Source organism: Eretmochelys imbricata, chromosome 11 (genome assembly GCF_965152235.1).
Source record: "Eretmochelys imbricata isolate rEreImb1 chromosome 11, rEreImb1.hap1, whole genome shotgun sequence".
NCBI classification, from domain to species: Eukaryota; Metazoa; Chordata; order Testudines; family Cheloniidae; genus Eretmochelys; species Eretmochelys imbricata.
The window spans coordinates 1363132-1428942 of record NC_135582.1 but is presented as its reverse complement, the minus strand read 5'-3'; the positions used below and the strand labels follow the sequence as shown (position 1 = coordinate 1428942).

General features: G+C 60.1%; 3 protein-coding genes across 7 annotated transcripts; 1 reads left to right on the top strand and 2 right to left on the bottom strand.

The window, feature by feature from the left end:
- Positions 1-7212: 7212 nt before the first annotated feature.
- Positions 7213-22311, bottom strand: ATG9A (autophagy related 9A). 2 transcript variants are annotated; one of them, XM_077829799.1, is made up of 15 exons: positions 22293-22311; positions 21316-21437; positions 20880-20922; positions 20189-20254; positions 19642-19803; positions 17847-17988; positions 15904-16652; positions 15203-15356; positions 14583-14762; positions 13723-13968; positions 13112-13329; positions 12289-12406; positions 11581-11803; positions 10902-11044; positions 7213-10233 (listed from the first exon to the last, which is right to left on the bottom strand). In XM_077829799.1, exons 2-15 carry the CDS (start codon positions 21416-21418, stop codon positions 10228-10230), a joined length of 2553 nt encoding a protein of 850 aa, XP_077685925.1. In that variant the 5' UTR covers positions 21419-21437; positions 22293-22311; the 3' UTR covers positions 7213-10227. The 2 variants fall into 2 exon arrangements, with proteins under 2 accessions (XP_077685925.1, XP_077685924.1); XM_077829798.1 differs by having other exon boundaries at positions 22216-22299.
- Positions 22312-22435: 124 nt separating this feature from the next.
- Positions 22436-36124, top strand: ANKZF1 (ankyrin repeat and zinc finger peptidyl tRNA hydrolase 1). 3 transcript variants are annotated; one of them, XM_077829620.1, is made up of 16 exons: positions 22436-22494; positions 24667-24809; positions 25279-25388; positions 26091-26193; positions 27699-27889; positions 28445-28560; positions 29139-29292; positions 30718-30940; positions 31299-31400; positions 31737-31877; positions 32171-32296; positions 33184-33508; positions 33916-34027; positions 34392-34526; positions 34654-34724; positions 34879-36124. In XM_077829620.1, exons 2-16 carry the CDS (start codon positions 24683-24685, stop codon positions 34997-34999), a joined length of 2157 nt encoding a protein of 718 aa, XP_077685746.1. In that variant the 5' UTR covers positions 22436-22494; positions 24667-24682; the 3' UTR covers positions 35000-36124. The 3 variants fall into 3 exon arrangements, with proteins under 3 accessions (XP_077685746.1, XP_077685747.1, XP_077685748.1); XM_077829621.1 differs by lacking the exon at positions 31299-31400; XM_077829622.1 differs by lacking the exons at positions 24667-24809; positions 25279-25388; positions 26091-26193 and having other exon boundaries at positions 22457-22494.
- Positions 36110-54521, bottom strand: GLB1L (galactosidase beta 1 like). 2 transcript variants are annotated; one of them, XM_077829623.1, is made up of 16 exons: positions 54441-54521; positions 52248-52420; positions 51529-51679; positions 50717-50777; positions 50265-50359; positions 41939-42119; positions 41414-41472; positions 40923-41044; positions 40055-40095; positions 38835-38953; positions 38472-38546; positions 38296-38385; positions 38004-38117; positions 37417-37548; positions 36941-37156; positions 36110-36681 (listed from the first exon to the last, which is right to left on the bottom strand). In XM_077829623.1, the coding sequence occupies exons 1-16, from the start codon at positions 54492-54494 to the stop codon at positions 36454-36456; spliced, it is 1911 nt and encodes a 636-aa protein (XP_077685749.1). In that variant the 5' UTR covers positions 54495-54521; the 3' UTR covers positions 36110-36453. The 2 variants fall into 2 exon arrangements, with proteins under 2 accessions (XP_077685749.1, XP_077685750.1); XM_077829624.1 differs by having other exon boundaries at positions 38296-38382.
- Between the last annotated feature and the right edge of the window lie 11290 nt (positions 54522-65811).

Here is a 65811-nt window from a genome sequence, read left to right as displayed (position 1 = left end):
TGCCTAAGCGAGGCTGAGGCAGCCCCCACCCCACCAGGAGGGCCAGGCCCAGGTGTGGGGGGCAACACACAGAGCACCCCTGGACCCTGCCCTAGTGCTGTCAGTGCAAGGTTCACAGCACCTCGGAACTTCGAGTGAACTGAGCCTCACAACCTACCGGGCTGAGCCAGGATCTCCAGCCCATTGCACAGATGGGGAAACTGAGGCACAGAGTGGGGGAAGGGGGCCAAGCTCACCCAGGAAGCCAGTGGCAGAGCCAGGAATAGAACTCTGTGTCACGGAGTCCCCGGGCGATGCTCTGAATCTGCTCCCTACGAAGCCAGTCAGGACTCTGGGGACGTCTCCTCTCTGGGAGCAGCCTCTCTGCAGGACGCACAGCTCACCCGGCTTCCCCCTTCCTGGGTCTGACCTTGGAGCATTCAGCATCCTCTGCCCCTCCGTGCGCTTCCTACAGCGAGTTCGCCCAGGCGGGGTCCTGGGGAAGCCAGAGGGTCCTGCCCCCCAGCTCCGCAGTCAGACAGGACTCTCAGCCAGCCAGTAAAACAGGAGGTTTATGAGACGACAGGAACATGGTCTAACACAGAGCTTGTAGGTACAGAGAATAGGACCCCTCAGCCAGGTCCCTCTGGGGGGCAGGGAGGCCAGAGCCACATCTGGGCCTCCCTCCATTTCCACAGCCAGCTCTAAATTGAAACTCTCCCGCCCCTCCTCTGGCCTTTGTTCCTTTCCCGGGCCAGGAGGTCACTTGGTCTCTTTGTTCTCCAACCCCTTCAGTTGGCACCTTTGCAGGGGGGAAGGGCCCAGGACATCAGTGGCCAGGAGACAGGGTGTCGGCCATTCTCTGTGCAGACCCCATCACACTGGCCCTCTAGGGCTCTGACACAATCACACACCCTGATCCCCCCACCTGGATACTTAAGAACTGCATAGGGGAAACTGAGGCACCCACACAGTATTCAGAGAAAACATTAAGAACATTCCCACTTTGTCACACCCTGGTCTCCCAAATTCTAGTGTCCCCTATCCCCACCTGGTGCTCTAACCATTTGAGACCCCTCCCCTCCCAGAGCTGGGAATAGAACCCAGGAATCCTGGCTTCAAGTCTCCAGCCCCCGCCACCCAACCTCAAGAGCTGTAGATGTTGGGGGAGGAGGGGGAGCGAATGGGACTTATCCCCTTTGTGTGTCCATTCACACCAAGCCACCCACAGCCAAGGTGTCCCATTGACGCTGGTGCAGGGCCAGGTTAGTGCACAGGGCACCAAGAGGCTCCCCCGGCGCGCGTTGTAAACCAGTTAACACCACGGTGCAGCCTGCCCAGAGAAGCCTTGTCAGCTCCCTGCTAGCCAGCCCTGTGCTTCCCCCAGCCCCAGCTGACCTAGGCCCAGAGGGAGGCAGAGGCCCCAGCTCGCTGCAGTCACAGCAGGGAACAGCTGCGATCGCCCTGTGTCTTCTGCAGGGAGCAGGGTGCAGAGCGTGTGGGGAGAATCCCTGGTGCCACCTCGCCAGCTCCTCAGCGGCTGCACGAGACCCCCAAGGCTGCGTCATCGCGGCGCGGGGCAGGGCCGGGACATCACCCCAACCTTGTGACCAGGCATTGTAACAAGGGACTCCCAGGAGAACTCGGGATTCCCAGCTTCCAGGCCACTGCTCTACCCACTAGACACCATTCTCTTCCCGCTCAGCCTGGCAGGCTCGCTGGACGGGAACTCATGTGTAGGTAATTCACCCCCAGTTCAGGGGTGGGCTGAGGGAGGCCCCATGTGCTCGTGCCCTGTGGGCAGAGGGGCAGAGCCAGGGACGGCAGTGGGCACGGGCGAGCATAGCCAGCTGTCTGACTGTCTGTCTGCTGGGGAGGGACTGGTTTTGCTGCTCCACTCTGGAGGAAGTTCAAGGGAGGAAGACAAAAAGCCAGGGAACAGGGGGTGGGATGGGGGGTGTGACAGGATTAGGGTTGGGCTTGGAGGATGGGTGAGCCGGGAGAGCACCAGGTGGCCCCCAGCCCTGTGCCCCTTCATGCACCTGGCCAGGGCATCAGCAGTCACTGGGGAAGTCACACCAGAGCAGGGAACTGGTCTGGGGGAAGGGCTCCTGGTTAAAGCAGATCCCTGCTCTGACCACCCTCCATTGATCCCAGCCAGTCAGCTGCAGCGCCTGCCCACTGACACATCCCGCCCGCCGCAGGGTGAGTGAGCAGGGCCCACACACCCTCCCGGAGAAAGGTCACCTAGGGCAGGAGGCACCCAGCCGCCTGCCGGGCTCTCTGCCAGGGTCTATTTAGCTACCCTGCCCCTGCATGGCAGGCCCAGGGCATTGCTGCAGTCTGTGTCTCGTTTAGGGACAAGGGACTTCGGTGTCCAGAGGGTTGTGTGCCAAGCAGCCATGCCTCGGACTTGGGAATCCTCCTGCGTGGGGCCACTACAGCGTGTCGTGCCCTGGACCTGGAAACGAGGGAATCCTGGTCACATGACACTGACACACCTTGGGCCGCGCGGAGGCAAAGTCCAGGCTCTCCTCCCTAGGAGCATGGGGAATCAGTAATGAGACCAGCCTGGAAACCAGACCCACCCCCTCCTCTCAGCCCCCTAGACCCCACCACGCCGCGTCCCCGCTGAATGCCCAAAATGTCCTGCATTGGGACATCGAGGCAGGAAGGGTCTGATTTGCAAAGATGCTCAGTGACCTTAAGCAACCCGGCCCTCCCCTTCTGGGAGGGAGGAAAGCACAGAAACAAATCCCTCTCCTGGGGGGGTGACTGGAAATTGATACTGACCAGACATTGACTGGGACCACTGTGAAACTGACTCGTCTACTTCCACCCTTCAGCCCTGGTGGAAAGAGGGAAGCTGAGGTCACCCTGAAAACAAAGCACAGTCTGGGGCCTCCCCTGTCAGCAGGACGCAGGGAGGGGACTTGGGTTTACTTAGCCCTTTGCAGGCATTATACGGCATGATCCCTATCTCCTCTGAGCAGCGATGAATAGTACCGGAGCTGGCAGGACGTTACATTGGTGCCCGATCCTTTCCCTTACGGAGAACTGCCCTGGTGCAGAAGCACCCGGACATTGTCTAACGCCCCCAGCAGTTCATATTTGGTCTGTAGGCCCTGCCCCATTCCGTGCACAGGTGAGACACGCAAGGGGACTTACGACTGCGTGGACAGCTGCTTCTCTGCCATCTCCTCACTTTCGAGGGCTTGACCTTGACACTCACCGAATGTGCTGTTCGTGCGGCTTTGTGTGGGTGTGTTTTTAACCATGACACCGCCCTTGCTGTGGCGGCTGAGGGGGCAGGGTGGAGAATGCGGGTGGGTTAATACCTCTGCATTGGCTGTGTAATAAAAACAAGAGCAAAAGGAGGTGTGACGAAGTGGGACTGTTCTTAATGTTTCCTCTGAATAGTGGGGGGGGGGGCCTCAGTTTCCCCTAGGCAGTTCTTAAGTATCTAGGGGGTGGGGTAAGGGTGTATGATCCTTGCAGAGCCCTAGAGGGCAGCTGTGTGCAGGGGTCTGGACACAGAGAATGGCCAACACCCTGTTTCCTGGCCACCGATGGCCTGGCCCTTCCTCCCTGCAAGGTGAGAGCTAAAGGGTTGGAGAACAAAGGAATCCGATGGCCTCCTGGCCGGGGAAGGGGACAAAGCCCAGAGGAGGAGGGGCTGGAGGGAGTTTCAGTTTGGGGCTGGCTGGGACATGGAGTGAAGTGCAGACGTGGTTGTCTGGCTCACTGCCCCCCAAAATGGACCCAGCTGAGGGGTCCTGTTCTCTGCACCTACAAGCTCTGTTTTAGACCATGTTCCTGTTGTCTAATAAACCTCTGTGTTACTGGCTGGCTGAGAATCACGTCTGCCTGCGGAGTTGGGGGGCAGGACCCTCTGGCTTCCCCAGGACCCCGCCTGGGCGGACTCACTGTGGGAAGCGCATGGAGAGGCAGAGGATGCTGAATGCTCCGAGGTCGGACAAAGGAAGGTGGAAGCCGGGTGAGCTGTGTGTCCTGCAGACAGGCTGCTCCCCAAGAGGAGACTTCCCCAGAGTCCTGCCTGGCTTCCTGGGGAGCAGTTCCAGAGCATCGCCCGGGGACTCTGTGACAGGAGGCAGCAGCCGTATGCCTCCTCACAGGAGGGCAGGTCATTGGTATGTCTCTTAGTTAGCTTGTGGCTCCTGGCTGGTGCTTGTCACTCTGCGAGCTGAGCCCCCCAGACGCCTTGCCAGGGGCCCATTAGCACCGAGGGATCAAGGGACAGGCCCATAAGAGCAGAGACTAGAAGGCAGCTCTCTGGCCTCCCAGAGCTGCCCCCATGAGCCCAGCCTCCTGCTCTCCAGCGCTAAATGGCCAGCAAGCACCTCGGAGCTGTCTCGTTATGAAGTAAAGAATCATTTGGTGTTGAAGCAGCTTAGCGTGCAAGAGATCTGGGTGCTGCACTGGCCCTCAGAGCTGGACAGACAGACAAAGACCCATCTCTCCTCCTTTGGAGATACAAGGCTCATGCTACTGGCCATAAAAAAAAAAAATCACACTTACCTCTGAGGAAAGGGAGGAGGTTTAAAGACACCCACCTGTGAGGAAGTGGGAATATTTGTATGAGTCCTGTTTGTGCCTCAGTTTCCCTCCTATGCTGCATTACTAGTTGGCTCCATGTCTAGTTGGCAGCCGGTGTCAAGTGGAGTGCCCCAAGGGTCGGTCCTGGGGCCGGTTTTGTTCAATATCTTCATAAATGATCTGGAGGATGGTGTGGATTGCACTCTCAGCAAATTTGCGGATGATACTAAACTGGGAGGAGTGGTAGATACGCTGGAGGGGAGGGATAGGATACAGAGGGACCTAGACAAATTGGAGGATTGGGCCAAAAGAAATCTGATGAGGTTCAATAAGGATAAGTGCAGGGTCCTGCACTTAGGACGGAAGAATCCAATGCACCGCTACAGACTAGGGACCGAATGGCTAGGCAGCAGTTCTGCGGAAAAGGACCTAGGGGTGACAGTGGACGAGAAGCTGGATATGAGTCAGCAGTGTGCCCTTGTTGCCAAGAAGGCCAATGGCATTTTGGGATGTATAAGTAGGGGCATAGCGAGCAGATCGAGGGACGTGATCGTTCCCCTCTATTCGACATTGGTGAGGCCTCATCTGGAGTACTGTGTCCAGTTTTGGGCCCCACACTACAAGAAGGATGTGGATAAATTGGAGAGAGTCCAGCGAAGGGCAACAAAAATGATTAGGGGTCTAGAACACATGACTTATGAGGAGAGGCTGAGGGAGCTGGGATTGTTTAGCCTGCAGAAGAGAAGAATGAGGGGGGATTTGATAGCTGCTTTCAACTACCTGAAAGGGGGTTCCAAAGAGGATGGCTCTAGACTGTTCTCAATGGTAGCAGATGACAGAACGAGGAGTAATGGTCTCAAGTTGCAGTGGGGGAGGTTTAGATTGGATATTAGGAAAAACTTTTTCACTAAGAGGGTGGTGAAACACTGGAATGCGTTACCTAGGGAGGTGGTAGAATCTCCTTCCTTAGAGGCTTTTAAGGTCAGGCTTGACAAAGCCCTGGCTGGGATGATTTAACTGGGAATTGGTCCTGCTTCGAGCAGGGGGTTGGACTAGATGACCTTCAGGGGTCCCTTCCAACCCTGATATTCTATGATTACTACCGTTTGCTCTGAGGGCAGGCCAAGAACCAGGGGTGTGGGTGTCTGGGACTAGGTCCCCCCAGCAATGGAGCATTTGAAAAGACCATGGTAAGTCCAATTGCCCTGACATTGACACCTGGCAACCAAGGACCAGGGGGCAGGTTTCCCCACCGCTCCCCAGGGAGGCTAAGCAACATGCCCCAGCTGGAGAAGAGGCCGGGAGAGGGAGGAGATCAGAGCTGGCTGCTGGCAGGAGTCGGGACTCACCTGGTGTCTGGCCAAGGAGGTCAGACCGAGACCGATGGTGCTTGAACAATGGGGTTCACTACAATGTGGCTGGACTCTGGGCGACCAGCATGGACCCTGCTTTAGCCTTCACTCCAGGGGGCTACCCAAGGCCTCCCTGTGCTGGGTCCGGGGAACGGCTGACTCCCCTGCAGACGCCGGGTGAGGTGCATTAGGCCCTGAAGAGCAGACAAGTCTCCGGTGGGGTCTGTCGCAGTGGGACTCGATGCCCTGCCTGGAGCTCATAGGGGGGAGCAGGGGGCCTGCAGTACCCAGAGGTCCAGCCCCAGGGGGTGATGAAGCTGTGTGGCTTCCCCTGGAGGAGAGACCCCCAGGGGGTCTGGCCCACTGAATGGGGTCTCCCTGAGCCCTTCCAAAGCTGGGGCTGTGGCCTGCTCACGCGGGTCGGTGACAATCTGCAATCCTCACGTATTGCTTCCCAAGGGAAGGGAGGCTGCTGGTACACAGATTTCTGCCTCCAAGAGCAGCTGGCTCGACCAACGAGAAAACAACATACTTGAGAGCACCTCCGCCAGGCCAGGCCTTTGCAGGAGTCCAGCGGCAGCCCCCCCACCCCCGCCCCACTGACTCGCACTGGACCCAGCTCAGCCAGCCTGTGAGGAAGGCGCTAACAGGCCTCTCCCGAGTACCCGGGTTCCCAAGAGCCTCCTGGGAGCGGCTCCCATCACCTCAGTGGGACCGTTGTGCCCTGCACCCACTTCCAGTGCACCCAGCCCAGTACCTTGAGCCCCCAAGCTGGGCCGGGCCAGGCTTCCCTTCCCCACATGGCCTCCCTGAGGCTGCCCTTCCCCCTCCCCTTCCCACAGCAGTGCTCCTCCCTGCAGGTGCTATGATCCAGGCTCGGCTTGTGTCCTGGCAGGGACTAGGGCACGCCTAGGCTGTCAGGGAGTGGAAGAGGGGGGGGGCTGCAGTTTTAATCGCCTGGCAGAGCAGCCTCAGCCTGCGTAAGGAGCACTGGTTGGGCCCCAGAAAGTGGTCTGGCCTGGCCCAGGGCCAGCAGCGAGCCAGGCCCTTCCCTAAGCAGCAGGCTGAGAGAACGAGACAGGCCGCAGCCAAGCTGGGCTCCAGGGCACAGACTGGGCCAGGGTTTCTAGCTCTTCCGCCCAGGGCAGCAGGTCAGAGCCACCCTTTGCTCCCTGTTGCTGCAGCTCTCGGCCGTTCCTGCAGGGGCACACAGGGCTTGATCAGGGCTCCAGCGCTGGGGGCAAACACCCCATGAGCACCCCGGCTGGATTCCCAGGACACAGGGTGAGCAGCTTCCCCTTTAACACAGGCCCAGACACCGGCGTGAACGAAATGCCCCCTCTTTATTAAATGGCTCTACAGCGAGGGGCGCGAGCTTGTCTAGCCAGCACATTCCCAAAGAGCTCCGCGCCCGCACCCCCCCCGCTGGGGTCACAAGTGGAACGGGGGGTGGGGGGGCAACTTGCCATGCACACGGGCACACAGGAGACGGACAGATACAAGCACAGCACATGGCAAGGTTCTCCGGCTGCTCCAGGCCTTGCCTCCCTGCCCCCGCCTCTAGGAGCCGCAGCTGCCAGCCCCCCTTCAGAAAGGCCCAGCCTTCCCCGGGGCACAGAGCTCTCCGGGGGGAGGCTGCAGCTCAGGCTTGGAGATGCTCTAAGAACGGGCACGCTGGGCTGGGCGCATCGGCGGGGGGGACAAGCTCTGCCCAGCTAGTGTGCACAGAGCACGACCGAGGGCAGCCACTAACGCGGGGGTGCGACCCATGGAGACTACATTTCCCAGAGTGCACAGCCCCTGCCAGGGCCCCACTGGCGGACCGCTGCGGGCCGGGCTCTGGCCATGCCTGGCCGAGGGAGAGCGTTCCCTGCTGTGAAGGGGTCCATACCCGGCCGGGAGCCTGAGGTCTGTCTGGTCTAGGCCCCAGGGCAGAGAGGGGCCGGCCTGGCAATGGTGTGCTGGAGACTTGCCCTGTTTCAAAGGCCACTGAAGCACCTTGTCCCTCATCAAACCTGTAAAGCACCAGTACGCTGGGCTAGTAAAGCTCAGGGCTTGCACCACAGAGAGGCAGGGGGTCCCAAGCCCCGTCAGAGGAACCGGGTGGGGGTATTGAAGGAACAGGCAGCAGAGCCCCCCCACGGCCGGAAGTCAGTGCTCTGCCCGACAGGCAGGATGCCAGAGCAGCCCGGGCCGCAGGGGAGCCTCCTCAGCCCTGCTTTACAGAGTCAGCCAAGTGATCCGCCCCAACATCACACAGCAGGCCAGTGGCAGAGCTGGGGAGAGAACCCAGGAGTCCTGCCCCCCAGCGGTACAGTGCAGAGCACCACGGGGCCGAGCCCGAGCCCTGGCTTGGGCAGGGAGCGCAGCGGTTGGGCTCTTAGGAGGGGTCAGCGCTGGGGGAGCAGGGCGCCCCTGGGCTGGGGACGAAGGAGCGGGGCTGGGGGGGCCATGCGGGCGATTGTCAGCTGTGGGTGCAGGGAGAAGGAGTTAGCAATCAGCCGGGAGCTGCTGCTGTCACTCAGAAAACCTAGGAGAGCTGTACTCTGATTGGCTGAAGCCTCCCCCTCCCCGTGCCGTGATTGGCCGCCCCTGTGCTAATAATTTATAATTAACTCCAGTAGTTGGGAGGGGGGGTTCCCTGGACCTCTGAGGTCATGCAGGGAGGCAGCAGCACAGCCCCCCCAACCCCACTGGCCACCTATGGTGGGGGGGTCTGGTTTGCCTCTGCCCCCTGGCCCCAGGTCTGCCATGGAGACTGGATGCCTGGTGCCTGCCGGCTCCCGCAGTCAGCTCCAGCTTGGGATAGCGTCTGCAGGGCCACCAGCCGGGAGGGCACCAGCAGGACCTGGGGCCGGAGAGCAGCCCTGAAATCACAGCGATGGCCACACTGGGCAGACAGACCAGGTGTAGCAGAACCTCCCCTGAACCTGAAGGCCGAGTGAACTGGGCAGAGGCTCCCGGCTCCGAGTCGGGGAAGGGGAGATGGAACTGGAGTTGCCCCGTGGGCTCAGGGTCTCTCGGGGCCGGGGGGGACTAGCTGAAAAGCTGAGACAGCCCAGAGGAGATCCCCTGGCAGCAGGATGGGAGCCACTGTTTGGCACTGGAACAGGACCCTGCTGAGGGGAAGTGATCCTGGCCAAGGGACCATTCAGAGGCACAGTGTGGCCCCAGCTAACCAGCAAGGGGTCCTGTCAGATGATAGGGGCCCAGGCCAGACTTCCCCTTGGGCTGGGCTTCCCCATAGCACCAGGGAGGGGGAAAAAGGGGGGGCAAAGCTACTTTAGTCACCTGATTCTTTCCTTTGACTTGCTAGGTTAGTGTTGACTGAGGGGGCTGGGGCAGAGGAGTGTGCCTCTCCCCACCCTGGAGGCTGCTGGAGGGGGGCTCGGTGTAGTTCCCAGAGGGCCAGGGCCAGTACGAGAAGCAGCCCGCTGGCCGGCAGGTTCAGCAGAGAGGCCCTGGAGATGGAGCTCCCCTCTAGCCCTGAGACAGCAGGGCTTTGGCATGCTGGAGGGGCAGCGCGGGGGGTTCACTTTGCTGCTGGCCAGGCTGTCTGCGCTCTGAGGCTAGAGGAGTTCAGCCACCTTGACTCATGGACAATAGCAGCAAATGGGGCGTGGGATCACTTGGGGGGAGCACTGAGCCAGGAACCCTGGCACCCCCTGCACCACAGACAGGACAGCTCGGGGCCAGAACACACGCAGCTGCATGGGCTTTGGGGGAGGGCGCGGCCTTGTAAAGCCTGAGCCAGTCCCTCTCCCAGCAGGGGTCGGACTCCAGCCCGCTCGGCCTCGGGGGAAACCAACTCTCCACCCTTCTTACAAAAATAGATTCAGATGCGTCCCTCCCCCCGCGGGAACCTGGGCTGGGCCGGGCCGGCTGCAGCTTGAAGTGGGTCTTTATTTGGACTGTGGAAGGGGCGTCGCTGGCTCTGCTCAGGGACTCCACCGTAGCCTCTCCTGCCGGCAGCCGGAACTCGGAGCTCCCCCTGCCAGCTGTGGGTCGCTGGCCTCTCGCAGGCTCTGCGGTGCTCCGTGCAGCTCTCGCCGATTCCCTCCCACACGGACAACACATATGCGGACACGGACACACGTATGTACTCACACACGCATTCACCCAACGCGAGTCAGAGTGACGTTGGCTTGACACACGTCTGTACAGAAGCTTCCACTGCAAGGCGCTGACGTGGTGGTTCTGTCCCTTGGGCATGAACGCCAGCGCTAGGCACCTCTGCCTGCCCCACCTCTGGGGGACAGGCGAGGGGGTCGGGACCCCAGGTCCTGCTGCCCAGGCTGCTCCAGAGTCCAGAGTCCCATGCGATCCTCAGCCCCCAGAGCTACACCTGGAGGAGAGAGTCATGCTGGGTCAGGCCAGTGGCCATCCAGCCCTGCGCTCTGCCTCTGACAGGGGCCGGGGCCAGGTGCTTCAGAGGGAATGAACAGAACTCAGCAATTATCGAATGATCCAGCCTGTCACCCATTCCCAGCTTCTAGCAGTCAGAGGTTTAGGGACCCCCAAAGCAGGCTAGTAACCTGGCTAGTAGCCATTGCTGGACCTATTCTCCAGGAACTTATCTAGTTCTTTTTTGAACCCAGTTATACTTTTGGCCTTCACAACATCCCCTGGCAAGAAGTTCCACAGGTTGTCTGTGCGTTGTGTGAAGAAATACTTCCTTCTGTTTGTTTTAAAACTGCTGCCTGTTAATGTCACTGGGTGACCCCTGGCTCTAGTGTTATGGGAAGGGGTAAACAACACTGCCCTATTCACCTTCTTCACACCAGTCACGATCTTATAGACCTCTACCAGAGCCACCCTTAGCTGGCTCTTTTTCAGGCTGAAAAGTCCCCGTCTTTTTAATTTCTCCTGGGGAGAGAGTTACCGCCACCAGCCTGCCAGCAGTCCCAGCCCCACCCAGTCAGGGCAGCATTCACTACCCGGGTAAGCAATGCCCTGCACACACCACTCCCCCCACAAGCAGAGCCGGGCACCGGGCGGGCACCTGGGCTGTACCTTGTGTATCTGAGGTGGAAGCTCATCCTCTGAGCTCTCCTCTGGAACCGGCTCCGGGTGTCGCACCGACTGTCCGTCCTCAGCCCAGCCCCCGAGGGGCAGGCGGGAGAAGTGCGAAGGGGCTCTGTGCACTGTGCCCGGATCTGCGGCATGGGCACAGAAGAGTCAGCAGAACGTGTAGATGCGGGTGAGACAGGCTCTGGTGCCAGCAGGACACCAGTCTGGGGGCTCTACGCCAATCTCTCCAACCCCCCGAGTGAGGGAGGGGCTGTTACTGGGTGGGAGCCAACAGCTCCCCGGTAGAGGCTCCTCCCCAAAGCACGCAGGGTGACATGGGAACATCACGGCAGGAGCCCATGGCACTCTCCTCAACACACACACTGCCAGCCAGGGATAAGCAGGGCTCCCACGCAGTGGCACCTGCCAGCCACCAGCCCCAGCTGATCTCCTGGCACGTGCGGGGGGAGAGGAGAATCTCCAACACTTCGCCGGCATTTAAACAATGACCCAACGCCCCGACGATGACAAGCCAGCGCGTGGACCCACGGCACGTTCCGAACTGGCCAGGGAATATGCTGAGAGGTTCCCAGGCTCCGCCTGGAGTGGGGGACCCGTCTGGAGGGGGGTCCCACAGCACGAGGCCGCCCCAGCCGTGGCGCCCAGCGGCCCCAGCACGTACCTGTGATGCCGCCGTACCGGCGCTGGAAGCCCGTCTGCAGGGTGGCCGACTCCTCCACAGCCTGGCGCGGCGAGGAGAAGGGGTAGCTGGCAGAGCGGGGGATGGCGGTGGGGGCGCCCTTCTGCGCGTCCGGCTCCTCCGGGGCACTCTCCCCGCTCTCGTCGCTCTCCCGCCGGTGCCAGACGTGCCGCTCGGGCTCGCTCTGGGTGTGCTGCTTGTGTAACTGCGCACAACACGACGGGGCGGGTCAGGCAAGCGGGGGGGGGGGGGGCAGAGCCACGGCCCCACCCCACATCCAGCCCGCAGGAGCCCAGGGCGAAGCGGCCCCGCCGCCGCGGCAGCCCCACAGTGGTGCTGGCTCCTTCCCCCCCCGCCCCGCACTGCCAGGTCCCACCGCTCCCTCTGCGACTCCAGTGCAGGATGGGGGCCGTTCTGCACTAGCCCTCGCTCTCCCGCGCTCCGGGGTGGCACGTGGGGCCCTGCAGAGCCAGCCAGCGCCGGGGAGCACCGCAGAGAAGGATATGTGCCTGGCTGTCTCTGCAGGGCCTCCCTTACCCCCCGGGTACAGCACACCTCTCTCCAGCTGTCAGGCCACCCTCCACCCCCCGTGCTGCGAGCCTGCCTCGGCAGGCAGACCCCCACGCGAGCTGCCCTCTCCCGCCCCGGCCCCCGGTGTCTGAGCCCTGGCCTGGGGCACAGGCCGCTCACCTCATGCATGTGGAGTGCATGGAGGCTCATCTCCGTGGAGGCGTATTCCGACAGGATCAGGCTCTGTAGCTGGGCCTCCCAGGCACTGCTCCCTGAGCTCGCTCTTCTGGCATCTGTGCTGCAGCCGGGACACAGAGAAGGGCTGGGGGGGCGGGGGGGTCTGCTGCCCAGGGCCGAGGCCCTAGCAGGCCCATGGGCTCCAGCACAGCCCTTCTCGAGCCGATCGGGGATGTGCCCCTGCCCAGCCCCACTGCACTGCTGGGCTACGGGGTGTCCCACGGTGCCACCTCACCCGCTCCCTGCGCCGGTTCAGAAAGGGCCCCCTCTGCCCAGACATGTAGGCTTCGCTCAGTGGGGTCCAGCCCCAACACAGGCACCCCCCAAGGGCCACAGATCCCAAAGCAGGGGACTGACAGCCAGTGTCCGAGGCTGCGGCAGTGTCCCATTGCAGGGGGTCAGGAGTGCTCCAGCACCCCCTCCTGGGGCGGAGCAGTCACTTAAGGAGCCAGCCCTCGGGGCAATTCCTGTTCTAGTCATCTGTGTAACCTGCTCCATTGCAGGGGAGGGCTCAGAGCAGCCCAGTTTCCCCGCCCCTTCAGGGACTCATCCCCAGGCACGTGGGCGAGGAATGGACTGCAGAGTGTGCCAGCAGGCGGCGCTGTGAGCTGCTCCTGGCAGTGCCCAGGGGCAGCATGGGCCCAGGGGAGCAATCCCTTCGATCTCAGGCACACGAGGGGCACCCAGCACCTCAAGAGCAGGGTCTGGGCTTCGCAAGGTCTCTGATCACTGAGTAGGTGCCTGGCGCAGCTCAGCAGACTCTTACCCGGAAGCCGTCATGGTGCTGTGGGCCCGGGGCGGTGCCCCCTCCACATGGGACCCGGACGTCTGGAAGCTGCTGTGACTTTGCTGGGCTGACTGCAGTGGGGAGAAGGAGCGCAGGGCAGAAGCCACCTCGGAGAGCTGGCGGGAGGCCTGCAGCTCGTGGCTTGCGTACCCCAGGGCCGAGGAGCCCGCGATCACGTTGGCAATCAGGCTGTGAGGCTGCAGTGAGAAGTGGGGGAGTCACAACCCTGGACAGGCAGCCACCAGACAACAGGACAGGGCCCCTCCCCAACCCAGCTCCCTGGGGCACTCCAGATTCTATAGCCACCCATGCTGCCAGGCAGAACCCCAGAACACCTCACCCTCCACGGCAGCCCCTCCTGCCTGATCACAGGCCAGAACATGTTGACACCCTCGGAGATGGGCCCAGCCCTCCCTGGAAACCCAACCCCAGTTCAGACCCAGGAAACTCACTGCCCCGGCCACCTGAGCCAGCCCCGCTGGGCTAGCTAGACAATGCTGGGCAACTGCAAGACCCCTGCCCTCCAGGCAGCCTTGGAGCACCAGAGCCCTTCCTCTCCCGCCCACGCACGACCGCCGCAGCTGGGGCACCTCGGACTCTGACTGCAGGGACTGGATGGAGGTGAAGAGGGCGTTGTCAGGCAGCACGGCCTGCTGGGCCAGCACCATGCTGCTGTCACGCAGCACGCGCTCCTTGAGGAAGCCGATGAAGGCCGTGCTCTCGCGGGGCGGCTGCCACTTGGGGTTGGTGATGGCGAAGTGCATGAGGGACAGCTCCGTCTTGCCATCCTCGGCCTGCTGGTAGATGGAGGCCTCGGTCTTTCCCGCTGACATCCACTGCAAAGCACACCGGTGGGGTGAGGGGTCCACTCCACACCCAGCCTTGGACCCGCCCAGGGCCTGCTATACACCCACCGGGGGGCCTGGGGAGCCCCAAAGGGCCAGGCTGCACAAAACCAGGAACCCCCGCAGCAGCTGCAGCTCGGCCTCACGCAGACGCTGGGACACGGCTCGCTGGAGGGGAAGCGCACCATAGCCAAGCACGCCCAGCTCCAGGGCCTTCCAAGGCCAAGGGGCAGCATCACGGGCCCCCACTCCAGGGCACGAGCCCTCACCTGGCCAGCTGGGCTCATGCACCCAAGGGACAGGGCACCCCACAGAGCGTGCCCGGATGTTAGATATGAGATTGCAACAACACAGCCCACTGAGACTACAGGTCCCACCATGCAACGCTTCAGCTTGATTGGCGCAGCCTGGCCTCAAGTATTCTGGGGCTGGCAGCCGCTGCAGAGGTGCAGCGTGTAAGATCTCTCTCACTACAGGCTGCTTGGCAGAACTCCATGGGTGATGTCAGCCCACGCCTCGGTTCCAGCCACGGGCAGGACCCCCCATGTGCAGGGGGAGGGGGAAGGGAACGCGCCAGCAGATGCCATGCTGCAGGCAGGCCCTACCGCCGGGTGGCCATGCTGGCGCACGTCCATCTGTGCGAAGGAGCAGGTGTCGCCCACACCCACCACCTCCACGGTGAAGTTCCGGAAGAAGTCAATGATCTCCAGGGACTTGGGCCGCAGGCAGAAGATGAGGATCAAGGGGGTAACGATGGGACTCAGCAGCTCCTCCAGGATGAACACCTGGGAAGGGAGAGGTGGGTGCTCAGCAGGCAGCGACAAGAGCAGCCCGGGCAGGCCAAGGGGGCTGCTGCACGGTGACTGTGAGGGGCCGCCCAGGGAATGTTCCTGGAACAGCAGCCCCACGTCAGCATCGCCCCCGCAGTGTTCTGCCCCCAGCTGACCAATGGTCCCCCACCCACGCACCCACGTCCCTTGCTCTGGGGAACCACACAGGAGCTGCTGAGCCATCACACACACGGCCCACGGCCCCAGCCATGCCCCTTCACATGCACCAGCCTCTCTCTGGGCATCACAGCCCGACAGACAGCGGCCCTGAGGTGGCACCCGTGTGTCAGAGACCCCAGCCCTGCCCCCTCAGGCGCCGCGAGTGCCCCTAGCTGAGCGCCGGAGCCAGTCCAATCCCGCCCCGGTTCCGAGCTAGCCAGGGCGGCCGGGCTCACCGCTTTGTACTGGAAGAGCTGAGAAAACTCGTCCCGGGTCTCGTAGCGGTGGGCGTTGGCCTGCCAGTGGTCAGGCATGTAGTGGATGTGTGCCAGGATCACCCGCAGCAGCTGCTCTGGGCAGAACACCAGGTGCTGGTCAGGAATGAAGGACCTATAGGGGGAGCAGGACAAGGATAGGAAGGGCAGCACTTCCCAGAGAACCCCAGCCTGGAGTCTCATGCTGGGGGGAGAGCACGCCTAGAGAAGGGCTGCGAGAGCTTCTCCAACAGCCCTTCTGGTGCCCCTCAGTCCCGATCCGCAACCCCCAGCTACCCCAGCCCTAACCTGCAGCCTCCTGCTACTCCAGCTCTGCTCACTCCCAGCCCTGCCAGTGCCCCTCAGTCCCGGCCTGCAGCCCCCTGCCACCCCAGACGAGCCCCACACTAGCTCTGCCAAAGCCCCCAGTCCTGATATGCAACCCTCCCTCCCCCACCAGGATTTTGGCCCCAGCCTCTTCTTCTCCCCCCCCCCCCAAAAGATTTTTGCCAGTGCCTCTCACTCCTGGCCTGACCCACTGCTCCCCATTTCCAGGCCTGGGCCTCCCTAAGCAGACTTATCTTCACTTGTGGCCCAGGACAGATCTGCAGCCTCAAGGGGGCTGGGAGCAGAGGGCCTCCCCCTTCCCCCCAGGGCAGGCGGGCGGCGCCGGCCCGTCTCACCTGCAGATGGTGACGCCCACGCCCAGCAGGGTGACGGTGGTGAGGACGTGCTCCACGGCCAGCACGTCCTCGTCGTAGATGGTGAGAGCAATGAGCACGGCCAGGATGGAGCCGGCGAAGAAGGCCACGTTCTTGGCCACGATGGTGAGCAGGGGGGAGATGAAGCAGTTCATGTACTTGGAGGCTGGCTTGTACCCCTTGCTGAGGCGCGAGTGCAGCTCGTGGTCCAGCTCGTTGAAGTGGCGCAGGTAACAGCGGCCGTAGAGCGACCAGCAGCGGGCGCCCAGGCTGCCCGGCTCCCGCTTCAGGATCTCGGTGTAGCTGAAGAAGGCATAGAGGATCTGCCAGATGAGGATGAGGGGGCAGAGGATGAAGTTGGCGATGCCGATCCAGAGGATGCGGGCGCTCAGCTTGTCGGCCAGCTCCAGGCGGTTGCCGCCCCGCTTGTACTCCGCCTTGAGGCTCCACTCGTTCTCAAAGAGCGAGCCGGGCCCCCAGAAGAAGATGAGCTCAAAGTTGTACTTGAGGCCGCGGGTGTAGAAGATGCTGTCGCCCAGCCCGGGCAGGTGGAAGCGGATGGGCAGCAGCGACTTGTTCACCATGGCCACCATGTAGTTCTTGAAACGCAAGATGCGGTGGTAGATGTCCAGCTCTGTCAGCTCCTTCTTGTGGATGCAGATCTGATGCTCCTTCTGGATCTGCACAATGCGAGCCTGCACCTCCTGCCAGGTGTAATAGGGCAGGTTGGACTGGCCGGGAGGAGAGGAGGCAGTGTTAGAACCTGGGGGAGACCAACAGGGGCCTGCAGGGTAAGTGCTGCACGGGGAGCGCTACAAAGCAGCCAACAGAAACTACAGGTCCCCAGCACGCGCTGCTCCAACGTGCCACAGACACGGGCCGTGCTGCAGGCTGGGTGTTTCCGTCCCACATCAATGCTGCACCCTGCTCGGCAGGATGCTTGCTGTGTGCTGCTCTGGGGTTCCCACTGAGGGATAAACGCAGCCCTTGGGGGGGCGGGGAGCCTCATTCACCCCACCCGGGCTGGCAGGAAAGAGCTAGAGAACTACACGTGTCATCGCCACATGCACGCAAAGGGTGGCGTGCCGACGTCTCCGTCCCCCCGAGGCACTCGTCCCACTGAGAGCTCCGAGCCCTTCATAGCTTCCCCCTTCCCAGACAGAGAAGTGATGGGACATGCCCAGTGCCCCATGGGGAGCTTGCAGCTGTCTGGGAGGAGAACCCAGGTGTTCGAGTCCCAGGCCCTTGCCTATTCCACATAGCCTCATAGCCTCGCAAAAATTAACGTAAAGCCTATTAACGTAAAATTAAAAATTAACGTAAAGCCTCATAGCCTATTCCTCATAGCCTCGCAAAAATTAATGTAAAGGATCCTGCTGTTACTCAACTTATCCAAGTTCTCTCTGAGGGAGACCCTGGGCTGGGACTTGGGGCTCAATACCCAGTTCTGCCAGACTCCCCCATGGCCTTGGGCAACACCTAGCTGCTCCATGCCTCAGTTTCCCTACCTGTACATGGGGAGAGAGATCCTGCCCCACCTCCTGGGGAAGACATGAGAATAAACTGCTTTACACCTCTGAGGCTGTGACACTGCTGTGAGCGTGGCAAAGAAAAGCCTAGAGGTTATAAAGCAAAGTGATTGGCTGGCAGATAGTCAGCAGAACAGAGCTGTCCCACGACACACCCAGACACACACAGCGTGCAGGGGCAGGTTTGCCTGAAAACAAGCTGTAAGGAGATACACAGGATTACTTAACTTGCAAAGGAGGTCCGAAAGAGGGAGAGACCAAAACCCTTGAGGGCAATGGGTGGGTGAACCCCTCTCCTACAGCTTCAGCAAGGCAACCCTGAGCTGGGGGGTGAAGGCAGCGGGAGCTCCCTGCTTAGCCACAACAGCCCACTTCTCCAGCCCCAGGGTCACTCACCATAGGGATTTTGAGAGCGTTGATGTAGAAGGAGTGAATCTCCCAGTAGCAGCAAATGTTGTAGATAAATTTGATGAGTCGATGGATCCAGAAAACCCCCGCTATCACCAGGATACAAATGAGAAATCCATTCTGCTGGATTCTGCAAGGGAGAAGAGATTCACAGCAATGCTTCCCTTTTGGCATGGAATCATAGAATATCAGGGTTGGAAGGGACCTCAGGAGGTCATCTAGTCCAACCCCCTGCTCAAAGCAGGATCAATCCCCAACTAAATCATCCCAGCCAGGGCTTTGTCAAGCCTGACCTTAAAAACCTCTAAGGAAGGAGATTCCACCACCTCCCTAGGTAACCCATTCCAGTGCTTCACCATCCTCCCAGTGAAAAAGTTTTTCCTAATATCCAACCTAAACCTCCCCCACTGTAACTTGAGACCATTACTCCTTGTTCTGTCATCTGCTACCACTGAGAACAGTCTAGATCCATCCTCTTTGGAGCCCCTTTTCAGGTAGCTGCTTTCAACTAACAAATCCCCCCTCATTCTTCTCTTCTACAGACTAAACAGTCCCAGTTCCCTCAGCCTCTCCTCATAAGTCATGTGTTCCAGCCCCCTAATCATTTTTGTTGCCCTCCGCTGGAGTCTGGTTTCCAGTTTTTCCACATCCTTCTTGTAGTGTGGGGCCCAAAACTGGACACAGGACTCCAGATGAGGCCTCACCAATGCCGAATAGAGGGGAACGATCACGTTCCTCCATCTGCTGGCAATGCCCCTACATATACATCCCAAAATGCCATTGGCCTTCTTGGCAACAAGGGCACACTGCTGACTCATATCCAGCTTCTCGTCCACTGTCACCCCTAGGTCCTTTTCTGCAGAACTGCTGCCGAGCCATTCGGTCCCTAGTCTGTAGCGGTGCATGGGATTCTTCTGTCCTAAGTGCAGGACTCTGCCCTTGTCCTTGTTGAACCTCATCAGATTTCTTTTGGCCCAATCCTCTAATTTGTCTAGGTCCCTCTGTATCCTGTCCCTACCCTCCAGCGTATCTACCAGTTTAGTGTCAGTACAGCCAGCCTCCAGATCATTAATGAAGATATTGAACAAAACCAGCCCCAGGACCGACCCTTGGGGCACTCCACTTGATACCGGCTGCCAACTAGACATGAAGCCATTGATCACTACCCGTTGAGTCCGATGACCTAGCCAGCTTTCTATCCACCTTATAGTCCATTCATCCAGCCCATACTTCTTTAACTTGCTGGCAAAAATACTGTGGGAGACCGTGTCAAAAGCTTTTCTAAAGTCAAGGAACAACATGTCTACCGCTTTCCCCTCATCCACAGAGCCAGTTATCTCGTCATAGAAAGCAATTAGAAGGCATGCCCCACAGCAGAGCCTCATCCCACAGGAGCCCAAGCTATACACACTGCCAAGAGATCGCTTCACCCACCACCAGAACGTAGCCACAGCTGGGGAGGGATGCACCAGCTGTGTAACAGCACACAGCAACCCTGCCATTAAGCACATACCCAGAGACGCATCTCCTGGCGATTACATGACCCAGAATACAATGCAGCTTGGCCACTCAGACCAAGACAAACCAGTGACTTGCAATCTTGGCAGGCTACATGCCTCTACCGATGATGAGGGCAAGGGCTGCCATGGGTAAGGTTTGGCCACTCCCACTGGATCTTTAGCTCCCATCTGGAAATGGGCAAAGAGGGAGCTCGCACTAACATGGCCTTTGGAGGGTGGCAGGCTGCCAGGACTGGGGGCAGAGGTGTGGCTGCTGCCCTTACCTCGCGCTGCACATGCTGGGAGGCAGAAAGGCATCTGGCAGCGTCACCTTGACAAGCTCGCTGGAGAGCTGGCTGTGATTCACCATCTTGTTGGCAAACAGGATGTCGTAGTCAACGCAGCTGACGAGGAAGGTGGTGAAGGCCACCACGAAAATGAACTGCCTGTGGGAAAGGCAGCAGCCATGAAGGGCAGCTCAGAGGGACTCCCCTCCTCCTGCCCCCAACTCCTAATATACCACAGCCAGGAGTGGCTACTAGGTTACATCCCACTGTCCGTGGCATGACGAGGGCAGATTCCTGGGGATGGAGATGGCCAAAAAAGAGTGGGGGGAGAGAGGGAGACAGGTCCTGATTGAAAGGGGAGTGGCCTGACCACCTCCCACCTCACCTCCTGAAACCCAACTCTCAGCCATGGCTGTGCAGGGATAGCGGGAATGCTGGGGCCCAAGGGAACAAGGCCCTTCACCCCAATGGCAGCGAGAGCATGGAGAGAATCTGCCGCCTCCCCGGCATCCCCACCCCCAGAGCAGGGGGACTCCAGACATACATGAGCTCAAAGATCTCGCCAATCAGCATGCAGGTGAAGCCGTTCTTCTGATGCAGATTATAGACGTGGGAGCTGCAGTCAAGGAGAACAGCCTGGCAACCCCTCCTCTCCGGCCACCAGCCGAGAGAAAACCTCTCCCATGCCAAGCCACCCCCTAGCCACCAGTCAGGACGGAGGCTGCCAAGCAAGTGTACTCTCTGCTCAGCTACAAAATGCTGGTGGGTCCAGACTCCATGCCTGTCCCAGGCTGAGGGTAATGCTAGCCTGTCACAGAAACCCAACCCCCCACCACACCCAGCAGGGGATTGTGAACACTCCAGTCACAGACCACCCCCCCGGAGCCCTCTCTAAAGTCTGCAAGGGCAGGACCTGGCCAGCACAGAGGGAGGTAAAGACATATCCAAAGCCTAACAATCAGAGCGACAAAGAATGGCCAGGAGGCCATCATCAAAGGGCTGGAAAGACCCGTTTCTGTCCCCCTAGACAGAAGGGAAGGGGTGGCAACGCCTCTGCTTGGCCTGTTTGGACTCCACAGGGCAGGGAGCAACCCAACCCAGAGGGGACGGGACGTGCGCCGACTATTCCAACTCCGATCTGTGCCAGATGGACGAGCTGTGTCAAGCTGATGCTGGCCTGACCATCCTGCTAGGGCTGGAGCAGCCACCCCCCCCCGGCATGCAGCAAGGATATGCGAGAGAAGAAGAGGTCCAGGTTCTCTATGTGATGCCAAGGAGCTGCAGGAGAGAGAGGAGGCAAAGGGGGTGACTGGGGCTCGCTACGTGGTGGTTTGCCCAGCGAGGGAGGTCAGTTGGTTGCCACTGGCTAGTTATTCTCGTGACACAACCCAGGGCACGGAGTGGGCTGGGGCCCCGCAGTCGCCCCCGACTGGGGCCCAGGCTCAAAAGGGCGGCCACTGCACTTACACAGGGCAAGGAATAGGAGTCCCCACGCCGGATCAGACCCGGCGTCTGGCCTGCAGCAGTGGCCAATAGCTAGGGGCATCGAGAGGATCCCCCGCCCCACGGAAGGGCTTGGGAGACGGGGGCATTCCGCTCCGCCCCTCGCCCCGACCCAGGGGAGCTGCCCTGCCAGGCGTGTCAAGAGACCAGGCCCCGGGCCCCGCTCACATTTGCTGCCCTCGGGGACGTGCACCAGCAGATCCTCCTCGCCCGGCGGCGAGTCGCTGTAGGAGGCCTCCAGGCGCTGGTACTCCGTGTCGAAGTGTGCCATGGCGCCGGCCCGCCAGGCCCTGCGGGGAGGAGGCAGGGTCAGAGGGAGTGGGAGCAGGACCAGCCCCCCCCGGCCCGGGGCCACCCCTCGGGGGGGGGGGGAGGTCAGAGCAGGGGGGGAAGCAGGACCAGCCCCCCCCCGGCCCGTGCCCGCCCCTCGGGAGGGGGCGGAAGGTCAAGGGGGGGGAGCAGGACCAGCCCACCTGGCCCGGGGCCGCCCCTCGCGGGGGGAAGTTGGGGAGGGAAGCAGGAGCAGCCCCCCGGCCCGGGGCCGCCCCTCGGGGGGGGGGGGCGGAAAAGGTCGGGGGGGGGAGCAGAACCAGCCCCCCCGGCCCGGGGCCACCTCTCAAGGGGGGAAAGGTCAGAGCAGGGGGGGAACAGGATCAGCCCCCCCCGCCCGGGGCCGCCCCTCGGGGGGGTGGAGAAGGTCAGAGCAGGGGGGAGCAGGATCAGCCCCCCCCCGCCCGGGGCCGCCCCTCGGGGGGGGGGGGGGCGGAGAAGGTCAGAGCAGGGGGGAGCAGGATCAGCCCCCCCCCGCCCGGGGCCGCCCCTCGGAGGGGGGGGCGGAGATGGTCAGAGCAGGGGGGGAGCAGGACCAGCCCCCCCGGCCCGGGGCCGCCCCTCGGGGGTGGGAAGGTCATAGCAGGGGGGGAGCAGGATCAGCCCCCCCCGCCCGGGGCCGCCCCTCGACGGGGGGGGGGGGGAAGGTCAGGGCGGGGGGGGGCTCGGGCCGGGACCCTGCGGCCCCGGGCCGAGCCCGGCCGAACTCCTGGGTTCTCGGCGGGGACCCCCCCTCACCTGCCGGTCTCCCCGGTAACCGGCCCCAGCCACCCCCTCCCTGCACCAGGCCGGGCCGCCGCCTCCTGTGTCACTACCTCCGAACGGGCGGCTCCGGCGGCCAATCGGCGCCTGTGGGCGGGACCGCGGGGGCCAATCCGAGGGAGGGTGAGAGGCGGCGGGGGCGGGGCTACAGGGTTGTCCCCGACGGCGCTCCGTCGTGGGGCGGATGTGACGTCCTGCGCGGCTGCCGTTGGCTTCCGGGTGAGGCGCTACTCGCTTCGCTTCCCCCCGGGACAGGTGAGCGCCGCCCTCGCGGCCTTCGGGGGGCAGGGCCCCTCTGGCCCCGCGCGGGGCACGGTCGGGAAGTGCTGGCCAATGGGGGGGGCGGGGTCTCCTGGGTGCTCCTGGCCAATGGGGGGGCGGGGTCTCCTGGGATCCCCTGGCCAATGGGGGGGCGGGATCCCCTGGCCAATGGGGGGGCGGGGTCTCCTGGGTGCTCCTGGCCAATGGGGGGGCGGGGTCCTCTGGGTCCCCCTGGCCAATGGGGGGAGGCGGGGTCTCCTGGGTCCCCCTGGCCAATGGGGGGAGGCGGGGTCTCCTGGGTGCCCTGGCCAATGCGGGATCCCCTGGGTCCCCCTGGCCAATGGGGGGGGGTGGGATCCCCTGGCCAATGGCGGGGGCGGGATCCTCCAGGCTCTGCTGGGCAGTCAGGGCACAAGGTCCCCGTGGCCCGTCCTGGCCTGCGCTGACCCCTCTAACCGCATTGCCGCCTTCAGGAGATCGACAATCGTGCGTCGGACCCTCAGGAACCCGGAGATTGGCCCCCAAATTGCGACATTTAAACCCAGATTTAATTGTGTGTTTTCGGCCAGTCTCGTGGTGTTTGAAACCCCCCCCCCCGCACCCCTTCCCAAGGTGCGTGTGTGGGGCAATTAGTGTTGCCCGCTCCCCCACACGGGCTGGATATGGCCACCGGACTCCTCGTTGTTTTTGTGGATACAGACTGACACGGCTCGCCCCGAAACCCAGCTGCAGGAGCTCTCACCCCCACATTTGCAGTCTCCTGCCCAGCACTTTATCCTGTCCCCCAGCCCCCCACCAGTTCTCTCCTCACCCAACCCCCCCTTCAGCACCCCTCAGTTCAGTCCCCCTCTCCCATTGCCTCCCACTACCCTTAGTTCACCCTCCCAGCACTCACCCCATCTGCCCAGAACCCCCTATCAATACAGCCCTTCCCCTCCCCGTCAGCCCTTCACCTCCTCATGGCAGCCCCCAGCCTCACCTCTGCTCCTTAGGGTTCTTCACCCTCTCCAGACCTCGGGGAGGGGGGCAGGGCTGCAGTGGGGTCCCCTCTCCCACTTCCCAGGCTAGCAGGGGAGCAGCCGCCTGGGCTGACAGCCAAAGCCCCGCTCAGGCCCGGGGTGGCTGACAGGATTTCTAAATAAAATTAAGCCTCACTTTTAGAACTCTCATTTTTTTCTAGTTGATTCAATTGCTTATTTGAGGGTTGTGGGGGGGGGCCCCCCCAGATGAATTTTCTCTTCCCTGCTGGAGTGTCGGCTCCTGTCTCTTGTTAGCTTGACAGCTTTGTTTATCAGAGGTGTAAATGAATTCTCATTGTCTTTCAAAGTACTTTGTAATTAGCTGCCTGGTGGAGAAACCACAGCATTCCTTTGTCCAGGGCGAGTAACTCCTGTTTGACTGGAAAGAATCATCCTGCCATGTGAGCGTTCTCTTCCCCAAGAGTTGGCACGTCTGCAGCAGGGTCATGATGTGGTTGGTGCCTGTCTGTCCGTGGAACAGCCCGTGGCAGGCTCCCCAGGCACTCGGCGGTCACATGGCCGCAGTGATAGAACTTGGGACCTTTCGCTCCAAAGCCAGCAGCCCTGTCCTGGAGGGGAACCTCCATCGCCAAGAGCAGCACTGTGGGCTCTTTGCCCCGTGTCCCCCAGCTAATGAGCTCTCACCCCCACATCTGCAGTCTCCTGCCCAGCACTTTATCCTGTCCCCCAGCCCCCCACCAGTTCTCTCCTCACCCAACCGCCCCTTCAGTGCCCCTCAGTTCAGTCCCCCTCCCCCATTGCCTCCCACTACCCTCAGTTCACCCTCCCAGCACTCACCCCATCTGCCTAGAACCCCCATCAATACAGCCCTCCCCCCCATCAGCCCTCCCCCTCCTCACGGCAGCCCCCAGCCTTTTGTAGTGATGATCACCTATTTTTTCATGGTTTGTGTGTATAAAAACGTCTTCTGTACTTTCCACAGTATGCATCCGATGAAGTGAGCTGTAGCTCACGAAAGCTTATGCTCAAATAAATTGGTTAGTCTCTAAGGTGCCACAAGTGCTCCTTTTCTTCCAGCTAATGGTGCGGCACAACTGCCCATCCCCTGCCAGGTCACGGGTGCCAAGTCACAGGGCACAGGAGCCTGTCGATGGCTCTCTCTGCCTCACTCTCATTCCTTCTTCAGACTCCTGCTGGAAACAATGCAGCCCCTCGAGGTCAGGTCTGTGTTTGAGGCTGCCCAGGACCCCACCTTCCTGCATGGACTCTCCCTCGTCAATGGCGTTTCAGAGGACATGCGGTCCATAGACTCTAATGCCATAACGCAAGGTAGTGCATAAAAGCCAGTGAGCTGGCTAGAGGGGTAGTGGAGCCAGCAGAGGGGCTTCCTGGGGGGAGGGTGGGAGAGTGTCCAGTGGGGTTATTTTGCTGCAGTCCAATACTAAGAGGTATCCCACTCTCTGGGGCTTGGTGGGGTGATGGGCTCTGGTTTGAGCTGCTTTACCCCAGTCAAGAGCCTTCAGCCTGAGGAGCGCAAAACACTTCACACGCACACTGAAACTAATCCTGTTTGGTGGGTCGGTATCATCCCCGTGTTACAGGTGGGGAAACTGAGGCACAGAGGTGCAGTAACTTGCCCAGGGCCATGCATAAAGTGAGTGGCAGAGTCAGGAACAGTCAAACTGACTCTTCACTGTTTGCTCTAGCCACACTTTGGAGTGATCTGTCTGTCCTGTAGCCCTCTGTCCCTCTCCAATGGAAGTGGCTTATCTTCCCTGAGCTCCTCTCCCTCTTTCAGAGAAGCTAGTGGTGGCCATTAGGGAGGAGAGAGCCCGAGGGGTCCCAGAGATATCGGATCGGATGTGCTGCTCAGCCTGCTCCCGGGTGTTTGACAGCAGGGAGGAGCAGGTAGGCAGCAGCCTCGGGGGTGGAGGCGGAGGGGTGGTGTGTTTTCCATTGCCCCCAGCAGGCAGTGCTGTGAGCGAGCAGGCAGCTGGGGAAGCCGGGTTGTGTGAAATGGGTATGTGAATGGCCGAAATGTGGACCATGGAGATCTGCAGTTGTGGCCTGGGTACATGGAGATGCAGCCCAGAGACTACTGGTCCTGAAATGCAGTGCTCCATTTTGGGCTTACCCACTTGGCACAAGGTGGAGTATTTCACGCTGGGATTTGTAGTCTCCATCAGCCGCACCCACAGAACGAGGGAGGCTGCAATTGATTCTATTTTAAGCCAGTCAAGTGCATTCCTCAGGCCCCTGGTAAACTGCGGCTGCATCTCTCAGCTGGGCAGGGTCTGGGAGCTCTGGCATAGCCACATTACCAGCTTCCACACGCTGCAAAGCCCTGGGCCAGAAAGCTGGTGCCAAGGCTCTGCAACCCTGGGGGCAGGGTGGGAACTTGGTGCTAAGGGCATTAGCTAACCAAGTGACCATGACGTGCCAATAAAGCAAGGCAGCTTCTGCTGATTCCCAAGTCCCCTGCAGGCTGGCATCTGGCTGAGGGGACCTCTGCACTGTCCAGTCCCGGGGCATGGGCTGGTGCGCTTCCATTCATCCGACCTGGGGGATTATCAGTATGGGAGGCCCCTTCTCACTCCGTTTCCTTCCCAGACTGAGCATTACCGCCTGGACTGGCACCGCTTTAACCTGAAGCAGCGTTTGCTGGGGCGCCGGGCACTTGCAGCAGAGGAGTTTGAGGAGAAGACCCGTGCAGGTGAGGGGGAGAGACAGGAAGGGCTGCTGTCACGGGCTTGCTTGAGCTGGTGGAGCCCCGCACGAAGCAAGCGCCCTTTAATTATCAGTTGATATCCAACTCTAGGTGTCCCCTGCGCTACAAATTCTGCAGCGTAAAACAATCTGTCGCTGGCTCAATCCAAAGGTGCGGCTGGGGTTAGGCCCCTGACCAGGCTGGCTTTTGGGATCAGCTGGAGCAATCCTTCCTCCCCATCCTAGCTTCACCTGCAACTGGCCACTGGAGGAGGCAGCTAGCTGTTTTTATCTTGGCTGCTGGGCCCTGACTGGGTTTTGCCCACTCCTGGCCTTTCTACCTGCTGGAGGATCAATTCTTGTTGGTTCCACTAGCAGCTGATCCTAGGGGTGGCCTTTCTAGGCAGCTCTTGGAGGTTTAAACTTGCTACTTTTTTCTCCCCAGAGAGCATGCCTTCTTTGGATGGAGAGGTGGCAATGTGGCAGGGGCATCAAATGTCTGGTACACTCCATCACAGCAACTCTTCAGCAGGGCCCATAGGCAGCAGGAAGCCTCTCTGCTGGCACCTGCCTGTGTGGAGAAGCTCTGAGCACCAGTCCCACTTATTTTCTCCCTAGTAGCTGCCTGCTTCCTGGATCCCTTTGTTTTCCTGCCCCATGTGGGAGGCTCCTCTGAGATGAGTTCAGGTCCTGTCATGTCATGTCATACATCACCGCTATATAAATCCATAGTATGCCCACATCTTGAAGACTGCATGTAGATATGGTTGCCCCATCTCAAGAAAGATTTGCTAGAAGCTGGGAGTGGACAACAGGATGGATCACTGGGTGATTCCCTGTTCTGTTCATTCCCTCTGGGGCACCTGGCCCTGGCCACTGTCGGCAGACAGGTTTCAGAGTCGCAGCCGTGTTAGTCTGTATCTGCAAAAGAATAAGGTGCCACAAGTACTCCTGTTCTTTTTGTCGGCAGACAGGAGACTGGGCTAGATGGACCTTTGGTCTGACCCAGGCTGGCCTCTCTTCTGCTCTTTGTGGTGAGGTTTGTTCTAGCCGCTCCTCTGCCCCCTGGAGCTGGCTGGCTCTGACCTGTCAAGTGGGACCAGGCCATAGACGGGTATCTCAGTGAGGACTGTATGTTCTGCGGGTGCCTCCCTCCTCAAACACTCGCTCCCCCCGACCCCAGGATCCTGCTGCACCCCAGAATGTGGTGCAGTCCTTCCACAGCATCTGCCTGGTTCGCTACCCCAGGAGCGTCAGATGGGTTGTCTCCACACTGTTCACATTGGCTGGGCTGTGAGAGGCCATCGCACATGACCTAGAAGGCTGGGGGAAGGAGTGGGGGAGGGCAATGGATATTCGCGGGATCTCTAGGTCTCCAGGTGGGACGTGGAGGAGGTGGCTCTGTGATCCTAGTGGACTGGGAATTGTTCCCTCCTCTTCATTTTAGGACTCGTGCCTTCCTCGGGCACCTTAGCATCTGACAGCCCTGTCCCCCTCCTGCCCCGTTTGCAGGTGATGTCTCCAGCATCTCCGGGTCCGATTCTGACAACTCCGATTCGGGTAGCGAGACCGACCTGCTCCCTCCCCGAGGCCATGCAGACCCAGGGAGCGGCCAGCAGAGCCACCGCTCGGCTAAGGTTCTGTTCCGCAACTCTCAGGGCCAGCTGCTCTCCGCCTACCGCTGTGTGCTGGGCAGTAAGAAGGTAAGCGACGGCCCAGCAGTGCTGAGCCCCATCCCCGGTGGCCTGCCAGAGGTCCTGGAGCAGATCATGGTCTGGGATAGCCCTGACAGGCCAGCAAGCGGGGTTTGGCTGGGACCCCTGACCCCTCTTTGCCCCCTATGATCCTGCGGGCAGCTGGACGCGTGTGCAGGGGAGCCGGGCGCCAGCTCTGTCGGGATCTGGCTGTTCCATTGTACAAGTGGTCGGGGTTTAGCTGGAGCGGTGCTTGCCAGAGGATCCTTGCCCAAGTGCAGGGGGGTGGCCAGGCCCAGCTCATCCGGCTGGAACCAAGGCTTTAGTTGGTGCATGATAAGCCCTGTTCAGATGGGAGCTGCTGCTGCCATGATCACCTGTCTGGCCTCAGCAGGAAGGGGCGACCCCTGCCACATGGGTCAGCCCCCAGACTGCCCCTTCCTCGACTGCCTGCAGAGCCCCTGGCTAATGGCTCCCAGCTGGCAAACCCCGCTGGGTCATCAGCTCCAACAGAGGGAGAGCCTGTGCCACCAGGCTGCTAACAGGAGGGTTTCCTTGTGCCAGGGTGGTGGTGAGCAGCAGGCGGAGCTGGTGGCATCTCTGCAGAGCCTGGGCACAGGCACCTCTTGGGTTATCCTGATGACAGGCGGTGGACACTTTGCAGGAGCCGTCTTCAGGGGGTGAGTGTCCCAGTCTGGCCCTGAGCATGGGGCTGGGGCAGGGTCTGCTGCTCCAGTGGGCAGAATCCTGTGAGGGCCTTGGCGTGGGAAGGAGAGCTCTGTAGCTTGTGGGTGGTTTGGGGCTGTTTTCCCCAGCAGAGGGGATCAGAGGGGACGTGGTGAGATGGGCCCTTGCCCCCTGTCTGCTTGTGGGGCTGGCCCAGAAGGCGTCTCTCCTCTTCCCAGGGACATGTGGCACTCCCAGAGCCTTCACGGGCCCCTAGCAGCAGCAGCTCCTGGGATACCCTTCTTCTGCCCGTCTGGCCCCCGAAGCTGGCAGTGTGCTCTGGCTGGAAGAGGAGTGTTCATTTCCCTTCTGTATGGAGGCCCCAACAGGGGCAGGAGCTCACCCGGGTCCCAGAGTGAGTCAGTGCCGGAGCTGGGAAGAAAACCCAGGAGTCCTGACACCCACCCAGTGTGTGCCGCACAGACCCATGGCCAGGCCTGCCCTCATGGAGTGGGCTTAGGCCCTGTTCCCCCATGGCAACAAGGGTCTGGGTCCTGCTGCCCTGGCCCACTCTGCGGTTTCTCTCCCCCAGGCCTGAGGTGCTGGATCACAAGACCTTCCATCGGTACACGGTGCGTGCCCGCCGCGGCACGGTGCAGGGAGTGCGCGATGCCCAGGGCCAGGCCTCCATGCCCAAATCGGCTGGTGCCTCGCTGCGGCGTTACAATGAGGTGGCTCTGCTCAAGGTAGGGGCGAGCGCACGGGCCCAGTTCAGGATTGGGCCCTCGGTGGTGGCCACGCCACTGTTCTGGGGCAGCCTCTGGGTGGGGGCTGCCTAGGCCATGAGCAGCCCCTCCAAGGCCTTGGCTGCAGGTGGCTCCGTGGGCAGAGGCTGGACAGGGTGTGTGCTATGGCTGGAGTGCCCGGGAGTGGGGATGGAGGGGGCGCGCGGGGCCTGGCAGGGAGGCTAGGACGGTGCCATGCTCCCCACTGGGATGCCACCCTGGGTTCCAGTCCCCCTGCTTAGGGGCTGGGGCATGAGAGAGGCGCCCCTGTGCTTGGGATGTCCTGTCTCCTACCCCAGGGCCAGGCCTTTGGGCTCCCTCCCCAGGCTTCTGGCAGTCCCTGAGAGAGGCATTTAGGGATAACGCCCCCCCCCCCCATCCCAGGATCCGAGGCCAGCCTGCCGGGTGCCCTGTCAGATCTAGCTGAGTGCCCCTTATTGGCTGGCATCTGAACAGTCCAGGCGCTGCCCTGGCTCGGGGTGTCCGGCGCACAGTGGAAATGCAGACCCCTCTCTAGCTCCTCCTCCCGAGAGCTGAGACCTCATGGGCCCCTGCCCAGCCCCGGGGGACTGCTGCTGGCCCCCTCAGACGGGCCCCATCGCTTAAACTCAGCCCCTGGCAGACCTCCACCGGCCGGGCGCTCTGGGGTCACGTCCCCGCACAGAATCCTACCCACCACTACTCTTCACTTCACAGCTCGAGAAATGCCCAGATCTAGACCTAACCGATAATCCCTACACGCATCTCCCTGCCCCAGCTTCCTCCCCGCTGCAGTGTGCTCTGCAGGGCCCTGGTCCTCGGGGGTCCAGGATCTTCCTGCTGCAGAGCTTGGCTTGACTTCCAGGCCGGCGCCCTCTCTCCACCATGGCCCACTTGCTTTCTCGGTCCTTGGGTGGTCCCACCGCTGCCCCAGGCCCCCTGCTGCAAAGCCTGCCTGCCCTGTACCTGTTGTGCCAGATCTTCCTGGATCTCTCTCCAAAGCTTCTCCCCAGAAGTCCTTTAATCCTGCTTTGTCACCTCTGCCTCCGGGAAGTGCCCACTCTCCAACCAGCTGTGGCGAAAACCTGTGCCTTCAGCCAAGCCCCTTCGCGTACCCGTTAGGCATCAGAGCAGTCGTTAAGGTTAATGAGTCCCCATTGTCCCTAGGCTGGGGGGAGGGGCGGCCGGCAGGCAGCACACGGAGGATCCTGCAGCGAGCACCATACTGATGCCTTGATAATAGCAGAACCACTAAGCTGTGCGGCCACAACCTCTGAATCCCCGTCCCCCCGCCCTGGCACCCCCCAGCTGCACAGGGCTGGCTGTGCTTGGCCATACCCCAGTCCAGAGGAGGGCTGGCAGGTGGGGTCCAGGAGCTAGCGGTGATCCCTCCCCTTCCACCCCCAGGACATCCAGGACCTACTGGCCGGCTGGGCACAGCATCTGCAGGGAGCCCAGCGCATCTTCCTGCGTGCCCCCCGTGCCAACCGGGCACTGCTCTTCGGCGGCAGGAACCCCCCTCTGCACAAGGACGACCCCCGCGTCTACAACATCCCCTTCAGCACCCGCAGAGCCACCTTCAGGGAGGTGCTGCGGGTGCACGTGGCCCTGGCCACCCTGCAGGTGTATGGTGAATACTGGGGTGCGGGGACAGTGGTGCTGGGGGGCCAGGCGTGAGTGGTCTGCTTCCCTGCTGCCTGTTCCCCTGGCCACCAGGCTGGGATGGCATTGTTTCTAGACTCTGCCCAGGCCAGGGTGGTGGTGCCAAGCTGCCTACTTCAGAGGAATCCTCCTGGGTGGGGGGCAGTGGGTTCCTCCCCCAGGGATGGTGGTTGGCTGCGATGCCCCATCCCGCTCTGTCTGCAGCACCTGCCCTGCCCCACGCTCTGTGGAAGGGGGTGGGCTGGCTCCCTGCTCTGCCCTCTGTCTGGGGATGGTCTCTGTGGGGCCCAGCTGGTGGCCCACAGCCCAAGGCTCCTGTCCCGCAGGGAAGGACACGGCGGTGGCGGATCTCGCTGGCTCCCCCCGGAAGGGCTGGAGGAAAGTGCCGTGTGTGCCGGTGGAAGAGCCCCAGCAGGGTGACGCCAGCAGTGAGTGAGGGCGAAGGGCACCGGCTGACTCCCACCCCCAGCGGTGTTTCCTGAATCGGGGAGGGAGGGTGCCCAGCACTGGACCTTCTCTTGTTTGTGCCCCAGCCTTGTGGTCCCCTTGGGACAGCAGGTTCCAGGCATCTGGGCACCCCGTAAGAGCACGGTGCCGCAGGGCACGGTCTGGGCGTGGGGGGCGCTCCTGGACTGCTCTGATCCAGGCACAGTCCTTCCCAGCGGGCCCTTCCCCCAACTCACCTGCAGAGAAGGGGTGGGGCCTCCTCTGGCCGAGCGCACGGGCGGGCCCACCAGCCCCAATCCCACCTGTCTCCCCCAAAGCCCCGTCGGAGGAGGAGGAGAGCCAGGCTGGGGAGCTGGAGACGGTGGAGGTGACGCTGAGCACGCTGCAGCTCCAGGAGTTTGAGGTGATGCCTAAGCGAAGCCGCAAGAGGAGGAAGAAGAAAAACAAAGTGGGGAGAGGTAAGAACGGGGGGTTCCCCTGGGACGGGCGCTGCTGGTGGCCCTGCCAGACCCAGTCAAGGGCAAAGCCCTCGCGGCACAAGGGGCTAACATGGGTGTCCTTTGGTGTGTGTTGGGGGGGGTGCATGAGCAGGTGGAAGCTGCTGGCTTCCCTGCCTTTGCCTCTGGCGCTGGGGGCAGCTGGCACCTGGCCTTTGCTGGCAGGGGCTGGGGGAAGCTGCATGCCCTCGGGATGGGGGGAAGGTGTTGGCCCCGGACCGTGTTTATCCCTCTCCTGGTCGTTCCCGGAGCAGGGGCCTGCGCCGAGGGGCCAGGAGGCCACGAAGAGCCCGAGGGCTCAGCACCGCAGCCAGGAGCAGGGATGGTGGCGGAGCCCCAGGACGGGCCTGGGGCAGAGCCTGCTCCCTGGGAGAATGGAGGTAAGTCGGGCTGGGCCATGCTGCTGTCTCTGCCCTGCCCACGTGTGCCACGTCGGGGCTCTGTGGGCTCAGGCTGCTCCTCCCCTGCACCCCATTTGCTCTGTCAGACCCCCCCAGCTCACCCCTCCGATGTGCTGCTGTGTGCGAGCAGGGGCCGAGGGGGGCCAAAGAGGCAGATCAGCAGAGTGGTGGCCATACTGAGCGATCCGGATCGCCCAGTCTGCACTGTAATATGGGCAGGTGGAAAGGCCCACCCCTAGGAGCGAGGCTGCAGGCCACACCGTGGAGTGGGGGCCTCTGGAAAGGACTCGGGGGTCAGTGGTAAATGGCTGAGCATGAGCTCCCAGGGTGGTGTTGTGGCGAAGGGCTAACGTGAGCCGTGGGGTGTGAATGGGGGATTTTACCTCTGTACACAGCCCTGGGGAGACCGCCCCTGGTCCTGCGTCCAGTTCTGGGCTCCACAGTTTAAGGAGGATGTTTGAAAAAACGGAGAGGTGCAGAGAAGCAGAGGTCTCTTGCACTGAGACCAGTGGGGAGCACCGTCTGCATCCCTTCTGGAGCGGTGGTGATCGTGGTGCGTCACTCCTTGCGGGAGAGCCCAACGGGGGCTAACAGCTCCTCAGGCCAGCCGAGACAGGCAGAGCCAGAGCCAGACAAACGAAAAGCTGGTGCACCTCGCTAGCCCTGCAGGTCGTTAACCATGGCATCTCCTCTCTGGCTGGCTTTGCATCTGGCCTGGTGCCATCCTGGCCCACGCTTTAGCCACAGCCAGGGGTGACGGGCCGGGGCGCACTCTGGTGTATGCCGCACAGGGGTCAGACCCCTGTGCTGCTTGGGCTGGGGGGCCCCTGGGGCCGGCTCTGAGCTGCTCTGTCCTTCCCTGCCAGAAACGCTGCTGGGCCAGCTCCGTGACGCCCTGTTCACGGCCTGCAAGACGGGGGACGCGGGGACGCTGCGGCGCCTCCTGGGTGCGGCGGAGAGTGGGGCCCCCCCTGCGGGCAGCGAGGATGGTGCTGTGGGGCAGCCCCAAGGCCACCCTGGCAGGGTGCAGAGTGAGGGGTCAGAGCCCACCTGTGCGGCCCCTGGGCTCCTCTCGCTGCTCAGCGAGCCCATCGACGGGACCGGCTTCACCCTGCTGCACGTGGCGGCTGCGGCAGGGAAGGGGGCGGCCGTGCGACTGCTGCTGGAGGCTGGTGCCGACCCTGCGCTCAGGTACAGCGACCCCCTGAGGCCAGCGCTCTGGGCAGTCACCCCCCCTTTCCCCCCCAAGGCTGGCCCTGCCTGTGGGCCCGGGGGTCTGCAGCTTCCTCGCTCGCCCTTCAATGCCCGGTCTGGTCTGGTCCCGGGGGCCTGCGGGAAGGTGCCCTCCGCCTGCACCGCTCCAGCCTCTGGGCCCCCCAGCCTGCTCCCTCTCCCCTGCCCCAGGACATCTAGCCAGCTGGGTGGGTGGGCTGGCCAGGGAGCAGGGCGGGGCGGGGTCCCCTTCCCAGTTCTCCCCGGGGCCTGGCTGGCTCGTGGGGCTGCCCGTCCTGCAGGGGCTGGGGGAGGGCAGCCAGCCAAAGGGAAGCAGCAAGCCCTGGCCTATCCTGGCCCTGAGCCGCTCTCTGCTTGGCTCCCAGGGACTGGCAGGAGCGACCTCCATATTGCGTCTCTGCCGACAAGTCGACACGCAACGTCTTCCGCAGGTTCATGGTGGATCACCCAGCCAAGTACGACTACAGGCGGGCCAAGGTGGGTGCCTCCCGCTGCCCTTCAGCCCTGAGATCCCTCCCTGGCGCCCTCGGACAGCTGGGGGAGCTCAAATCCTCCCACCCCGGGGTGCCTGAGCCCTCCCTGGGGAGCACCAATCTGGCTCCAGGCTGCTGGCCCCCTCCCCCACGCTGGGGGGCCCTGCCCCTAGGCTGCACCTGCCCCGCTCTGAGTTGCGGGGGGGGGGGGGCCGTGTGAAGAGCCAGGAGGGGCTGTAGTGTTAAGGCCCCTGTGTACAATCGAGGAACCCAACCCCCGGCCCACCGCGAGCCAGCTGTGGGGGCTGTCCGCAGAGACGGGCCGGGGAGCCAGGACCCCCCCGGCTGACGGAGCTCGTCCTCCCCAGGTGCCCGGGCCCCTGACGGCGGAGATGGAGGCCGGGCGGCTGGAGAAGCAGCGGGCGCAGAGAGCACAGCGGAAGCAGCGGGCGCAGGAGCAGGAGGAGAAGCGGCGCTTTGCGGCCCTGCCAGACCGGGAGAAGGTGAGGCCTGGGGGGCCCAGACACCCCGACCCCCATGGGGGGCTCCCTGCCCTGGCTCTCAGGGGCTGCTCAGGCCGGGGGGCAGGGCTCACCCCACTCACTGGGGCTCTGGCTCTCTGCTCCTCAGAGGGCCCTCGCTGCCGAGCGGAGACTGGCTGCCCAGCTGTCGGACACGGGCGCGGCTCTCGCCAACACCAGGTAACAGGGCCCGGGGGGGCAGCGGGGTGGTCCTGGGGGGCAGCGGGGAGGCACTGTTCCCCTGTGGGGCTGGCAGCTCCCCTGTCCAGTTGCTGGCAGGGAGCAGGCCTGGCCCCCAGACGCTGGCCCATGCCGTACCTTGTGGTTTGTGTAGGCGCTGCTGGCAGTGTGGCGAGTCCCTGCTGGGCCGGATCCCCTTCCACTACCTCGACTCCTCCTTCTGCTCCACGGGCTGCCTGCAGGCTCATCGCCGGGGCCGCGCCGGCCCCACCTAGCGCCCACGCCGCCGGGAAGGCAGGCAGCTGCCGAGCGCAACGGGGGTCAGTCGCCTGCCAGGTGCTGGGGAGAGGCGCTGGGAGCTCCCGGGGGGCTGAGCCCGAGTGTAAATCCCTGTCGCAGCTCAAGGCCTCCTTCCCAGCACGGGGGGCAGCCCCATGCCCCTGCCTCAAGGGGAAGGGGATCATGGCGCAGAATGGGTTGGGTGGGGGGCGAGCACCGACCCCTGGGCAGGAGCGTCACCGTAACATGGGGTCAGGGTCCTGTTTTGGGGCAGGGGGTGCTGAAGGGGCAGCGTGGCTGGTGGATCGATGGAGGAGGGACTAGATGGCTCAACGCTGGTGCTGTGCGATCCACCTGAGTGTGCCCCACAAGCTGGGCTGAGGGTGGTTAATGATGGGCAGCTTGGCTCAGGGCAGCAGCCCCTTGCCTTGGGGGGGGAGCTCCCTGCAGCACCCTGGGCCCTGCCCGGCACCCATGAATCCTCCCCTTTACCCAGGGGCTGAGCTGGCTGGCCCGGGGTAGCCCAAGTGGTGACTGACTCAAGACACTGCCCCTAAAGCTCAGCCCAGCATGCACCTGCCCTTGCTGCTGGATCTGGGGAAGGGGGGGAAGGTGATATAGCCCCCGCACCGCTTCCCCCTTGCCCTGCAGAGTGGGGGAGGAACCTCCCCCCCCCCCCAGTGCCCAAGGTCCTAGTCACCCCCTGGGTGCTGGGGGCCATGTTGCGGACAGGTGCCCGGTTTTTCCCCAGGGTGCAGTACCTTGACCCCAGTACCCTGAGCAAGCCCCCAATGGCCCTTGAGTGCCCCCCGGGGCTCTGGCTCAGGGTGGCTCGGCTGGTGCCCCCGTGGTCACTCAGAGCTGTTCACGGCCCGTGAGGTTTGCGGTGAACCACCCTGGGGCGGGCACGGCGCCAGGGTGACAGAACACGCCGGACACGGCAGGGAAGGCACGAGATTTTCTTTGCTTTACCAGGTAATAAAATGTAACCCTTGGTGCCCAGCCTGGGGGGCGAGTCGGCAGGCGGGAAACCAGCGCCGCAGGAATAGCCCCCGCGGCACGTGGCTGCAACACACCCCGCACCGGGCAATAAAGGGCAAGCCAAAGCCGCAGGCAGTGAACGCTGTGTCTCCATTCTGCGGGGCACGGGGGGCCCTCGGCTTGTCCTGCTGCAGGCAGCTGGGCTGGGCGCCTGCTGGGCCCCAGGGGCGGCACTTGGGGTCTTCCACTGGTGGGGGGACAGACTCTGCCCGCTGGGGGCTGGCCCAGCTGTGGGGGGCCAAGATGAGGTTCTGGGCAGCCCTGCCCCAGCCAGTACCTGCTATTTTACCAGGAGCAACGCTGCCCCCCGCCTCTGCGGCTGCAAGGGGCCCCCAGGCCCTGCCCTCCGCACAGCTGGGCCAGGGTGAGCCCTCTGGGGCCCAGGAGACACTGGGGGGGGGGGGGCGCATTAGGGAGTCAGCAGCTTGGCCCCAGTCCCGGGGCTGGCGGTCCGGTTGAGCAGGGGCCGGTCCAGGAACAGCAGGAAGGGCCTGGGGGGGGCCCCCTCCAGCTCCAGCAGGGTGATGTTGTTGGGGGCCGAAGCGTGCAGCAGGGAGCCGGGCACGAAGAGCGTCTGCTGGGGCCCCTGTGCCGGCCAGTACCGGCCCAGGTTGAAGCCATTTATCCAGAGCTGGCCCTGGAGGGGCAGAGAGAGGGCCTGAGTGTGTGTGTGGGGGAGGCATTCTCAGCCTGGCACACTGCCGCCCCTGCCCACTGTCCCCCCGCACCCTGCCTGCCCACTGCCTCCACCCTACACACCCACCCGGTGCCCTCTCCCCTGACCTCCCCGCCCAAGCAGTAGGCAGAGGGGAGTGAGCAGCTGTTCCATCGCAGCCAGGCCCCAAGCCGGCCTCCAGCCGGCTCCCCTGCCCCCAGCTCTCCCTCTGCCTTGGTACCTTGCTCCAGCCTGGGAACTTCACGAAGGTGTCCCAGGCGATGCCAGGGGTCTGGAAGGTCCCCGTATAGAGAGCCGGCCGCAGCGTGGCCCTGCTCCCCTCAGCCTGGGGGGTGGGCAGGGGCCAGCCCCGCGCCACGGCCGCGTCCACGTCCAGGGGGTAAATCAGCCAGTCGCTGAGCAGAGCCGAGTCCAGGGAGAGATTCTGGAGCAGGCCCTGCCAACACGGGGACGGGAGACCGGTGGGGAGGAGCAACGTCCCGGGCACTGATGGCTCCGCCCGCGGGCTCCCCACACAGGGCGAACCCTGCTCCTTCTGCCTGGGGAGGCTGCCCAGCCCTGCTCCATGCCCCAGCTCCACCAGCTGCTGCCCTGTTCCTGCCCAGCCCCTCCCCTATGTCCGCAGGGACAGCAGGCATTGAGGGTGCCCGGCCCAGCGGGCACCTGGCAGCAGCGCGCCCACCTCCTGCCGCTCACCTTGAAGTCGCTGGTGTTCACACCAAAGTTGATCCTGCCCATGTTCTCCACCAGCAGGTCCAGCGTGGCGCCAGCCTGGCCCGTGAGGTTCAGTGTTGTCTGCCCGTCACGCTCCAGCCTCCCCTGGTACTCCTGGCGCCAGGCAGGCATGGGGAATTGGGTCAGCACCAGCCTCCCCTCCCCAGAGGCCCCTTGGTGCCAGGCCTTCCAGGTCCGGTCTGGGCGCCCCCACTCCCTGCACTCACCGGGACAGGCAAGCGACCAGATGGACTCTCCCCAGCGGGGGCCAGGCGGAACCAGCTCCCAGGTCTCCCTCCCATATGGATACCCCGGGGGGGTGAACGCCAAAGCAAACCCCCCACAGATCCGCCCCCACAGCAGAGATGGGGACCAGGGCAAAGGCCCACAGACAAGCAAGCGCCGCAGAAGTGCCCAGAAGCAGGGACCCCTGCACAGCCCCCACCCCAGGCTGTCTCCAGCACTGCCAGCCCCTCTGCCCCATGGGCACTAACCCCCCTTCTGCTGCAGAGAGAGGGGCTGGGCATCGCCCCACAGAGCTCAGGGCCCCGGAGTGGGCCAGTACGCACCCCGTCGAGCAGCACGTAGGCGCGGTCGCAGACGCTGTTGGGAGGGGAGCTCAGAGGGGCTGGATCCCAGACGTCCCGGGGCAGGCGAGTCCGGTAGAGGACGAAGCCGTGAGCCTGCAGCAGAGTGGAGGGTGAGAGCCCCGTGGGAGCAGGGGGCCGAGACGCTGCCCATGGGAAACCCTCCCCAGGGCCTCCCGGCTGCAGCAGGCCCAGCTCCTTCCTTCCCAGGTAGAGCCTTGGCAGAGGCGAGGAGTCTGGCACCAGGACCCCGTGCCCACCCCTGCCCCCTCACCTGCTTCACGGCCTCGAAGGTGAGGGGGAACCGGCTCCGGATGGGCCCGCTGGGGCACAGCACGTCCAGCAGCTCCAGCACCTCGCCCTGCTGCAGGAGAGGAGAGAGGGTGGGTGGCTGGGTGGGTGGCCGCCTCCTGGGGCCGGGCGGGGGGAGCTCCCAGGGCAGCCACTCACCTTCCGCAGGGGCACGGAGCCGTAGGCGTACTTGGGGGTGGCGGGTGGCATCGGACCCTCAGGCAGGGGCTGGAACTGAACAGCAAACCCCCATTAGGAGCCGGCCAGGCTGGGTCAGGGGCACGGTGCCCCCTCCTGATGCCATGGAAGTGGGGCAGGGGGCCGGAGCCATCAATCCAGGGGGCGCGCCAGGGGCATCCCCCTCCCTCCGCCCTGTGAGCCGCCCTCGCCCCCAGCTGTCCCCGTGGAGAGCAGGGCGTTACGGTGCGGGCAGGACAGAGCCCTGCCCCCAGACACAGGCAGCCTCACCGGCTTTGCGCTGTGCCCGGGGCTGGTTCCCCGCCGGCCCGCTGGGCTCGGTACCTTGCTGATGACCGTCCGGATGGCAAACAGCTTCTCGGTGGGGTCGCCGGCCTCCGAGAGCGGCGCATCGTAGTCGTAGCTGGTGGTGACTGGCTTGTATTGGCCCTTGTAGTCGGCACCTGGCCAAGGCAGGCGCAGTGAGCCACGGCTGGGCCCCAATGGTGCCCCTTCCTGGGCCCTGCTGTGCCCCCCACTGGCTCGGAGCCTGGCAAGCCGAGGGAGACGGGGGCAAGGGCCAGGGGCTGCTGGGCTCCGGGAGCCCCATGGGAACGGGGCCTGGCCCGTGGCACGGAAACCACACGGACCGTAGCCTGGCATGTTACTGGAGGATGAGGGCCGGTGCCGGCATGGGCTACAGGGCAGAGAAGGGGCTCGCTGCACCAGGCCCCAGTAGGATGGGCCAATGCCTAGGTACCAGAGCCTTGCAGGGACCCGCCAGGCAGCCGCTGTGACCAAGCGGGACTGTTCTTAATGTTTCCTCTGAATACGGTGGGGTGCCTCAGTTTCCCCTATGCATTTCTTATGTCTCTAGGGGGTGGGATAAGGGGGTGTAATTGTTGCAGAGCAAAGGGCCAGGGTCCATAAATGGCCGACACTCTGTGTCCTGGCCACTGATGGCCTGGGCCCTTCCCCCTGCAAGGTGAGAGCTAAAGGGCTGGAGAACAAAGGAATCAGGTGACCTCCTGGCCCGGGAAAGGGACAAAGCCCAGAGGAAGAGGGGCTGGAGGGAGTTTCAGTTTGGGGCTGGCTGGGGACAAGGAGTGAAGGGCAGACGTGGTGGTCTGGCTCACTGCCCCCCAAAATGGACCCAGCTGAGGGGTCCGGTTCTCTGCACCTACAAGCTTTGTGTTAGACCATGTTCCTGTCGTCTAATAAACCTTCTGTTTTACTGGCTGGCTGAGAGTCACGTCTGATTGCGGAGCTGGGGGGCAGGACCCTCTGGCTTCCCCAAGTCCCCACCTGAGCAGACTGGCTGTGGGAAGCGCACGGAGGGGCAGAGGATGCTGAATGCTCCGAGGTCGGACCCAGGAAAGTGGAGCTGGGTGAGCTGTGTGTCCTGCAGACAGTCTGCTCCCAGAGAGGAGACTTCCCCAGAGTCCTGCCTGGCTTCGTAGGGAGCCATCCCAGCGCATCGCCCGGGGATGCCGGGACAGCCCCCCCAGCCCTGTGCCCTCCCTGGCTCCTCTCCTCCCCAGGGGCAGGGGCGGGGGGGGACTCACCGCTCCAGTAGCCGAAGTTGGTGCCTCCCTGGAACATGTACCTACGTGATAACCCAGAGGGGGCCATCAGCCCCCAGCAGCTAGCCCAGACAGGCCTGAGGGCTGGGCAGCCACCCTCCCTTCAGCTACCCCCCATCACCTCCCTCCTTCCTGACCCCCCAGTTCCCAAAGAGGGACCCAGCCCCACCATGGGCTGGAAATCACCAAATGCAGCCAGCCGTGTAAACCGGCTACTGCCCAAGGGAAAGGGCCAGAGCCCCTGGGGAGCATGGGACAGAGAGAGACCCTGGGAGGGGGGACAGGGACCGAGAGAGACCCGGGGGGAGGGGAGGCAGGAAGGAGAGGGCAGGTTGCATTGACCAAGGGCTGCACTGGGGCCTCCTGCCTGGAGCAGGGAAGGGGAAGCCCCTGGGGCCCTTTGCAGCGTGGCCCAGAATCGTGCCAGGGCCACGGCACCGACCTGCATGGCAGGGCTGGCACCTGGCTCAGCCCAGGGACCCCTGGGTGCTGGGGGTGGCGCGGAGACGGGGAACCAGGGACAAAGGAACTGGCCGCATGGGGCTCCCTGGGGCAGGGCCAGCCGCACCCCACTGCCGAGGGCGGCTCCTGCGGGGCTGGCCAGACCCCAGCAGAGGATGGCCCTGGCCCTCCAGCACGGCAGCACCAATCTCCCTCCCTCCCGCACGACACAGCTCTGGGGCTGGACCCAGCAGAACCTCCCCAGGCAGCCTGGGGCAGAGGAACCCCCGGGCCTTGGGGGCCTGGCGCCCGCTGGGATCCGGCAGCAGGCGCCCCATGGCCAGGGGTTCCTCTGCCCCGCCCAGGCCCCCCCCCAGGCCCGGCCCCCCCCCCGCGGCCGGACAGTCACATGTTGACGTTGGCTCCCAGCTGCAGCATGTCCTGGAGACCCTGAGCCACCTGCACGGGGCTGCGGCTGGCATGCGGCTCTCCCCAGTAGTCCAGCCAGCCCGTGTAGTACTCCGAGTTCACCTGGGGCAGACGGGCCGTTACCCACAGCCCCGGCAGCCAGCCAGGGCCCCCCAAGCCCCCAGCTCCCAGCAGCCACCCGAGGGAGTCGCTCCAGGCACCGGGCAGCCCCCCCACTCCCCGCCCCCCAGCACTGAGCCTGCAGGAGTCGCTTCTGAGACAAGGGAGTCCAGAGCCCCCTGCCCAGGCCCCCTGTGCCCCACAGAGCCCCCCCCCATGCCCCACACCCCACAGAGCCTCCCCATGCCCCAGAGCGACATCCCCCAGAGCCCTTCTGAGCACAGAGCTCCTGCCACAACCAACCCCCAACTCCTACAACCCACAAAGGCCGAGGCAGCACCCGCCCCCCATGCCCACGGGGCCCACTCTCACCAGAGGTCCCTTGGGTTCATAGAGTCGCTGAGGGGCAAACGCGGCTGTGACATTGGGGCCTGGGGGACAGAAGGGGGCAGGTCAGTGCAGGGCTCTAGGCCCCCATCGGGCTTGTCTGCCAGCCCCCCTCCCTTATACCCTCCCGTCATCTTGCCCCACATCCGAGCCAGCTCCCCCCGCCGTCCTGCCCCCATCTGAGCCAGCTCCCCCCGCCGTCCTGCCCCCATCTGAGCCAGCTCCCCCCGCCGTCCTGCCCCCCATCCGAGCCAGCTCCCCCCGCCGTCCTGCCCCCATCTGAGCCAGCTCACCCTGCTGTCCTGCCCCCACTCTATCCTGCCCCCCATCCGAGCCAGCTCCCCCCGCCGTCCTGCCCCCCATCCGAGCCAGCTCCCCCTGCTGTCCTGCCCCCCAACCGAACCAGCTCCCCCTGCCGTCCTGCCCCCGTCTGAGGCAGCCCCTCCACTGTCCTGCCCCCCGTCCGAGCCAGTCCCCCACCGTCCTGCCCCCACCCCCGCCCAGGGGCACCTGGCCCGAAGTCCACGGTGGCGTAGAGCCCCTGCAGGGTGCCGCAGCGCAGCTCGGGGGCGCTGTTGCCGTCGGTGGTGAAGAGCAGCACGTCGGGCCCCAGCCGGGCGCGGAAGGCGGCCAGCAGGTGACGCAGGTAGTCGTAGTCGCAGGCGGAGTAACTCCCGTATTCGTTCTCCACCTGCGGGGCCGGGCAGCCGTGAGGGGGGGGGCGCTGCGGGACCCTGGCCTGCCCCCCCCCCCCCGCTGTGCCTGCTGTCAGAAAGGGTCGCTGCCTACCTGGCAGAGTGACCCCCCAGAGCAACACGAGAGAAAGGGAACAAAGAAAAGGGACCAGGAGGGGTGGGGGCTAGTTGAGGAGCCCACCCTCCTTGCTAAATGGGTAGTGGGACAAGGCCTGTGCCCATGGGCAGGGGCAGTTCAGCGAGGAAAGCAGGATCAGGCCCAGACAAGCAGGCAGGCAACAGATAAAGAGATTGGAAAACAGGTTAGGAGCCCTGAGGGGCATAGTGGCAGGAGTAAGGGAAGGAGTAAGTAAGTCCAGGCATGGGGATTTCAGATCCCTGGGACAATACTTGGAATGGTGAAATCTGAGTTGATGAAGGTGTCATTTTGGGAGATAAACAAGTGATGTAAGGACAGAGAGTGAGAAGTTAACTATGCAGAGGCTGGAGGGAATGGAACAGCTGAAAGATGGGGAAGTGTTACAGAAAGAGAATTCTTGGTTTCTTTGCAGCGATTCTGAAGGAAAAATGGGCCCTTTTCCAAAGAAATGTCTGTAAATAATCCAGGCACAGAGACAATCTGATTTAAATAATTGGACTATCGACAATTTAGTCAAATTCGCTAAAAGAAGAAGGGGTTTCTATTGGAATTTACCTGCCCCCAAGTGTATAAGAGGCTGCACAGCTGTGTGAGAATTAAAGCAGTGTAAGGGCTGCTAAGGAAAAAGCGACTGTAGGTACATATCTGGGGGGGGGGGGGGCGTAAATATATTGTGTAAACGTGTATTTTACAACATTCCTGGTTTGTAAAACCCTGTTTTGTAGGTTTAAGATGAATTGGCTTTTTGTTTGTTTCTTTGTTTGTTTTAAGTAATACCACTAAAAATCCATTTGAATCTTTCATTCAAAGCTGCAAAACTGAGGGAGGCTTTTTGCCAGACACAGGTAACTAGTGGTGTTCGGCTTTGGTAGTTAGCATTTAACCCTTAAGATACCCCAGTGCTTTATCAAGTTCAATATTTTTTTATAGACCAAAGTCGGGGCTGTAGTAAGGGGCAGCCAGAACCGGGAGAACGGAGAGAGATTCTAACTTTTTCTTGTTAACGAACAGACGGTGCCCTCTGGAGTGACAGCAGAGGTGAGGTGCACAAAGAAACAACGTCAGGAACACTGATCAGGTGGCTCTGCGTAATCAGACTGTCACTGTGATAAGCGCACATGAAAACTCTCTGAGCTCAAAAGAAACAGTTACACTGTATGTAAAAACTGGTATGGCTAACGTTATAGAAGTTAAACTAGGGAAGGAAGGTTTCAGAGTAGCAGCCGTGTTAGTCTGTGTTCGCAAAAAGAAAAGGAGGACTTGTGGCACCTTAGAGACGAACCAATTTATTTGAGCATGAGCTTTCGTGAGCTACAGCTCACTGAAGGTGCATTTTCCCCAGGACATGTGCAGTGTCTATTGTAGAAGGGGTAAAAGAAATACAAACAAAACATGCTACTTAATTAAAATCCTATTAGGGCTCCAAAAGGAGCCATAATAGGTTGTTGTGATAAATGAATAGGGGGTAGTTTCCTTTTATGGACACCCAGCCACCCAGTTAGCTAAAAAGTCCCTCTTGGTGGCTGTTCTCTGCTTGTTTTACCTGTAAGTTTTAACAAAGTTCCCCAGGTAAAGGAAAAGGAGTGAGCACCGGACCAAAAGAGCCAATGGGAGGGCTAGAACTTTTTAAAATGGGGGGGGGGGGGACTTCCCTTGGTTTGTGTGTTGTGTCTCTCCAGGAAAGAGGGCAACAGAGGGCAGCAGGAATGCTGTGTACGGCTTGAACCAGGTATAAAAATGCATCTTCCATACCTAGAAGAAATTATTGGACAGGGCATGTTTAAATAGCCGCAATTAGGTTTTTTTTAGTTTATTTTGGCTTGTGGATCTCCTCTGGGCTAACCCCAGAAGCCTTAGTTTGCTTGTAACCTTTAAGCTGAACCCCCAAGAAAGCTATTTTGGGTGCTTAATTTTTGTAATTGTTTCTTTTAAGTTCTAGCAAAAAGCCTAAGTTCCAGATGCATTTTTTTCCTTTTGGTTTCTAATAAAATTTACCTTTTTAAGAACAGTGTTGGATTTTTGGTGTCCTAAGAGGTTTCATGCTTTGTGTGTATAAAAGATCTTCTACACTTTCCACAGTATGCATCCGATAAAGTGAGCTGTAGCTCACGGAAGCTCATGCTCAAATAAATTGGTTAGTCTCTAAGGTGCCACAAGTCCTCCTTTTCTTTTTGCGAACACAGACTAACACGGCTGCTACTCTGAAACCTGTCAGTATGCTGTTTGAGTAGCTGATAGCCACAGCTAATTTCCTTTGTTTTCTTTCTCAGCTCTTCCCTGGAGGGGGGTGAAAGAGCTTGAGGGTACCCCACAGGGAGGAATTCCCAAGTGCTCCTTCCTGGGTTCAAAGGGTTTTTTTTGCATTTGGGTGGTGGCAGCGTTTACCAAGCCAAGGCCAGAGAGAAGCTGTAACCTTGGGAGTTAATACAAGCCTGGAGCGGCCAGTATTAATTTTTAGAATCCTTGCAGGCCCCCACCTTCTGCACTTGAAGTGCCAGAGGGGGGAATCAGCTTTGACAGTTGTGTTTTCTTTTTCAGATCACTGTGTGTCTTTTGGAAGCAGGAGTTGAAAGTGGAAAGTAATCAAAACTCTGGTGGAAGTTAATTGTGTCTCTTTTAAGACAGAGTCTCTGAGCTGCTGATGGCTTTGGAGCCAAAAGCAAGCCAGAAAGCGTCTGTGTTGGAGAACTGCCCATAAATGGCAGCACAAAGGAGCCACAGATAAAGGACATACCTGGTCAGCAAACAAACTACCTGAAACCAAAAGGCTCAAATTATGACCCTTTGGAAAGAAAGGAAGGAAGGAAAAAGGAGCCAAGCCCGAGAATAAGGACAGGTTAACCCTAAGCAGAATGTTTTGTGTGCATGTGAGTGTACGCACAGTGCTGAAATCTGAGAGATACAAAAGCGGTCTGCTGACATGCATGATCCCCCTATCGTGTAATTCACCTAAATCCCAAGGATATAATTAAATTAAAGCCTATGCAAAGATTCAAGAGGACATTGAACACACTGGCCTCACTGACAAATTGTCTAAGTAAGAGGCATAACAAGATATGTTTAAATGCCCACTTGTAATACATTTGATGCAAATGTTATTGTTAATATTAAACACTGGGATAAATGTAATGTTAACGAGTAACCCTGTAACAATGTATATGATTTTTTGGGAAAAAACTTTTAAGTCTGCTAGAAATGGTAATTGGAAACACACCTCGTGGTTTTAAAAAAAAAAAAAAAAAGGAAGAAAAAAGCATTATGATAATGATGCTTCTCAGCTATGACCTGGGAATAAACTTAACGCTTAGCACAGCAAAAAAGCAACCTAACAAAAATCGATTACAAACTTGGTTTGCTGTATGGAAAGGGAAACTGAGGTACACCACCTCATGAATTTAATGACTGAACAGTGAGATAATTCACCCTAAACCCTTAAAAGGTAGACGCCATTAAATCCTGGCCTGCCTATAGAACAAAACCAAAGGAAAGAATGTGGGGTAATTCCTCTGTTTTGCCTGCAATCCGCAAGGAGATTTGTAAAAGGAAGAGATATTTTAAGCCATAATCTGCCGCCCCCCAGAGGGGGTAGAAAAATGCTCTTTGTCTTTCAGAACTTCAGGGAAAGCTGCTACCCGCTGAAGAGCAGCCCAGAATACCGCGGATCCACTGCCACGGCAGATAGTGTGTTTTGTGCTTTATATTTTGTGTTGTGTTGTTGTTTGTCTTGTGCTACTGTTGTTGTGTGTTGCGTTTTGTTTTTTTAACTACTGCATTAGGCAGAACAGGATTAATGAGGATTTGAACTGTATTCACAGAAACCAATAGTGCAGAATGGCAGAGGTCAAAGGCAGAGGCGAACAGGGAAACATCCCCAGGTGGTAAAGGCACGTTTAAAGGCAGAACGTGCCTCAGACACAAGGTTTATCTGTTGGTGGGAACGGAAGGATGGACATAAAACATTTTAAACTCAAAGTGAAATTACCAAGGGAAAGAAAAGTATGTGAAACCACTGGTTACCAGGGGCACGTGAACCCCCAGTGGGGGGAGGCGAACCCCCAGCCCCGCCCCTTCCACACCCTGCCAGAGCCCCACCCCCCACACCGCGGCTACTGGCCCAGTCCCATGACGAGCCCCCCAACCCCAAAGGAGCGCCAGGAGGGAGAGCGGCTTGTGGCCCCAGCCCCCCTTGCCCTGGAGCGCGGGGGGCTCAAGGAGCCAGAGAACTGGAGCCCAGGGAGCGGTCACGGCAAGCGGTGGGGTCACGCCCGGCTGTTTTGGGAGGCTGAGCCTCCCCCAGCCTATGCGACCCGCCGCCCCTGAAAATCAGTAATAATCGGCATGCCTTAATCAACTTCCAGCACGCAAGCCCAGCTGAATGCACCTGGGTGTTGTATAAAGTTGGAAGGAAGGGAAGGAAGGCCATTGCCACACCTTCCCTGATTACTATATGGGGCAGTACGGTAAAGGTAGAACTGCCCCAACATTTCCTCAGTGTGAACCACTGAAGGTTACTGGATTTGCCTGGCAGCCAGGAGGGGTGGGTAGCCTAGGCTCCCAAGGGGTGTACTGGAAACTGCTTTGGGTGGAACTGGATTAGGAGTTGAGTACTGGGTGCTGCTCACATAGAGGGATGGGGCAACAATGATTTTCTAAAATACTGCCAGTGTGGCAACAGCGAGGTGAAAAGGATTCGTTATTGTTGGCAGGGACTATGGACTCAGTACAAGGAAACGTGTCCTGAGCATTCGCTGTACGCGGGCCCAGGAAATAAGGCAGCACTTGGTCATTCAAATAATCTGGGAAGGCATGTGAGGAAATTTGCCTTTGGAAATAAAAACTGTTGTGGGAAAACGTTACAGAAGGGGAGAGACAATTAACGGCATGATGGAAATTGGTGAACTTTACCCTAAATAAAGATCAAAGGGTTCTATGAGCATATCTAGTAACTCTACACCCTCTCACTACTGGTATATATCCAGTGGTACCTGTGGGAACCCGGCGAGCAAAAAATCACCATCCCTGGGCATATAAAGAAACCCAAGAGCGGAAAACCAACCCGGGAAGGAGGGAAGAAGGAGGATCCTGGGAACTACAGGCCAGTCAGCCTCACCTCAGTCCCTGGAAAAATCATGGAGCAGGTCCTCAAAGAATCAATCCTGAAGCATTTACATGAGAGGAAAGTGATCAGGAACAGCCAGCATGGATTCACCAAGGGAAGGTCATGCCTGACTAATCTAATCGCCTTTTATGATGAGATTACTGGTTCTGTGGATGAAGGGAAAGCAGTGGATGTATTGTTTCTTGACTTTAGCAAAGCTTTTGACACGGTCTCCCACAGTATTCTTGTCAGCAAGTTAAGGAAGTATGGGCTGGATGAATGCACTATAAGGTGGGTAGAAAGCTGGCTAGATTGTCGGGCTCAACGGGTAGTGATCAATGGCTCCATGTCTAGTTGGCAGCCGGTATCAAGTGGAGTGCCCCAGGGGTCGGTCCTGGGGCCGGTTTTGTTCAATATCTTCATAAATGATCTGGAGGATGGTGTGGATTGCACTCTCAGCAAATTTGCGGATGATACTAAACTGGGAGGAGTGGTAGATACGCTGGAGGGGAGGGATAGGATACAGAAGGACCTAGACAAATTGGAGGATTGGGCCAAAAGAAATCTGATGAGGTTCAATAAGGATAAGTGCAGGGTCCTGCACTTAGGACGGAAGAATCCAATGCACTGCTACAGACTAGGCACCGAATGGCTAGGCAGCAGTTCTGCGGAAAAGGACCTAGGGGTGACAGTGGACGAGAAGCTGGATATGAGTCAGCAGTGTGCCCTTGTTGCCAAGAAGGCCAATGGCATTTTGGGATGTATAAGTAGGGGCATAGCGAGCAGATCGAGGGACGTGATCGTCCCCCTCTATTCGACATTGGTGAGGCCTCATCTGGAGTACTGTGTCCAGTTTTGGGCCCCACACTACAAGAAGGATGTGGATAAATTGGAGAGAGTCCAGCGAAGGGCAACAAAAATGATTAGGGGTCTAGAACACATGACTTATGAGGAGAGGCTGAGGGAGCTGGGATTGTTTAGCCTGCAGAAGAGAAGAATGAGGGGGGATTTGATAGCTGCTTTCAACACCTGAAAGGGGGTTCCAAAGAGGATGGCTCTAGACTGTTCTCAATGGTAGCAGATGACAGAACGAGGAGTAATGGCCTCAAGTTGCAGTGGGGGAGGTTTAGATTGGATATTAGGAAAAACTTTTTCACTAAGAGGGTGGTGAAACACTGGAATGCGTTACCTAGGGAGGTGGTAGAATCTCCTTCCTTAGAGGTTTTTAAGGTCAGGCTTGACAAAGCCCTGGCTGGGATGATTTAACTGGGAATTGGTCCTGCTTCGAGCAGGGGGTTGGACTAGATGACCTTCTGGGGTCCCTTCCAACCCTGATATTCTATGATTCTATGATTCTATGAAAACTATTGACATGTTTCAGCAGGTAGCCCATGAAAATTTGGGGTGTGTGTGTGAGGATCAAAATTTACAAGAAAGAGATGGACGTGTCTATGTTAAAGACAAAGGAACCCAAGCTGTATGTCTGATATATTCACCGAACAAAAGCCAGCTGTTGTATAGGCAGGAAGGGGATGTGTTTGTGTTAGAAGTCATTGTCCAATGGCAGGAGTAGACAATAATGAATTGTATTTTATGACTTATTTAGTTAAGAGAAGTTTTTGCAACATTACAAAGGTTAAAAGTTGTGACTGTGAACACTACGTATCAGTATGGACTGTGAACTACTTTGAAGTTTAAACCACAATTGTATCACTTTCAGCTACCTGCAGGGGGGTTCCAAAGAGGATGGAGCTCGGCTGTTCTCAGTGGTGGCAGGTGACAGAATGAGGAGCAATGGTCTCAAGTTGCAGTGGGGGAGGTCTAGGTTGTATATTAGGAAACACTATTTCACCAGGAGGGTGGTGACGCACTGGAATGGGTTCCCTAGGGAGGTGGTGGAATCTCCTCCCTTAGAGGTTTTTAAGGCCCGGCTTGACAAAGCCCTGATAGCATCCTGTCTGGCAAGAAATCACTTCTCAATAGTTGGGGTTGCGAAATCCTCATGTCTTGTTTTATCTGCATGGTCCCCACTTCCCTATTGTTTCTGTCTGTTACATAGTTAATTTTGCTAGGTGTAAATTAATGAAGGTGGTGGGGTAGGAGTGGTTAGAGAATTTTGTTACAATGTTAGGCTTGGTTAGTAAAATGATTGGTGAAGGTAGAGCTAAGCGAGATGCAAGTTTCACTATATAACCTGGGGTCCAAAAGGAATTCTTGGGAACCGACTCCAGGACAGAGCCCCAGAGCTGCCAGACACCAACACTCTGCCAATGACACCGGGCAGAAACTGGAGTCCCCCAGACGGACCTGATCCTGACGGGCCACCAAGAAAAGTTCATCTGTCTTACTGGGAGCGGTGGGGGTTGTATGTGTAACCTGTGCATTCTGTTCTGGTGATTGTTAATAAATAGAGGTCAAGAGGCTATTACTGTGTGCGGCTCTTTCACTGGTAAAAGACGCCGTAAACCCACAAAAGATTAAGCCCTGAGTCCACAGGGAATGGGTGTTTGCTCTGAGCCTGGAGTAGAAGTGGAGCCATGAAGGGGTAAAGTTAGGTGCCTTTCGCCGGGAGCCCTAGGAACTGGGAAAGGGTTGGGGTGCTAAAATCAACTGGGTTACACCTTGAGCCCTAGGAACTAGGTAGAGGTGGGATGTCCTAGAGAGTGCAAGTAACAGAGAATTTTGTGCGGGTAACAACTGGGGCAGGGGGCTCTGTGGGGGACAGGAGTGATGGGAAGAGGGCTCCAGGGCAATGGGGGTTGCAGGGGTAGGAGACTCTAGTGGGAGGGTTATAGGGGCAGGGAGCTCCGGGGGGACAGCACAGAGGGCTCTGGGTTGCTGGGATAGGCTTGGAAAGAAGCAGTGAGCCAGGGAAGGGACCCTGAGCCCCCCACCCCACCCCACCTGGATGCTGATGATGTTCCCTCCATTCTGGTACAACCGGGGCTTGATCCTGGGCAGCAGGACGTCCAGCCAGGAATCCACGGCCTGCAGGTAATCTGGGAGCAGAGACAGCAGCTGGGCTCAGCCCCCGTCTCGGACTGCACTGGCAGGTGCAGGTTCGTGTGAGAGCCAGAAGCCCACTGTGGTTTGTGGGGAGGGCACAAGGCGCTGGCAGAGCCTGCCAGCCTTTCCTGGCTCGCCCAGGGGTGAGAGGCTGACCCCCGTCTCCAGCGGGCGGCGGGGAGGGAGGGGGAAGAGAAGGAGCCCAGCTGCTCTGCATTCGGGTCTCCAAGGACGGGGAGAAGCCTAGCAGGTAAACGCAAGAGCCCCACAGCGTCCTGGCACCAACTAAGTGGCCCTGTGTGGCTGAGGGCAGGAGCCCGGTGGGCTGGTCTCCGAGGGATGCCCCTTACCTGGGTCAGAGGAGCGAAGGACAATGTCTGGTTTCCACAGCAGCCAGGCAGGGAGGCCACCCTAGAGAAACAGCCCGGAGGAGAAAGAGACTCGTAAGTTCCCAGACACATGGCGGTTCTGGGCCAAGTGGAAGGCGCAGGAAGGTCTCACTGGCCTGCGTCACAGACCCACCACAAAGGGGTCAGAATTCATGGGCGGCAGCAGAGCTAGGAGGGGGCTGTGGGTCGGGAGTGAGGGGCACCAGCGGAGGTGTGGGGGGGGGAGCCCAGGGCAGGGAATAGCAGAGCCGTGTGTGGGGTGCTCGTGAGCACACAGATGGAAGGGGTCGCTCTGATGTTCCCGGCTCCAGCTGCCCCGTCTGGCATCCACGCCGTGTATTCTCTGCTCCCAGACATTTGCTGGTGGGCGCATGCGGGTCTCCGAGGTGCCTCTGTGATGAGCTTCCCCACATTGGCCTGAATTCAGCTCAAGCAGGGATCTGAGCCGGACAGGGGTGGGGCGTTGGGGGCTGGGCCGGATGCGGGGGAGGAGGGGTCTGGGCCGGACAGGGGTGGGGCGTTGGGGGCTGGGCCGGATGCGGGGGAGGAGGGGGCTGGGCCGGACCAGGGTGGGGCGCTGGGGGCTGGGCCGGATGCGGGGGAGGAGGGGGCTGGGCCGGGGTGGGGCGCTGGGCCGGATGCGGGGGAGGAGGGGGCTGGGCCGGACCGGGGTGGGGCGCTGGGGGCTGGGCCAGGGTGGGGTGGGGGGCTGGGCCAGGAACACAGGGGCTGGGGTCAGACTCAGGGCAGAGCAGCCCCTGCCCAGCCCTCACCATCTCCCACTCGGCGCAGATGTAGGGCCCGGGCCGCAGGATCACCAGGAGGCCCAGCTCTGCCGTCAGGTCCAGGAAGCTTCCCAGGTCTCGGTCCCCAGAGAAGTCATAGACCCCGGGCAGTGGCTCGTGGTAATTCCAGGGGACGTAGCTGGGGAAGAGAGACAGGATCAGTGAGGGGAGCGGCCGCCGGGGTCTGCTCGCCCTCGGGGTGGGGGGCACAGCTGCCGGGGTCTGTACTCCTTGGGGGGGGCTCGGCCCGTGGCGGAAGGCCGAGCACCCCAGCACGGCAGGGAGATCCCTAACGACAGGTGTGGGTCCCGGGCGTGGCACAGGACCGAGGGCCCTGACCCAGTTATCGGTGCATTAACTCTTCGGATGCCAGAGGGCCGACTGGCCGCGCTGGGGGGGGGACAAGTGTCTCCTGTGAGCCGACCTGGCCATCGCACCAGCCAGCGCAGAGCCACCGTCACCAGCCGCCGGGGCCATGGCTGCTCCGCCGGAGGCTGCAGGGGTGGGGCTGGGATCAGAGCCCCAGGCTCGGGGACCGGAGATCACTTCGGCCCCACACGAGGCTCTGGTTTTGGGGCAGGAACCGGGGGCCCCAGGGCGAGAGCCGTGACCTGGAGAGCCCGTGGGCGGGCGAGTGGCCCTGGCAGGACCGGCCCTGGGGGCAGCCCGCCCCGTGGGAGCCCCGTGGGAGCACGCGGGTCACCTACACCTGCACGGCGTTGAGGCCGCTCATGTACATCTTCCGGAGCCGGTCGCGCCAGGCGGGGCGCGGGACGCGGGCGTAGTGGACGCTGCCCGAGACGTAGCGGAAGGGGGCGCCGTCCTTGCGGAAGCAGTCGTGGGTGTAATCCACCTGGAAGGAGCGGGCGCCGGCGTAGGCCTGGCCCCACGGGGGCTGTGAGCACACGCTGCCCTACCCGGGGTGCTGGCCTCACCCTGGGGGGCGCCCTGGGGGCAGGATCGAAGGGAAGCTGGGGGGCGCCCGGGGGGGGCGGATCGAAGGGAAGCTGGGGGGCGCCCTGGGGGGGCGGATCGAAGGGAAGCTGGGGGGCGCCCGGGGGGGGCGGATCGAAGGGAAGCTGGGGGGCGCCCGGGGGGGGCGGATCGAAGGGAAGCTGGGGGGCGCCCGGGGGGGGCGGATCGAAGGGAAGCTGGGGGGCGCCCGGGGGGGGGGCGGATCGAAGGGAAGCTGCGGGGCGCCCGGGGGGGGGGGCGGATCGAAGGGAAGCTGGGGGGCGCCCTGGGGGGGCGGATCGAAGGGAAGCTGGGGGGCGCCCAGGGGGGCGGATCGAAGGGAAGCTGGGGGGCGCCCGGGGGGGGGAGGATCGAAGGGAAGCTGGGGGGCGCCCGGGGGGGGGAGGATCGAAGGGAAGCTGGGGGGCGCCCGGGGGGGGGAGGATCGAAGGGAAGCTGGGGGGCGCCCGGGGGGGGGAGGATCGAAGGGAAGCTGGGGGGCGCCCGGGGGGGGGGCGGATCGAAGGGAAGCTGGGGAGCGCCCGGGGGGGGGGCGGATCGAAGGGAAGCTGGGGGGCGCCCGGGGGGGGGGCGGATCGAAGGGAAGCTGGGGGGCGCCCGGGGGGGGGGCGGATCGAAGGGAAGCTGGGGGGCGCCCGGGGGGGGGCGGATCGAAGGGAAGCTGGGGGGCGCCCGGGGGGGGGCGGATCGAAGGGAAGCTGGGGGGCGCCCGGGGGGGGGGGGCGGATCGAAGGGAAGCTGGGGGGCGCCCGGGGGGGGCGGATCGAAGGGAAGCTGGGGGGCGCCCGGGGGGGGGGGCGGATCGAAGGGAAGCTGGGGGGCGCCCGGGGGGGGCGGATCGAAGGGAAGCTGGGGGGCGCCCGGGGGGGGCGGATCGAAGGGAAGCTGGGGGGCGCCCGGGGGGGGGGCGGATCGAAGGGAAGCTGCGGGGCGCCCGGGGGGGGCGGATCGAAGGGAAGCTGGGGGGCGCCCGGGGGGGGCGGATCGAAGGGAAGCTGGGGGGCGCCCGGGGGGGGCGGATCGAAGGGAAGCTGGGGGGCGCCCGGGGGGGGGAGGATCGAAGGGAAGCTGGGGGGCGCCCGGGGGGGGTGGATCGAAGGGAAGCTGGGGGGCGCCCGGGGGGGGTGGATCGAAGGGAAGCTGGGGGGCGCCCGGGGGGGCGGATCGAAGGGAAGCTGGGGGGCGCCCGGGGGGGGCGGATCGAAGGGAAGCTGGGGGGCGCCCGGGGGGGGCGGATCGAAGGGAAGCTGGGGGGCGCCCGGGGGGGGGGCGGATCGAAGGGAAGCTGCGGGGCGCCCGGGGGGGGGGGCGGATCGAAGGGAAGCTGGGGGGCGCCCTGGGGGGGCGGATCGAAGGGAAGCTGGGGGGCGCCCGGGGGGGCGGATCGAAGGGAAGCTGGGGGGCGCCCGGGGGGGCGGATCGAAGGGAAGCTGGGGGGCGCCCGGGGGGGGGCGGATCGAAGGGAAGGTGAAGGCACCTCCTGCTGCCCCATGGCTGGGGGGTCAAGGCAGGGACGAGCCGGGGTGGGGGGGCTGCTCTCCGCGACGCCCGGCAGGTTAGCCTGGGGGGCGCAGCCAGGTGCCAGAGCCGGGCGATGGCCACGGGATTTACCCAGCACTGGCCACGGGCCACCCCCCCGCCCCGCACTGTGGCACCCGGGCCGCCCCCGCCCCCGGCTCGGGCGGGTTGGGGGCCGGAGTGGCAGGGGGCGCGGAGTGCTCCGAGCCCCGCAGCCCCCAAGGGCCCCCGGCGGGGGCGGGGCCGAGCCCCAAGAGGGGCGGGGGGGGGCGCCACAGCCCGGGGGGTGGGGCGGGGAGACAGACCCAGGCTCGGGTCTCAGGATTTTTAGCTGCTCTGTCAAAGGGGATCCAGCGCCCCCCGGGCTCCCGGCCCGGCCCGGCCCGGCCCGGCTCGGCCCGACTCACCTCCAGCGGCAGGAGCGCCGCGGCCAGCAGCAGGAGTCGGCGCCCGGGCCCCATGCTCGCAGCCCCCCGCAGCTGGGAAGGAAGCAGGAGCCGTCACATGACCGGCCTCGGCCCCTCCCGGCCCTAGACAGGCCCCTTCCCAGGGACACCAGCCCCATGGGGGGGGGGGCAAAGGGAGCCCCCCCCCCCCCCGCCCCGAGCTCCCCCGTCCTGGGCTCTGTGCAGCGCCCCAGCCCCAGCATCGCACCCCCACGAGCCTGGACCCCAGCGACCCCCACAGCAGCCCCCCCCCGGTGCCAGCCGGGCCCAGCGCCCCGACTCTCAGCCTGGCCAGACCCTGGCCCCCTGGCAGGGGCCGGCTGTGTCTTGCGGACCCCACGTTTCGCCTCACTTAGAAACGACTTGCTGACAAAACCAGACATGAGGACCCCAGTGCCCCGGCCCCGCTCTCGGTGCCCCGGGGCAAGGAATCGACTGGAAGCGGGCCATGGTCCTCCCGTGGCCGGGGGTCCGTCCTACCCAGAGCCCTGCGACCCGGTCACTGGCGGCAGGAAGGGTCCATTTGCACCGACTTCGCTAGGGCTTGTCTGGAGCCTGCCGTGAAACTCGGCAAATCCCCAGCGGGGTTGGTGTCCCCCCAGAACAGACCCGTTGGTGTCCCCCCCGTGCACCCCGGGCTGAGAGCCACTGGGCGAGAGGCCTCCCCGGGGGCAGCCCCTGGCCGCTCCTTGTCCTCGCACCGCACCAGAGCCAGGCCGCTGGGCTCAGCCGGGCGCTCGTACCCGCAGCCGGGGCAGTCACTGAGCAGCTGGGGCCGTGCCCTGCGCGTGCGGACGGAGCCGGGCTCGGCCCAGGCACCGCTGGAGTTCTGCCGCCAGCGACCCCGCAGTGCGGACAGCGCCCGAGGGTCCCCTCTGCGCACGGCACTGGCCAGGCCAGAGCCAGGAGAGCCGGGGACCCCGGCCCGCAGCTGCGGCACCAGGGCCCCCGGTGACTCCAGCCGAGGGAAGGGACCCAGCATCAGGGTCTGCGCTGGGGGCTAATGGGGGGGCCCAGGGGAGCAGAGATCTCTGGGGGGGTCTGTCCTGGGGTCAGACGGGGGGCCCAGGGGAGCAGTGATCTCTAGGGGGTCAGTGATGGGGGCTAATGGGGGGGCCCAGGGGAGCAGCAATCACTGGGAGGGGGTCTGTGCTGGCGGCCGATGGGGGGACAGGGGAGCAGTGATCTCTAGGGTGGCAGACGGGGGCCCAGGGGAGCAGCGATTTTGTGGGGGGGGTCTGTGCTGGGGGCAGACGGGAGCCCAGGGGAGCAGAGATCTCGGAGGGGGGTATCTGTGCTGGGGGCAGATGGGGGGACAGGGGAGCAGTAATCTTGGGGGGGGTCTGTGCTGGGGGCAGACGGGGACCCTAGGGAGCTGCGATTTCTAGGGGGGGTCTGTGCTGGGGGCAGACGGGGAGGGGGCTCCCTCTGCTGGGCATCCCCCGGGACAGTCCCAAGGAGCAGGGCTGCTGACCGGGTGCCAGCCACAGGCAGTGCCCGCTAGGCACACTCGTCCCTCTGGGGCAGTGCCCGGTGAAGCCCAGCTGCCCTCGCTGGAGTCCTGTGTCCCAGCGGCTGGGGCAGGGCAGCCCCTTGGCCAGCTGAGCTGCCCCGCTATCACCAGGTCGAGGCCAGCTCCCTGGAGAGCGGGAGGCCCACGACTCCACTGGACGCTGCCCGCTGCCTTGGCCCCGGCGCCCCCCAGAGCAGGACATCACCATGTTCCATGACAGCTCACAATGAGGGCGCAGCCGGGGCAGCTTCCCATCCCCCCAGGACATTGCTCTGTGCCCGTCTCTGCCCCCCTTTGCTCCCTCCCCCTCCCCTCCCTCTCGCTCCCTTTGGAAAGTAGCGACCGGCTCCGCGGCAAGGCCAGGGGGCAGCTGGCCACCGAGCACAGCGCGCTCCTGGTGGGTGTGCGGCTGCTACCGCAGCGCCGATCGCCGGCGGGGCCCATGGCCGGGACTGCCCGCTCTGCCAGCCTCGCCCTTCTTCGCTCCTGCGTCGTTTGCCTGGAACCTGCTGCTGTCTGGGACGCGGTTAAACCACGGCGCTAAAGCCGGCCGCGAGAGCTGGCTCTCACCAGCAAGTAACCCACCATTCTGCTTCCAGGGCCCCAGCACCTCGGGGCAGGCTGGCAAAAGGCTGGGGCTCCAGACCGAATTTTCGCGCCCTTCAGGAGACATGCGCAGCCAGAGTGGGGCACGCTGCCACTGTGAGGGGTCTGCCCTGCGGTGAAGCACAGGCCGGCTGCTCGCTGAACTGTCAGGGACGGGAAGGGGGTGGGGGAGCAGGGTCCTTCTGGAGCAGAGACCAGAGATGCTGAATGTTGACGCAACAGGCATTCTCCTTGCATCCCGGTAGCCCACCCTTCACACCCCTCCCGGCAGCTGCCCCCCTCCCAGCCTTGCCGTCATGAAGCCACAGCAGAGAGTGGCTCCCCACATAGGGCCGCCCGCGGGAGAGCACCTTGGGCTGACGCACGGCCCTGATTGTGCAGAGCCAGGCTGCTGCCCACCCCCTCCCTTCCCCCTCCCCCTCCATCAGCAAACAGCTCTCTGCCCAGCCAGGGCAGTGCGGGTGCAGAGCCGGAACGGGCAGCGGCAGGATGCCGCTGAAAGCAGCCAGTTGGTGATGTTCAGAAGGCCACTGGCTGCAGCGCCATGCGGGGCAAGAGCGGAGCCTGGCTGAAATAGGCACCTGGGGCTGTGGCCATCCCCAGTGTGGAGAGGAGAATCCCAGCTCAGCTGGGACAGGCCTGTCCGCACACGAGCAGCCCCGGCGGGGCTCTCAGGACCTCCCCGGCACAGGCGGGTGTAATTCCTTTCTCACTAATGGGAGCTCATGTGAGAGCCAGGTTCTTTGGGTGCCGCAGGCCTGACAGGTGCCGCCGTATTCACACAGAGGGTTCTACGCTGGGGCCTGTGGTGCCGTCCGCTCTCACTAGCTGGCCTCTCTCATGCGACGAGTCCCCCGAGCTCCTCTGGGCAGGAGGTGACACTTGCAGGCTGCCAACTCTCCTGATTTTAGCAGGAGTCTTGCGACAGTCGATGTTTTTCGTAAAGCCCCAGCTCTCAGAGTCATAGAATCACAGACTATCAGGGCTGGAAGAGACCTCAGGAGGTTCTAGTCCAACCCCCTGCTCAAAGCAGGACCAACCCCAACTAAATCACCCCAGCCAGGGCTTTGTCAAGCTGGGCCTTAAAAAACTCTAAGGATGGAGATTCCACCACCTCCCTAGGGAACCCATTCCAGTGCTTCACCACCCTCCTGGTGAAATAGTGTTTTCTAATATCCAACCTAGACCTCCCCCACTGCAACTTGAGACCATTGCTCCTCATTCTGTCATCTCCCACCACTGAGAACAGTCTAGATCCATCCTCTTTGGAACCCCCTTTCAGGTGTTGAAAGCAGCTATCAAATCCCCCATCACTCTTCTCTTCTGCAGACTAAATAATCCCAGTCCCCTCAGCTTCTCCTCACAAGTCATGTGCTCCACCCCCCAAATCATTTTTGTTGCCCTCTGCTGGACACTTTCCAATTTTTCCACATCCTTCTTGTAGTGAGGGGCCCAAAACTGGACACAGTACTCCAGATGAGGCCTCACCAGTGCCGAATAGAGGGGAATGATCACGTCCCTCGATCTGCTGGCAATGCCCCTACTTATACAGCCCAAAATGCCGTTAGCCTTCTTGGCAACAAGGGCACACTGTTGACTCATATCCAGCTTCTTGTCCACTGTAACCCCTAGGTCCTTTTCTGCAGAACTGCTGCCGAGCCATTCGGTCCCTAGTCTGTAGCAGTGCATAGGATTCTTCCCTCCTAAGTGCAGGACTCTGCATTTGTCCTTGGTGAACATCATCAGATTTCTTTTTGCCCAATCCTCTAATTTGTCAGGTGATGATGGGAGAATCTCAGCTTCCATTTGAAAAATAAGTATGTTTCTAGCTCTCCTGAATGGGGAGAAAAGCTTAGAAACATGCCCCCCCTCCCCACACACAATGACTCAGAAACCAGGAGACAAACAGAAAGAACCCAAGGTTGATCGTTGTTAACAACAATCTCATGATCTTTAAGCCATGCTCCAGATTTTGGGGGCCTGACTGAGGATTTTGTTAGTGCTACGGGCTGGTGACCCTGAACTTGGCTCAGATCCCACTGTCTTCTAGCTTATTTTGCTGCAGGTAAATGATTCCCCGGCAGCATGGGGGAATTTCCCTTCCCAGGGGAGGGAACTGAGGCCATAGAAAAGAAACTGAATTCAAAAGGGCTAACACCCACCTCCCCGAAAGGCCTCGCTGGTGTTTGGAGCCAAAGGCAGACAGGGAGGGTTTCTGCATCCCCTCTGTCTCCTTTTCGTTAACTATAAGAACACCTGGGACTGGGAGGGACTCCAGGGGTTGTGGAAGAGAGGGGGCGGATGGTCGTCAGCAATCCCTCGAGGTCGAGGAGGGTCTCTGTCTCAGGTTTTATTTTTCATGGGTCCTTTGGGGACTGAGGAGTCCAATCCCTGGGCCGCAGGCTCGTCGGCAGACACTGCAGGTGGTGTTAGAAGACAGGGTCGGGCCGTGATTGCTGTGTGACTGTTGTCTTTCCTTTCTTTTCTGGCATTTTTCTGGCATGACCAGGGCAAGGCGATTTTCCTCAAAGGTGGACGTTCCCTCCCTCCCTCCTTTGCCAGTTACTCCTCTCCTGGGCTGCTGTCTCCCAGTATGTGGTGTCACGTCTCTTGAAGTTTATCTTCAGGATGTCTTTATAGCGGGTTTTTGGGCCTCCTCGTTTCCCTTCTCCTTTGGTGAGCTGGGCATACAGCCGTTGTTCTGGTAAGCGCACATCAGGCGTGCGCACGCAGTGCCCACTCCAACTCAGATGGTGCTGGCTAGTCAGGGCCTCAACACTGAAGATGTTGGTCTCTGTGAGGACACTGACATCAGGCTGGATTAATGCAGGGGCTTTAGGGGCTGCAGCCCAGGGCCTCAGGCTAAGGGGGGCCCTGGCCCTGCAAAAATAAATCCAATTATATATTTTTGAAAAAAATGGGGTCGGCAACAACTTTTGGCACACGGCCTGTCAGGTAAATAAACTCTGTGGCCCGCCAGCGGATTACCCTGACGGGCCACAGGCCAAAGGTTGTTGCCGACCCCATATATAAAAAAAAGTATGATCTAGGTTTGGGGTAGCCAGGCCAGACTGGGCCTATGTAATGTATTATTAATGTCCTCATAGCACACTGAGATCCTGCCAAATTCCAGATTTTATTTAAAAACAAAACAAACAAACTTTCTGGCTCTTACGGTCACTAAGAAAACCTAACTAACACCAAGCAATGTAGCATGGTCTTAGAGTGAAGCTGTAGCGTTGAGAGATGTGAAAACCACCACCCCTCATTTATCTAAATGACATGTTAACCTTGAAGCCAGGGCCTTGATTTCTAAAAACATAGATGGGACAATTCTGCATGCAAAATGCATGTGTCCTTCCATACCCAATTTACATGGGCAGTTATTGCAATTACCTGTGCAAATAGCCAAAGAAACAAGAGCATAGAACAAATCTATTTTACTAACATGTCCTATTAAAACAACTTCCTTCCTGATCATAATTATCATGTGATAAAATCCAATCACGTGCCATTTCTTATTGCTTGGATTTGTGCATCTGTGTAGAGGTTTCATAAAACTGTCGGATGATGGTGCACGTGAACCGAGAAAATACAACTGTTGAGCTCAAAAGAGGAAAGTGCAGAAGCTAAAAACGAATCGTGAGGAACAGCTGTTAAACAAAATACCGTTACTGACAGGCTATTTCAGTCAACCGCCAATAAATGCACCAGATATCAGTGATTTGGAAAATAAGTCAACGAGCGTCACAAATCCGCGCAAGGGAGCGACAGCAGCCACAACTGTCAGCCAGCCAGTTTCAGACGAGAGTGCAAGAGCTGTATGTGATGAAGGTAAAAACACAGCTAACTTTGACCCACACAGCACGGATGCAGCACACTGGGGCCCAGGAAGTGAAATAGGGCGATCTTATTGGATCACAAAATCAAAACAAAAATTGTGATTTTTCAGTGTCTGAAAAACAAACAGCAGAAAAGGTGTTTATCGAAAACCCTCTTCACATGTACTTTTCAAAATGGGGAATCTGTTCCTTGGGAGTTACTTCTTTATTCTCCATCGACAAGGTCTGTTTTTTGTTTTGTGTGTTGATTGTTTGGAGATTCATCCTCTCATACAAGGGCATTCAGTGGTTGTGGCTTTAATGACTGGAAACATGCTGCAGTCCCTGTTGTCCAGCCCGAGTCACAGAGATGCAATGCTTACCGAGATTTCTCGGACACAAGCCAAAGGGCAAATTGACTCAGAACTGAAAAAAGAGTTTGAAACTGACCTTGCTCATTGGAAAGAGGTCCTCAGACGGGTTGTTGCAGTTGTTAAGTTTCTGGCAGAGCGTGGGGTTTCTTTCGGAGCAGACAGTGAAACTGATGGATCCCCCATTAATGGGAATTACTTGGTCTGATGAAGTGGGAACTCTTAATGGTTTCTCTGAATACTGTGTGGGTGCCCCAGTTTCCCCTAGGCAGTTCTTAAGTATCCAGGTGGGGGGATCAGGGGGTGTGACTGTTGCAGAGCCCTAGAGGGCCAGTGTGATAGTGTCTGCACAGAGTGTCTGTGATGGCCCCTCCCCTGCAAGGTGATAACTGAAGGGGTTGGAGAACAAAGAGATCAGGTGGCCTCCTGGCCCGGGAAAGAAACAAAGGCCAGAGGAGGGGCTAGAGGGGGTTTCAGTTCGGAGCTGGCTGGAGAAAAGGAGGGAGCCCAGCTCCCTGGCCCCCAAGGTGGACCTGACTGAGGGGTCCTGTTCTGTGTACTTACAAGCTCTGTTTTGGGCTGTGTTCTGGTCATCTAATAAACCTTCTGTTTTACTGGCTGGTTGAGAGTCAGGTCTGACTGTGGAGTTGGGGGGCAGGACCCTCTGGCCCCCCCCAGGAGCCCCGCCAGGGCGGACTCACTGCGGGAAGCGCACAGTGGGGCAGGGGATGCTGAATGCTCCGAGGTCAGACCCAGGAAGGTGGAAGCTTCTTGTCCTGGAGGCAGTCTGTTCAGAGAGAGGAGGCTCCCCCAGAGTCCTGACTGGCTTCGTAGTTCCAGAGCATCGCCCAGTGACTCCGTGACACTTGGGCACCTTGGAATTATTGAGTCACTTTGATCCTTTTCTAAATGAACATATAAAAAAATATGGAAACCCCGGTAAAGGAAGGCCTTCATACCTTTCTTCAACGATTTGTGAGGAATTTATAACTTTAATGGGACAAAGGGTGCTTTCAGAAATAAACAGTCAGTTGCAGATTGCAAAGTACTTTTCAATTATTGTAGATTCCACTCCTGACATATCCCACGTAGATCAACTTATATTCATTGTCCGCTATGTGTCGCAAGAGAGGCGCAGATTCAAGAGCGTTTTCTTAAATCTCTTGCAATAATAAGTCATACTGGAGAGTCACTTTGTCATTTGGTTTTCACAGTTTGGACAGTTCATAGGATGGACATTGACACAGCAAACGGCAGAGGTCAGTGTTATGACAATGCTAGTAACACTGTGATGGGCTGGATCACAGAAACCCCCTGGGAGCTGCCCCCTGATGTGCCAAGATTACTTCTGCTCCTGCTTTCCTGCCGTCAGCTTCAGCGTAGGACTTCAGTGCCCTGCCTGGGTTGAACCAGACCTGCTAGACTGCCGCAAACCCACACCCAGGTCTGAACCACGTCCCCTAACAGCTGTAGGCTTAATTGAAAGCAGTTTACAGGAGTGTTCCCATCTTTAACACTCAGATGCCCAACTCCCAATCGGGTCCAAACCCCAAATAAATCCGTTTTACCCTGTATAAAGCTTATACAGGGTAAACTCATAATTGTTTGCCCTCTATAACACTGATAGAGATATGCACGGCTGTTTGCCCCCCCAAGTATTAATACATACTCTGGGTTAATTAATAAGTAAAAAGTGATTTTATTAAATACAGAAAGTAGGATTTAAGTGGCTCCAAGTAGTAACAGACAGAACAAAGTGAATTACCAAGCAAAATAAAATAAAACTGAATACAGAGTAAACTCTGTATGACTGCTCAGAGCTCAAGTATGAAACTGCAGAAAAACCTGAGTGTCTCTGGATTAAGTTTAGAAGTGTGAGCAACAAGGGTGATGTCGTGGTGGGAGTCTGCTATAGACCACCGGACCAGGGGGATGAAGTGGACGAGGCTTTCTTCCAGCAACTCACGGAAGTTACTAGATCGCAGGCCCTGGTCCTCATGGGAGACTTCAATAATCCTGATATATGCTGGGAGAGCAATACAGCGGTGCACAGACAATCCAAGAAGTTTTTGGAAAGGGTAGGGGATAATTTCCTGGTGCAAGTGCTGGAGGAACCAACTAGGGGCAGAGCTCTTCTTGACCTGCTGCTCACAAACCGGGAAGAATTAGTAGGGGAAGCAAAAGTGGATGGGAACCTGGGAAGCAGTGACCATGAGATGGTTGAGTTCAGAAATCCTGACACAGCAGAACACAGACCCTGGACTTCAGAAAAGCAGACTTTGACTCCCTCAGGGAACTGATGGGCAGGATCCCCTGGGAGAATAACATTAGGGGAAAAGGAGTACTTGTTGCACCTTAGAGACTAACCAATTTATTTGAGCCTGATGAAGTGAGCTGTAGCTCACGAAAGCTCATGCTCAAATAAATTGGTTAGTCTCTAAGGTGCCACAAGTACTCCTTTTCTTTTTGTGAATACAGACTAACACGGCTGTTACTCTGAAACCTGTCATTAGGGGAAAAGGAGTCCAGGAGAGCTGGCTGTATTTTAAAGAATCTTTATTGAGGTTACAGGGACAAACCATCCCGATGTGTAGAAAGAATAGTAACTATGGCAGGCGACCAGCTTGGCTTAACAGTGAAATCCTTGCTGATCTTGAACACAAAAAAGAAGCTTACAAGAAGTGGAAGATTGGACAATGACCAGGGAAGAGTATAAAGATATTGCTCGGGCATGCCGGAGTGAAATCAGGAAGGCCAAATCACACCTGGAGTTGCAGCTCGCAAGAGATGTTAAGAGTAACAAGAAGGGTTTCTTCAGGTATGTTAGCAACAAGAAGAAAGTCAAGGAGAATGTGGGCCCCTTACTGAATGAGGGAGGCAACCTAGTGACAGAGGATGTGGAAAAAGCTAATGTACTCAATGCTTTTTTTGCCTCTGTCTTCACGAACAAGGTCAGCTCCCAGACTGCTGCACTGGGCAGCACAGCATGGGGAGGAGGTGACCAGCCCTCTGTGAAAGAAGAAGTGGTTCGGGACGATTTAGAAAAGCTGGACGAGCACAAGTCCATGGGGCCGGATGCGCTGCATCCGAGAGTGCTGAAGGAGTTGGCGGATGTGATTGCAGAGCCATTGGCCATTATCTTTGAAAACTCATGGCGATCCGGGGAAGTCCCGGACGACTGGAAAAAGGCTAATGTAGTGCCCATATTTAAAAAAGGGAAGAAGGAGGATGGACAAGTGGACAAGAAGCTGGATATGAGTCAGCAGTATGCCCTTGTTGCCAAGAAGGCCAATGGCATTTTGGGATGTATAGATAGGGGCACTGCCAGCAGATCGAGGGACGTGATCGTTCCCCTCTATTCGACATTGGTGAGGCCTCATCTGGAGTCCTGTGTCCAGTTTTGGGCCCCACACTACAAGAAGGATGTGGAAAAATTGGAGAGAGTCCAGCGGAGGGCAACAAAAATGATTAGGGGACTGGAACACATGACTTATGAGGAGAGGCTGAGGGAACTGGGATTGTTTAGTCTGCGGAAGAGAAGAATGAGGGGGGATTTGATAGCTGCTTTCAACTACCTGAAAGGGGGTTCCAAAGAGGATGGATCTAGACTGTTCTCAGTGGTAGCTGATGACAGATCAAGGAGTAATGGTCTCAAGTTGCAGTGGGGGAGGTTTAGGTTGGATATTAGGAAAAACTTTTTCACTAGGAGGGTGGTGAAACACTGGAATGTGTTACCTAGGGAGGTGGTGGAATCTCCTTCCTTAGATATTTTTAAGGTCAGGCTTGACAAAGCCCTGGCTGGGGTGATTTAGTTGGGGATTGGTCCTGCTTTGAGCAGGGGGTTGGACTAGATGACCTCCTGAGGTTCCTTCCAACCCTGATCTTCTGTGATTCTATGATAAACCTAACCAGTTCCAGTAAGCTTCCTTTTACAGACTGATCTCCTTCTAGTCTGGGTCCAGCAATCACTCACACCCCCGTGGTTACTGTCCTTTGTTCCAGTTTCTTTCAGGTATCCTTGGGGGCGGAAAGGCTCTCTCCTTAGCCAGCTGAAGACAAAATGGAGGGGTCTCCCATGGGCTTAAATAGACTCTCTCTTTTGGATGGAGACCCCCTCCTCTCTCCTATGGAAAGTCCAGCTCCAAGAGGGAGTTCTGGAGTCACCTGGGCAAGTCACATGTCCATTCATAACTAACAGTTTTTACAGACAGCAGCCATTGTCCACATGGCGTCTTGAATGTCTCCAGGAAGACTTCTTATGTGGATTGGAGCCTTCCAAGATGCATTGTTCCTTAAGTGCTTCTTGACTGGGCACGTAACTTCACAAATTCCTTTCTCCAGGAATTGACCAAATGCTCTACTAAGGTTATTTAGAAATCAAGCCAGTACACGGCCAATATTCGTAACTTCAACTACAAAAATGATACAGGCATACAAAGAGGAGGAATAGATTCAGTAGATCATAACCTTTCCAGAGATATGTTACATGGCATATGTAGCATAGAACATATTCCAGTTATGTCATATATATACATTCATAAGCATATTTCCATAGAGCTTTATGGGGTGCACTGTCACACACGTCAGGGGCATACAACGGTCTGCAATCACGAATTCAGGAGATAAACCCTTTAGTAGAGTGGGTACCTTGCGCAGCTCACACTCTCCATTTAGTTGCAGTTATGAGCGTAAACTGCTGCTAGGAGGCAAACATTTTTTTCCTTTGTTCGGTCACTTTTTAATTTCTGCTCCAAATCAACCACTCGCTGGCAAATTGTTACTGCAGGATTAGAGCCAAATGACAATAGTGAATTGAGATGCTGAAAGCTCTTTCAGATACAAGGTGGTCTGCACATGCCCAGGCTACAAGAGCAGTACAGGTGAATTATGAAAATATTCAGGAATCTCTCTGAAAACTAGCCAACAATCCAAATCAGAACCCAAACCGTGTGCAACGATGCTTGATCACTGGTCATGAAAATGGACAAGCTGGAAATTGCTTTTCTTTGCAACCTCTGGAA

Excerpts from the sequence above, each read along its gene's own strand:
- ATG9A (XM_077829799.1), bottom strand. The coding sequence starts at position 21,418 with ATGGCACACTTCGACACGGAGTACCAGCGCCTGGAGGCCTCCTACAGC. Across the intron at positions 20,255-20,879 it reads CTGGACCTCTTCTTCTCTCG|CGTCTATAATCTGCATCAGA; the intron begins CATATCCTTGCT and ends CTGCAGCTCCCA. Across the intron at positions 11,045-11,580 it reads CCGGTACGGCGGCATCACAG|ATCCGGGCACAGTGCACAGA; the intron begins GTACGTGCTGGG and ends CCCATGCCGCAG.
- ANKZF1 (XM_077829620.1), top strand. The coding sequence starts at position 24,683 with ATGCAGCCCCTCGAGGTCAGGTCTGTGTTTGAGGCTGCCCAGGACCCC. Across the intron at positions 29,293-30,717 it reads ATGAGGTGGCTCTGCTCAAG|GACATCCAGGACCTACTGGC; the intron begins GTAGGGGCGAGC and ends TTCCACCCCCAG. Across the intron at positions 34,527-34,653 it reads CCCTGCCAGACCGGGAGAAG|AGGGCCCTCGCTGCCGAGCG; the intron begins GTGAGGCCTGGG and ends TCTGCTCCTCAG.
- GLB1L (XM_077829623.1), bottom strand. The coding sequence starts at position 54,494 with ATGGGGCCCGGGCGCCGACTCCTGCTGCTGGCCGCGGCGCTCCTGCCG. Across the intron at positions 41,473-41,938 it reads CACCGTGGACTTCGGGCCAG|GCCCCAATGTCACAGCCGCG; the intron begins GTGCCCCTGGGC and ends TCTGTCCCCCAG. Across the intron at positions 38,118-38,295 it reads CCTTCGAGGCCGTGAAGCAG|GCTCACGGCTTCGTCCTCTA; the intron begins GTGAGGGGGCAG and ends ACTCTGCTGCAG.